Consider the following 65,340-nt stretch of genomic DNA (forward strand, 5'->3'; position numbering starts at 1 on the left):
TTATAAAAAAAAAACAAAAAAAAAACCAACAAAAAAACAAAAAAAACAAACAAACAAAAAAAAACCCCGGAGATTTCTCTTTCTTACGGAAGGGCATTCATATTGAAATGAAGAAAATAATGAAATGTATTTAACGATTTTCAAACCTACGTCGTACAGCGTACACTAAGAGCTTAATGAAATCTGATTCTGGGAATAATTGAATATCGGAGTAAATGCAGTAATTTTACGGTTGATCAGAAGTTGTGTTAGTAGGAAATACAATACGAATCCAGGGCCAAACTAGAAAAAAAAAACCCAAAATGTCTGCTCAAGTAGGTGGACACGGAACCTCCGATTAGTGAAATAAGAATATTCATGTTGACAATACGCCATACAAAATAGCATAAGGTTTTAAAACAGAATTCAACATTATTCAGTCAAATTCGTGTTTAAATTACATACAACTGTTGAAACTCCGTGACCCAATCATTGGGACAAGAGCCGCTATTTCAGAGTTCAGTGTCGTCAGAATTCTTGTTTTATTCGTTTATAGTTTTAGATCTTATTTAGATCATCCGCACGCCTAATTTTGCATTAAATAATGAAAATCTGGTCTGTATCTGTTTATTTCGATCATTTTCTTTACATTTTTGTGTAGTCTTATAAACGTTGTTTTTATTTCCTTTTTTATCTGACATCCCAGTTTTATAAGAGGATTGTCACAGTAACTGTCCTTATGTTCCTCCTGGTGAATGTTCTGACCTGCCGAAAATAAGATATCTTCAAAATGTTCAATAATGTTAACTTTTCCGGTTACCATTTATGAAGATATTTCTTGTAATGTTATCATATCCATATGATATATAGCAAATATAACTCTGCATTTGTCCAAAGTACAAATGTTATTTTAGGCCACAACCCGTCCATGGTACAAAACGAGAATATTATTCAGGAAGCGCAACAAGAAATAGACCCTTACTTTGATCTCTCTGCTTTACGGTTATAATACAATAAAGCCTCATTCATACTGTACACTAACAAAAACACGTGCTTCCTTGATCCAACCAGACCGAGTTTCCTCCACCTCTCAGCAGAAATTAACAATAGAGTGCCTCGTGACAGCCAAGAAAAAGTTGGACTAGAGCCTTTAGTTTTTTTTAACGAAAGTTAAAATTAAACAAATGTTTATTAAAGTTGAAATCGATACAAGATAAAAATGACAGAACCCCACAAAAAGATGCAAGTGTTTGTTGTCCAGTCGGGGTACGATTATTTGCGCCTAACTGTTACTGCGCAATATTGAGCGAACTCGTCTACCGCCTAGGAGACAAATCCCGCTCGGTTAATTTTGGTCCGACGTTCCAACCAAAATAGATAGGGACTGTCCCAATCACCTACTCTCTGGATTCGAATTTGTGATTATGTGATTGGTTTTATTCAACTAAAAAAATATCGTTACAGTTCCTTTTAGAATATCAATATTCTATATTTTGTTATGGTTAAGATGACTGATCCCCGATATCAAATTATGTTTTATACTTTGTAACTATATACTTGTACAATGTAATTGTGATATATGACACTTAAATAAACAAATTGATTGATTGATCGAGTAACCAATTTTCCTTTTCGTTTGCTTGACCATAAATTAAAAAAAAATCAATCATCGAAATGATTAATCTTTCGAATGATCTGTCATCAGTGAAGAAATCAACCGCTGTGCTGCTTTCTTGATAAAATGTTTGTGTATTTAGTTACGAATTATCCAAATATAAACTGTAAGTGTAATCCGAACTTTCGAGTAATTGTTGAATTGTCACATCGACAATTATGTAGGAATAAAATGTGTCGATGTAAATAGTTTAGCATGACCCCGACACAAGTGTTGGTAAAGTAGAATTTTAACAGAGCCCTTGGTAGAGTTTAGCGTTTTGTTTTGTTGCCCATTAAATAGGAACTTTTTGGTATTGTTTATCGCTTCGTACTTATCTTAGATGGTACGGAGAGTGTACTCTCTCGCGACCTCGGAATGTGGGCCAGTCAGCGCACTTGCAGTCTGATCATCTTGGCCTTAATTATTAATACAAATCGTTCCATCTTTTAAGTTTTTTTTAAATACGAAATTTAAAATTAAAACTACATGTGTACAATAATATTTAAAATTAAAACCCACGACAAGTTGAGTACACTTATTCGTAATTTTTAAGATTGAAATCATAAAATTAATAATGACTATGCTAACCATGCTTTGAACAAGCATGGCCTGGTTACCATCGACGCAGACGATCACATCACTGTGACCTAGAGATCCCGACAACAGATTTAGCCAATCAATCTAGTGCATCAACTGTTTCCAAACTTCTTTTTAGATAAATGACCCCGTGCACATTGAACTTTTACTAACAACTCCATGTGTGTTGATTTGATTCATTTTTATACGCCCGTCAACGACGAGTCGTATTATAGAATACCCTGCACTGTCCGTACGTCCGTCAGTTAACTTTTCCTTGTTAGCGATCTCTAGCCTTCATCTATCAATGTATTTTTATGAAACTAGCTACAAGTATTCTATGGCACAATAGCTCAAGCGAGTTAGTGTTACGGAATTTTGCGATTATTTTTAGCAGAGTTATGCCCCTTCTCCGACCAAATATGGGCATTGATTTTTTTTCTTTCTTTTATTAAATTTAAGATTTTGCACAAAACAAATAGAAGCAATTATGTTTTAACATATATTATGGGTTTTCGGCTAGTGTTTCAACTATTGGCATAACGACATTGTATATTTGCTCAGGTAAAGCTCATTCATAAACCATTATTTGATAGCGAACTTTTACCTTTATTCTTCACAACAATAGCTCGAACGAGTTTGTGTTACTGAAATTTCCGATTATTTTTACCAGAGTTATGCCCCTTTTATTGCCAAACATGGGCATTGTGTAGAAAATGTAAAAAAAAATTTTATTTCTTATTCAATTCCTTTAAGATTTTGTTCACTACAAGAAGCAATTATGTTTAACATACATCAGAGTTTTTATACACCCGTCAAGAACGCTACATTTTCCTGTGGTAGCTTTTCCAGTGGCAGGCATATCATGCTTCCGATTACTGAGCTCTTGTTAAATTTGAAATCATTCCACCTCCCTTTCTCGGTTTTTATTTTTAACATTTGTTTTGGCACATTCCAAATTTTTTGACTTTCCTCTTACATTTTTAACCATAGAATAATTAAATTCTTTAGTCAGAGTGTCCCCGATTTCTTACTAAGTTCTAGCTGGATAAAAAGTTTTGAAATCAAACAGAAGTCAAACCACATATTTTCAATAATCTTTTTTATTAAGTTTTCCGATACTGTACCTTTCAATGCACATGTACCTATACACATTCCCTGACAAAACATCATACACTCAACTAAGTCCCTTAATGAACAAACACCCAACAATCTAAATGTAATGAAGATTAAATGATCAGTGCTATGCATATGGTTCTTGCATGTCCTGGTGGAAATAACTGGTAAAATTGGGAGTAATTTTGTTTGAAGATAATGAAATATAACATATGCAGATATGCAAGTAATCAATTTTGCCAAAGAAAATTATTATTTAATAAATTTCTTCAGTCGTTGAATAAAAAAAATCAATTTCTAATAAATCTTAAGGAAACAATGGTGTACTTTTTCATTAAAAACTTCTCAATAAAACCATCAAATTAACTTAAAAGCATTGTTCTATAATTTTTCCAAATCTCCGCGTCACTTCTTAAAATCAATGAAAATAGATTTGGATAAGTCTCCAATGTAGTTTTCCAACTCTCACTGAGTGTTAAAATACAAAATATCCTATTAAATTAAAATAGTTTTACTTTTTAATAAACTTCAACACTGTCAATTATATCCTTCAGCTGTTAAAGCCAGTGTTACATAATATCACCATAATACAACAAATGAACATTTTACTTATATTATCATTAAAATATATCCTGTCATGATGCGAGTATCTAAAGAAAATTTATTATTGATAAGTTTTCATTCTAATGTAAGAACTGGCCATTAAATATTTGTGAAATATAAATGAATGCATACATACCTCAGTATTAACTTAAAAGCATTTTGACTTGAACATGGAAAGTTTGGGGAACTGAAAATTCTTGAATGGTCGCAAAAAAAATACAATACATCTCTATTGTTCCCGATTCAATTGTTTCAAGCAACAATTTTTAAGATTATGGCAGCAATGGTAAAGAAGTTTACATCCAATACTTACAAAAATCTCAACAAAATAGCACCAAAATTATTGACTTGATAAAACTGTGATTTGTTTACATGTTGGGACAACACACCATGCCTGGCAGCCTAATAAATGTTATCGGTATGAACTATGGGATTTGATAAGGATGAGAAATGAAATAGCAAAAATGTTGAACAATCTGATCTTTTCCAGGGACACTTTAGGTAGTGTATGTTGAAAAGTCTACAATATTCAGACTTATTTATTGGTCAACAATCATATATTAATAGTTTATATATTTGTATAATTTTGCAGATTTTTTTTTCTCTCTCTGAGCCATACAATGTTTGTTGCCAGAGTATTTTTGCCAGCAAAACAACAACTCAATATCAGGGTATTATATATAATAAAAAGGGGAAAATAAATTAAAAACGTGTATGCAAGAAAACTGTTAACAACATGGCATGCTCTCTGCCTGGTAAACTTTACATTAAATAAGTGAACATATTCTTCTCCTTGGGTTGAAATACCTGCAGAACAAAAACCAAGGTGATTCAAACACCGGACATCAGGTGTGAGTAACATTAATCAGGAGTCACAAATTTTGTTGACAAATGTAAACAAGTCATGAATTGCACCTGGCAGTAGCAAACACTTGCACATAAATGGACACACAAAACAGCATTACATAGTTGAATGAGAAATACAGCAAATATCAGTAGCAAGTTGACTACAAATCACCACTTCTACTACACCATTCCCCTTTACAAAACTTTACTGACAAATCCTATTATATTTTTTCTGAAATGAATACCAGGTGTACAAACTAGATTTTTTTCTGGTGTAAAAGATGTGTGCAAGTACATCTATGAAGTTTATACGGGAAAACTGGAGCACTGTGTTTTCTACTGAATGACAGACAATGAATAACTGACAAATAAAATACACATGACACGGAAATTTGCCAGCTTGCTAGCCTCAAGAGATTCAAATATGCATTATCAGATGTACTAGGATTGCACTGGTTCGGTATTGTTATGTTTTTCAGCATTTATGATCCAAAATGGCATCAATTAAATCAACTCTCTAGTTGTAAGAATGACATTGATATCACTAAAAACAGTGCATCATTTCTGACGTTCACACTGAAATTTTTCATATATTGATATACCATTCCCCCCTAGCCTAGTATATGGCGCATTCTTTAATAATGGTTGAGTGTCCAATTTTTTGTGCAAAGTTCTGTTGTAATGAGCGGTGTAAATTGCTGGGTTCTGTCCTTGCTGACTGTTGCTATCATTTTGACAATGTAATACTTTGGCACAACATGTGACACTCAGTGTCAATGTGTCTTGCTAGCCCTTGTACACAGAAAATTTACATTCATCAACGGATCCGTGTAAAGAGATTCAACACCGACTTTGACTCCTGCAAAAAATGAAAACAAGTTATATATATATATATACTGATAGAATGATTAAATCAGTGAAATGAAGCTAGCTGTTCAAGCTTTTTAATACAAAGTTTAAAATGGATACAACACAAAATTCATAACATTTCAGCAACATCAGAAATATTATTATCTGAGTTTCAGTCTGGCAGGAAGCATTTCAGTAACTTAAAATTATCATCATAAACATTTTAATTCTGGCAGCAAATTGTTTATGTTTTTATTTTAGGAACTTTGTAATGCCAGGTATAAATCATTGTTCTTACATGATACTATAACCAGCAATGTATGGTACCTGAACTGTTACACGATACTACAATCTGTAATGTGCTATGACAAAACAATACTGACTAATCAAGGTGTAAAATAACACTACTGATCAATGAATTATAATAAATTAGAATATATATTGGTCATTATTGGACAGTTTGGACTGAATGAACATGAAATTCCAGGGATAACATTTTATTTTCATTACCTTGGTCGACCTTGTTTTACTGAATACATTCCAGAAACGTAGAGTTTCATCTCCAGCACCGGTTACTATTGCCTCTCCATCTGGTGACATTGCCTGGGAAGAACAAAACATTTAAAATATCTTTATAAATTCTGTGACTTCTCGTAACTTCTAACAACATGTACACATGAAGCATATCTTCTGGGCTTCTTCATGTATAATGTACAAATTATATTCCCAAGTGTTGCTGTCAGATGGCATTTAAGCACTGAACTGTTACTGGATGTTAATCAATATGAAAACAATTTACGTGACAAATGAATATAAATAAAAAGTATGAGTGACATTAATATTTAACTGTCACCCAATTAATTGTATTTATATCGACTGTATACTGGCATCTGGTAAAAGTTCAATGCTTATATTACATATTCATATAGGTTTTTTGTGACTGTATTCCTACACTGACCAAATCACTGTAAAATGTAGTATACAGTCTAATACACTAAATTTGGTTTACTATGACATGAAGGTAAATCCAACACAGAATATGTATATTTGGTCTTGTTTGTTATGTTAAACATTGTGTGGTTGTAATAGTAAATATATACCAGTACAATGTACTTGATTTTGAATTTTCTAGTAAGACTACTTGCATAAACATATCAATAAAACTAAGAGTACAACATACAGTTTAATTGCAACAGACTAGACATTCCGACATAAACCATGTCAGTAGATACAAATCTCCAGTCTGTAAACACACAATTTTCCTATCTGACATCAATCTGGATAGCGTAGCAAGTCTAATTGGTTGTGATGGTGTTAAGAAACAAATGATGTTTCAACAGCATATTAATATGACCCATTAATCAAGGTGCAATTTGTCAGTGGTGTAAAGCTGCAGTCCTCAGAGCTAATGATGTTGCTGTGAGGGAGTAATGTGATCCCCCTGGCTGTGGCTGGGAACGACAGCTACCACAGACACAACATCTGATAAGTGTACAGCAGCAGTCAGCCGGCTCCCAGCTGATCTACAGCTTGAGGCAAACCTGTTCAACCATCCAGGGCACCACTAGTACTATCTACTCAAACTACAAGAGGGGCATCACCATCTCCACAAACTACATGGGGTACTAATAAAAAAAGTTATACCACAAACTATTTCAGGGGCATTACTCTCTCAACAAAGAATAGGGGGACACCAAAACCGCTACAAACTACGGGGCATCAGTATCTACACAAAGTACATGTACAGGTATCACAACTACAGGGGGCATCACAACCACCGCAAACTAGTGAACTACAGGGGTATCACAACAACCAGAAACTAGTGAACTACAGGGGGCATCACAACAACCAGAAACTAGTGAACTACAGGGGGCATCACAACCGCCCCAAACTAGTGAACTACAGGGGTATCACAACCGCCCCAAACTAGTGAACTACAGAGGGCATCACAACAACCAGAAACTAGTGAACTACAGGGGGCATCACAACCACAATAAACTTGTGAACACTAGGGGCCATTTGTCTGTGCTAATCAAAGGAGAAAACACCATCTCTATTATGAACTATATAGTGTCACTAGAGGCTAGTGTCACCAAGAACTACAGGGCCATCTCCATTTCCTCAAAGTATGGGGGCACAAAATCTCTATGAAGTTTAGGGGATCCCACTCTATAAAAGAGACATTGTCATCAACCTATAAGGTCACTACCATCTTCATTATACTATGAAGGGGCATTATTATCACTACAACTACAGAAGGCATACATATTTAAACTACATGGATGTCACTATCTCCAGAAACGACGAGGGCGCCAGGTATCTCAACCAATAATGAGGACACCATGATCTCAACACCACTATCTTCACTTACTACAGGGGTACCACTGTCTTCACAATCCACAGGGGCATCAGTCTCTCCACTCACTACAGGGATACCATATAATTATCTCCACTTACTACAGTAATACCACTCTCTCCACAAACTATAGAGGACACCACTATCCCAAATTATTACGGGAGGCACCACTATCTCGACCTATTACACGAGGCATCAACATCACCACAATATCTCTACCACTACAAGAGACACCACCATCACCACAAACTAGTGGGGCACCACTATCTCTACCACTACAAGAGACACCACCATCTCCACCAACTAGTGGGGCACCACTATCTCTACCACTACAAGAGGCACCACCATCTCCACCAACTAGTGGGGCACTAATATCTCTACCATTACAAGAGGCACCACGTGCACCATCTCCACCAACTAGTGGGGCACCAATATATCTACCACTACAAGAGGCACCACCATCTCCACCAACTAGTGGGGCATCATTACTCTACCACTACAAGAGACACCACCATCTCCACCAACTAGTGGGGTACCACTATCTCTACCACTACAAGAGACACCACCATCAACACCAACTAGTGGGGCACCACTATCTCTACCACTACAAGAGACACCACGTGCACCATCTCCACCAACTAGTGGGGCACCAATATATCTACCACTACAAGAGACACCACCATCACCACAAACTAGTGGAGCATCAATATATCTACCACTACAAGAGGCACCACCATCTCCACAAACTAGTGGGACACCACTATCTCTACCACTACAAGAGGCACCACGTACCATCACCACAAACTAGTGGGGCACCAATATATCTACCACTACAAGAGACACCACCATCTCCACCAACTAGTGGGGCACCACGATCTCTACCACTACAAGAGACACCACCATCTCCACCAACTAGTGGGGCATCAATATCTCTACCATTACAAGAGACACCACCATCACCACAAACTAGTGGGGCACCACTATCTCAACTAATTACAGGAGGCATCACCATCACCACAAACTAGTGGGGTACCAGCATGCATGACACTATCTCAATCAAATACACAGGACACCAGTCTCCACAAACTGCAGGGGCACAACTGAATCCAAAAAACTACAGGGGACACCACTATCACCACATACTCAGGGCATCCAGTTGACCCTTGACTTTTCGCAATTTCAGAAGTCAAATCACAATTTCTGAGCAATCTGAAGGGTCAAAACATATGTCAAATGGACATGTCCCTTCAAACTCAAGAGTCAGATCGTCAAAAACATACTCTCAGGGGTCTACTGGATGCCCTGATACTACAGAGTATTGTCAACACATTTACCACCAATTCCATGGTGAAATAATTAACAAGCTTGCTTCTAGTACACCCTGTGATACAAATTTACCCTTTTAGTCGAGTATACAAAAGTTGACCTTAATGCAGTCTCATAATACATACAGTATGATATGGAGATATACCCCCTACAGTGTTCCAATACACCTCAATATGTGCAACCCATAAAAGTGCACCAAACCAGACATGTGTCCTAGCTCTCTCAATAAATGTGATGGACTACATAGATAACCCTGCAGGAGAACTACTTATGGCAAGACAGTCCAGTGATATACACAAGTTTGTTTGAAATTATAAATCACATATGATACAGGCAATTGACAAATTACAGATTTTCATCTTAACTGGAGACGATGGTGTACTTTGCATGGAGAAAAAAACAAGTATCAGTGACAAGCTAATTCCAATTCCAAAAATCCCACAACACATTTTTGATTCTGTGGATGGTTTCATATCCATATTTTGTGGCATATTTGAAAGAAAAAGGTACTCAATTGCACAGAAGACATGTTTCAAACTCAAGAGAGGTAGCATGTCAATATTCATCATCCACCAGCAGAATCAATAAATGATATATATAGAGAATGGAAATTAGATACATACATATTGAATAAGCCAAATTAAATAAGGTAAACCTTTGTTAAGTTCAAACAAAATTAAATTGACGAACCTGTTCAAATTATTCGATATTATGCTTCAGAAAATAAGCATGAGTTCGAACTATCAGAGTCGATATCAGTGAAAATCTCAGCAGAGTAAAATTATATTAGACACATCCAATGTAAATCTGATACATAACACATCAGCCTGAACAAGACACATTTTTCAACAAGTAAAATGATAGTATTTTATCTCATTCAACGTTAATTGATTGTTAAACTTTTTTCATTTTGCAATAATTATGATGGTTACTGTATATTAATCGTGAAGCCGCTCTGGCACTGTGTAGCTATAGGCCCCAAAACAGTACACGCTTCATTTGTGACATTTAAGTTTAAGTTACACATATTGATATATAAAGGCTACATACGTAAGTGACGAGTCTTCGCATGGTTATATGTTTTATTTTAAAACTATCCCTATATTATTGTAATGAATGGTCCGTTTAATACATTGAAAGAATAGTCTACTTAACCTGTTGCATTTATGAAAGTGCAACTGTAAAAATAGGTGATATATGTTGATAAAATGATGTCACAACATCAACATGTTTGCTTTTAAATATATGCCCAGTTGCATTATATTATCAACCAAACTTATTTGATACCTGCAAAATTATCCAGCCCTAACTTGGACACATGTGGATTGTTTGACTGGATATATGAATGCTTATCACGTCACTCAGCATGACTGGCGACCAATCCTTTCAACTTCGCTGCAAGCAACACCTCGAGGTGCCTGCCTACCTAGCGTGAAGGCGCATGTTTTCAGGTAATACCTTGATTGGCAATAATTATGAGATGTCAAGTCACAATTAAATCATCAAAATGCTTAGTTTATGCTATATATATATATTTGATAATACACAGATGATTTCTTAGTTTGCCATACAGTGTGACGCGAATATACTATATCGCATGTTATTTATACATTGTCCGGGCCTAAAGTTGCCATCAGCCGTCTCATGTGTGGTGGTGTATTTTGCAATGTAAAAAAAAACTGAATTAACGCTAACATATGTGACATATATTAATATTGTTCTGTTTGTGTCACAGACGCACTCAATATTGATCGCACATACAATCCAATAACCTAAATGTGCCTGTTGATCAATCAAAAAGTCTTGGCATTTTTACTGAGTCAGTTGTCGCAAGCTTTCAATGGAGTTTGCAGGAAAAAAAATCTTACTTTACATTCTTCATTTGACTAGTTCGAACTATCCGAAATAGTGTCCGTTATAAACAACCAGAGTTCAAACAACTACTAGCTAAAAAAATATTGTTTTTCTAGAAAAAAAAGTGTGTTCGAACTATCTGTGTGTTCCAACTAACTGGAGATTTAATGTACATTTCAATACAGTAAATTTCCTCATTATCAACTAGCTTAGCAATATGTCCAAATTTACACACTTAGACAATTTTCTGTCATACTTTCAAATTTAAAATTAATGTAATATAACAAGTTGAATGAATCAAGAATAAATACATTTTTATCTTATGAAATTATCCAATTATTCCATTCCAGGAATATGAGAATCTCCCATAAATTAATGGCCAGGTCATAGTAAAACTACAATATGTCTGTAAGAAATGTATATGATGTATTCATATTTGAAAAAAAACAAAAAAAAAAAAAACCAAAAAAAAACCAGTACAATTTATTTCCAACAAAGTTTGACTTGGTTGGTAGCCCTTTACACTTATAAGCTCATACAGCATTTGACAAGTACAAACATTGGTTATGTGATAGCTTTCAGGTCCTCGATATCAGCAGTATATTAAAGAGATTTGGAGTATACCTATTGTCCCCCTCTTTTTTTGTCTACAACCAATACTCACCTTTTTTTCAATCGATCACGATCAACCAAACTTGATGTTTTCATGTCAGTCATTTACTTATTTACATTTCAATTCAGAATCAAATGAAAAGATAAACTGTTTAAGTGTCTCATAAAAGTCATTTCAACATTAGTATGGTACCTTGTATGCACTACACCTTTTTCCAGGTCGTACTGTGTTTTAGTATCCTTTACACTACCAGTTTTATCTAATCATGTATATGTTGAGAAAATACTTACCAGATAGAGTACCCTGTATGTGTGTCCCGTAAGTTTCGCAATCTGTACTAATGAAGGATACTTCCAGACAAGTATCTGATTCTGTGAATAACCATGAGTACTGACCTGAAAATGGAAAGCGAAATTAAAATCTTGCACAAGTAGCTAAATTCATACCAGTTATCTCCCTTATCAAGTGAATGATGGTTACCTTGTGCAATTAACTTATTAATTCCTTTTATTTCTTATATTAGTAACAGTGTAATGAATAGCATGTCAGATAAAACACTTTTATCAACTGACAAAGCAATGCTATACCACGATCATATCAATACATACCAATTCATTTGAATGTTTTGACCAAGCTAGATTGCACACTTGTGATCCTGTATCTACACACTGGAGTGGCTGACCAGTCAGCGTGTTCCAGAAGCGAATACATCGGTCAGCTGTACCCCCACCACTGGCTAACAGCCCATGTTGGTGGGGCGACCAGGCAATGGCTTTCACAGCTGCTAAATGTTCATTGTATGTCTGTACAGGACTTGTGCTGTTCATATTCCACACATACAGTTTATTGTCATTGCCTCCTGAAGCTAAATGTTGGTGATCTGGTGACCATTTCAGTCCACAAACTTCCTGTCTATGGCCACTCAATTTGCGTTCGGGTACTAAGCTAGGTGATCGTATGTCTCTTTGCAGAATCAGTCTGTCTCTACTTCCTGATGAGAGCACATCAGTGTTCCAAGCAAGAGCTCCTATTCAACCGAAAAATAAATGATTAATAACCAATTCTCATATATCTTATTTTATCACAGTCTACAAATAATCATGGTAGAATTTATTATCCTTATTCTAAAAAATACTTTTATAGTCAATGTACCTCAAACACTGTTACACACATCGAAACATGCATCCAGAACAATTCAATTTCTAAAAATTCATTAATTACACTCTAAACCACAGAACAAACACATGGTCATTGACAGTCTCACTGTGAAATTGTAAAGAATATTGCCAGATATTTTGGTTCAGATGACCAAATGTTGTCTTGTCTAACAAGATATGTAAATTTTCTCTAAATTTTCCCAAAGTATCTTTCAATAAGAGTCATACTTCTGTCTGTTTCCTTCTTTCAAAATCTCCTTGAAAAGGTAGGTCCAGTTTAAGATATCAAGAAAATATACAATGCAGTATAATAATGTGCAATGCAAGATAAATATCTATAGCTAACACAATGTATTTTGCTATCAATTCTTACCAACTCGAGCACTATGGCCCTCAAGCGTATTCAGTTTCTTAGTAGCAGCTACATCCCAAATTTGTACATAACCTTTGTGTGTCCCTACAGCTACCAAATGACCCTGCAGAAAAATGGATGTTAAAATGAAAATCACAACAGGGCATAAAATCTGTCACATATGTAGCTAATTCAAAAACATCTAATTATTTCTAAGCTTTCAAATCTTGTTAACCAGATATAGAACATACAGGAAGACTACTACTCATCAAGTGAAATACTTACTCTTTCAGACCATGATACTGATGTTACAGTGTCGCCATCATTACATAGATCACAGAGTCTGGTTACCTGTAATAAGTATTTCAACAAATTTGTCAGTATTAATCCATTATGTGGGAGACAAAAGCATGGGAGAAAACTGTACCAACAGTAGAATATTGATGATTTATTTCTGATAGGAACTGGTTCCATTTTCATAGTTGTTAATTGAATTATACATAACTGATTATAACTGATGATCAGTTTTTATAAAAACAGTAAATTATAAGATTCTTGAACATAGTTCTGGAAGCTTTCAATGTGTATAATTGTATTTACTTTTTATATTGAACTGTACCTAATACAAACACATAAATGGCAATAACAGCCTTCCTATTATTTGAACTGTAAGTTACCTCCAAATATATAAATACTATAACAATAGTTTGTAGCTTTTGAAGAAAAAATGTCTAAATTTGAATTTCTAAGCTCTACTGAATAATCAACTTTTCTATCTGGCATCTATGAATTGGTTTTGTTTTATTTTTCATAATTTTTAATCAATGATCCATCCTTACCCATTTAATTACAATATTCCTCAATGATTTACCTGACTAGTACATGCACTCCACAGATACACACATGTTCCCAACCCCACACTTAATACATTCTGTGATGACCAATCCACAAGGTTCAAATAGAAGTCATCCTGTAACTCCGGGGCATCCAGAACTTTGAATGGTATTTTAGATATCTTTCTGACAGCCTGTAAATAATCACAGAATAAATGTACAATACACACATTGCCTCCTGGCTGAAGTAAAAATACACTACAAGTCAAGCTTCAACACAAGGGTAATTTAACAATAACAACCTTAAAGCAAATCAAAAGTTTAAGACTGATATCAGTATAATCTGCCACAATCTAGTGAAAGCATTAATAAATATTACATTAGTATGAAACAGATTAACTATACTTTTTTTTATAGATAAAACAATAAAAGCAAAGCAATTCCCTGCTCACAGAGACTTGACATTTAACCAGTCGCATAACAATTTTTCAAGATTCATCATGTAATTATAGGTAAAATTCTCAAGATATCAACTGAAGATTTTCAAAATCTGATCACAGGTAAAATTTTGATGTTATACTTTCGTATCAATGAGATAAATCTGTTGAGGGGTTCATGAGATATCTTGATCACAAGCTGTGCTACAGATTGACTCGCATACCAAAGTGATAATGCATTATTTACCTTGCGCGGTGATCTCAGGAGTTTCTGACTTTTACTACCAACTGGTGATAATGAATATGGTGATGAATCGCTAAAGTCCAGACTTCTTCTGGGTACATGATACTGCCAATAAAAAGGTCACAAATGAAACTATGGTATACTTTAAAAGTGCTGTTATGCACTTCGCATATTTATGGTAAATGTATACAAAGGAATCCCATGTAGATGTAACAAAAAGCTGATTTTTATTCATGGACATACAGAAAGTTCTGGGCTGACACATGAAGGCTGCATGTGTTCTCTACATCACTAGGATAAATGTATATGCAGATGGTTTGCTAGTGTTGTTCATGTTGTCACAAATATTCAGACGAGGACAACATTTTTTGTTGAACTTGACATCATTTTGGGGACATCCTTTCAAAATCTACCTATGGGCTAGTATTAAATTGAACAACCTTGACTAAAGTTTATTGCTTTCTTCATATTGCAGATACTTACCCTAAATAAATTTTTACTTTCTTTTGGAACCAGAATTCTTCTTTCATCTGGTTGTTGATCCTGTAAACAAACATTGAATTTCGTAGACATTTCATTTCAAGTTTAACTGTTTAAAAACAAGCCTCATTCAAAAGACCTTATAGGCTAAAATATAACTGATATATTTGTTAACTGGGCATATGCATATGCAAAGAGATATCACAATTGACTTCTGGTATTAGTCTTAAAAAGATATACCTTCAGATCTTCAATTCCAGCAGACAGTAATTCATTTCTTAAAAGGCAAGAGTATGCAAGTCCATCTTTAACATTGTCACTGGTGGTCTGTTCCTTTGATTTGGTACTAGGTGTTGGTGAAGGTATAGGACTTTCCTGTTTGCCAAAATACATCATTACAAATATATAAAGAATAATTGAATATTAAATCACACAGATGGTACATTACCTGGGTAAATGGTGATAACCCACTGGAATTTTAGGATGCTTATATTAAGATAAAAAATAAAATATTCTTACAGAAATCACTTGTTACAAATACATAGAAGTATATGTGTTTATTTCTTTTTACCCTATCTAATAACTAAATTATTAGTGTAGCTAGACATATTTTAATTAACTTTTATGGCAATTATGCTCACCACATAACACTTTTATATTTTTTTTCACAAACATTTTGTAACAGGAATCACAATTTTCTGAGTATGTTCTGAACATAAAAAATTTCAAATATTAAATTTAACATTAAAAATTTTTATTTTTTTAAATTAAACAGAACACCTCTTTAAAAACAGAGCTAGCCTCGTAATATATATTATTTTCAAAGGACACATACTAAATTGTATTGATTTCACATTAAACTTACCTTTGACATGTTGAAATTGATGTGCCAACTTGCCCCAGCTCTACTGGGAATGAATCTATCTCCATATTTATCTTTACTAGGGGATGCAACTGGACTAGGACTCAATGAAAGGGGCTGAAATAAAACAATTCATACAAAATTGCAATAACCAGCAGTCACCAGTGTCATACAATGAGCTTTGGACAAACTGAACCTGTCTCGTGTCTACATATATACCTTTATTGGTTACCTATATTTACTTTCTAACATTAACTTGCTAAAATGAAACTTCAATATAGGTTATAAACATTCAATATAGGTTAAATACAAATACAATGTGTTAATACATTTTCATGTTGTTACTTTGAAAGGTTCAATTACATTTTTTTAAGCAAATGATAAAATCCACTTACTGAAGCATATGGGGACACCTGACCATTCTGTTGTCTGAGAAGCCTTTTTTCATATTCTGGATCCATTTTATATTTGCTTGTTCAAGAATCACTCATTTCTTTGTAACTATTAATAAAATGAGAAATGGTTATTTTAATATGGAAAACAATGGCTTAAAAGATCTTTGCTGTTACCCAACTGAACAGTTTAACTAATGTATAAACACTAGTTAGCATTGCCCATTACCATACGAAGAACAAATTCTGGTTGTTTTTCTACTCAGGAAAAAGAATGCTTCAGTACATCACTGATTATTCAATGGTACCAACAAACAAAATACCAGTCTCTATTGCATTCTTAGTAAAATAAGATATCATCCAGAAGACCCTTGAGAGTATGGATTCTTCTTCGGAATATTGAAGCGACATACTGATATGTCATCATCACTTTGACCATTCAGATTTCTGAGAAATAGTGATCTGAAATTGCTAAAAACAAAGGTCAACAGGATGCATTGCATCACATTTAGACTGCTATATGTTTGTAAACAAGCATGCATTTGACTTTGTCAATATTGGCCTCTGTCAGTCACTAAAATTCCATGGTTGTTTATTTTCAATGTTACATTTTATATATAGCTTTCAAGTCTTGTCTTAGCATAGCCATTAGGATTGCCTTGTGTCAAGAGAGATATGTGAACATGGCCAATACAAATATCCTTTCAAATGAATATTTTGATATAGGCGTGTGATTTCCATCCATACAATGAGAATTGAATAGTTGAAAACATTCAACAAAGTGCCAACTTGAGAACAGGGCTTTTTCTTTTTGGTAAAAAAATCAGAACTTTTCTGAAGATTTTATATTTGATCAGTTTAAATATAAAAATACCAACATAAAGCCCTGTATTCTTGTGGTGTTAAATAGTTGCAATGCTGTAGTCAGAAAATCTGTATCCATATTTGTACTTGATATTGGTGAGTGCACTTATATGCTATTAGGAACTATTAGCTGCAAGGGCAGCCTTAATTAAATGGTTCCGTTGGTCTGCTGTTTATATTATAATTACTACTTTTGGTAGACAAGCTGATATAAAACAGAGACCAGCAAAATTAGGTGTGTAATGGCATCACTCAACGCAGAAATCTTTTGACAAATTAATAGTCTTGTTAAGAACTAGTACTAATGCAGAAACGCCGATAAAAGTTCATAGTCGAGATAAACAAGAGCTTTCTTGCAAACAGACGTCTTTAATAATGCTAGGTTGGACTATCCAAGGTGTGAAAAACAATTCTGACATGTCTAAATCCATACAAATATGTACTAGTATACGGAGTACTGTAGGTACACAGAATGAAACAGATGGAGAATACATTGTATAATATAATTCAGAAAAAAAAGAATGACTTCGTCAATTGAAAAGGAAGGGCATATTATACAATTTCAATAATAGTTATGTAGCCTTATGGTCAGTTTTCCAAAACCAGCAACGTCAGCTCTCTGTTCTACAGTACCTTCTGTCAAAACAAAACAGAACATTTCTTATTTTGTTTTGAATTATCTGTGATTAAATGGAATATCTTAATAACAAAATCGATAGTGCATTTTTTCTTCAATGGATCATTACCATTATCATATATACTTACCCATAGACTGATAACAAACTAGTCAAAATATAAACAAACGATTCGACGTTTGATGAGAGCTGCTTTTTCCAGTTTCCATAAAGCAATATGGTGACTCTAATGCATCATGGGAAGGCGTCGGCTAAGATGAATATATAAAATATTTCTAAATATTTGTTTTGACTCCATTATACTTTTTAAAATGATGAATGTGAAAAAGAAAAATAACACATACATAATAATTTTATTTGATAAAACTGTATTAATTTTACACTTGTGTTACCTATAGCAACTATGTACACTTCGACGTCACTTCCGGTAGGCGAATGTTGACGTTTTAGAGAACATTATTTCTTTTTTGTCCCGTTTGTTTTATTATTCGAAACACAGAAATACACCATCATGTCCAAAGCTGTTAAAGGAGGAGAGAAGGAACCACCTAATTTCGTGCACCACAATGCCATTCTTTGTGAGACTATAATGAAAGAGCAAAGACATCAAATTCTATACACAAATTTCAGTGTAAATCCTTACAAGAAAAGTAAGTTTATGTTTCCTATTGACCTATATTCCATTTATGCAAACTGATAACTGCTTTATCATTTTGATGTGGGTCAAATATAAACGCGTTCTTCAAGATGGTTATTATACTTGGATACAGCTTGATTGTCTAGCTGACATCTGTATACATTTTTCTTCTTCATTACAGTCCATGCCTTATCCGGAAAACCTAATTCTAAACACGACACAGAAGAAGGTGAAGAAGACAGTAAGTATTGATCAGAACAATGGTCTACTTGTATCAATAAATGCATCCGTAATAAGCAGACATCCTAGACACATGTACTGCACAGTACTCCACCGAAGCATTTAGTTAAATAAAATAATAAATATAATTACCCATAAAGTGAAATACACTTATCATCTTATAAGCAGGTCATTTGGAAAATATACTTATAAATGAAGTTTAGATCAAGTTTACTATCTATGCTTTAGGATATACACATGCATTTTTTATATTTCCATTTTCTAAGTGATTTTTAGTGTAAAAGGAACGTGTCGATGTGGCTTGTACATAATGTTAAATGCAGTCTCTGTCACTCAGCTGACAGAGCATGCTTCTTTGGCTCGGGAGGTAGAGCCCTGGCTTATCACGCTGGGTTCGATTCCTGTCGAGGCACTCAGCAGTAATGTGTTTTTCCCTGTTCTTTCATATTATCAAGTAAAATCTTATCACAGTATATAATGTAAAAAGAGCAGGTCAGTGTGGCTACAGTGTTAAATACAGCCTCCGTCACTCAGCTTACATTGCTAATGCTTCTTTGGTTCAATCATAATTTAGAGCTTGGGATTATCATGCTGGAGACACAGTCTCACTCCGATTCCTTAATGGGCACTGTGCAGGAAGTGTTCTTCCCTGTTCTTTCACATTGGCACCCAATTAAAATCCCACAGTGGTATTGAAATTGATTCCAATATATTGTAAAAAGTGTGGCCATGTACTTTCATGTTAAATACTGTCTCTGTCTCTCAGATGATGGTTCTTTTGCTCAGGATTTAGAGCCAGGCATTGTCATGGCAGATACCTGAGTTAGGTCCCTGTCAACACTTGACAGGAATTTGTTTCCCTGTTCTTACATATCCACTAAAATACAGGACCAATAACTCCTTGTCTAAACATTGGCATCAATCATTGATTATCCTATTGATGCCCACAAATAAGCTTCCTTTATTTTTGTATTATCATAAATTCATAAAAGATAGTAAGCTAAAAGTGGTTCACAGATCAGCCCTTCCCAAATGGTAATACTTCAATTTTACTCTAGGGGAGTGGGCTCATTTGAGGATTAGTATGGTACCAAGCTAAAGTATTACATGTTTCAAAGTTAAAAATTTGCAGTTCACCATAGTACATTTTAGATTAACTTGTATTACCAATGTGACTTAAGAATGATATAAGCCCTGCTAGTGTTATGTCCTCCTTTATAAACAAAATGTTGTATATTTTCAGCACATTTCAAAAAGGTGATAGAACGAGCAAATCAAGAACCTGTGAAAAAATATGCCTTTCCTCAAACAGAAGCCCAAGAATATGGATGGATAACTCAACCTCTGGTAAGTAGTTTTGTGTTAGAAACTGATCGAATGAAATGTAAAATTATTTGGTGTTTGTAACTTGTTAAGAGATGGCTTTTAAAGCAGGAATTAAACCTAGGTTATATGTGATATTCCTGTCCACCTAACAACGATAATATCCCACAGATGTGCTGAACATTCTGTTTGACCCTCATGTCTATAACTAATGTGCCATCATAAATACATTGAGGGCAGTGCAACAATTGTGATATTCTATCAATCTAAAATATGCTAAGTTTTACAATATTTTCTTACTTTTTGATCAGAAATGTAAAAGAAAATTAATACAACCATTTGAAATAAGATACATTACATATTAAATACTGACAATGCAATTCTTCATTCAAACCAACAAAGTAACTTATATCTAACCTTACAACTGTACAGGGAATCTGTCCATCACTACATATGAGTTTAATGTTTCGTATAAAAGGTTATTCCCTCATGATTCTGCATCAAATTGACTGTTATATATTGTAAATAAATAAAATGGTGAGTTATGAAAATAACAAATTTTGATAATCATTATTCTGTGCCAAAATGTGCCTGTTCCCATTGTTATACTTGATACATTTCTTGCTCCCTTTCAGATTGATGTAGACAGATCTGATAAAAGGATTAATTTCTTCCGCCAGAATACTCCCATCACAAAATATATGGATGCTGCCTGGAGAGTAAAGGAACAAACTGAGAATATGAACTAGTGGTGCCTTTACTTTAATGTCCTTCCCGATTAATCTTATCTTGACCATCAGAGTGGCACAATGTTGTGATTTTTAAGACACGCTTTTTCAATTCCATTAAACGTTTTACTGATTTTTGGCAGTTTTCTATTCGCAATATTCATCAATGAGATGCCACAATCGTGCCATGACCTAGGCACCATCAAATATTATTTAAATCGAGTTACGGAGAAACATACAAGTTAAATGTTGGTTTAAAAACAGATAGATGTGAACTACCAAAATTTCTTCAAAAATTTATGATAATCATGTGCAAATATTTGTTTACACTTTTTCATTATTTCAAACATACTAGGTAAATGAAACAAAGGATTTTGCAGCAGATTACTTTAACATCTCCAAACAATCATTGAGCATTAAGTTAATGAATTATCAGATAATGTCGGCAGAATTCTGTCAGGCTTAACAAGAATAAACATACTTGTATTTATTTTTGATTAACCTTTTAAGATCATGGAATATAGATTAATTTTTAAGACCATGCATTCTTGTGATATGTACATATTATCTGTATATTTTCTTGTTACGTGAATGATAACTTTTACAATAGGATCATTTAATAAATATTTTATAAACTTGATTTTGTCTTCATTATTATTTTACATCCAACAATGTGTTTTTAAGAAACAGAGTTCGGCAGGAGGGAAGCAATATACGCCGACTGAATGATAAAGTAACATGGTGTAGAAGTGTGATAGATATGTTGAAATAAAATACTTCCGAAGAAAACATAGCTATATTTTATGTCATGGTAACAAATCCTATTAAGAATGAATTTCTCAGATCGGTTTAAAACAAAGTCAGACAAGATTAAAATAGTTGCTAAAAATAAATAAAAAGCTATATCTTGTGTCCATAAATCGATAGCATGATTATTTAGCCTACACAGATATATAAAAAAAAGATGTATCAAAACTATTGAAGATCTCGAGACAAGATTCAGATACTGAAATTAAACAGGACAATAAGTTTTGCAAAAATAATCAAATCAAAGTGCTGCTCAGGAAATCGTTACTTACTACATCTATTTATTGTAATTACAAAGCCTTCAAAGTTTCAAAGAGGATTGGTTGAAAATGTAAATATTCAGACAAAGGTCTATTAAAATTTGACTGAATATTATAATACAAGATTGATGAAAAAAAAATGTATGTGAAAGAATTTTCTAAGATAATGACTGTTTGATATGGTATTGATGTATTACAAGAAATCCACAAAAACAATGAAGGAAGCTCAACATTTTTACATTTATTTACACAAAGACACAAATCTTTCAGTTCAGTGCTTGCTTTTCATCTTCTGCCTCTTCGATTTTCCAGGTCTCTTAGCTGGTCCTTTCTGATATACAAGGAAAAAGATAATGTATATAAATTGTCAGAAAAATGAAGAACACACATTTCAAAATCTGTTTTAAAATCAATAGAATAAGCAAGAGCAGGCTAAGGGAGGTAACTTAAAGTTCAGTTCAGACAAGACATATGCCAGTTATGCACATGGCAATATGAGGTATTTTAAAATTCAGAACGGCTATGAGCATAGCTAAGGTGCATTTAAATTTAAAGAAGGTAAAATCTACATATTTTATGATCCTGGTAACATTTGGTTATATAGGTATTACTTGATATTTATTTTGAATACAACAAGAGCTGTTGAGGAACAACAAAGCTCGTCTCTCAAATGTTTGTCAATAAATAATTAAAATATATTAATTGGAATGTATTCGCAAATTGCATTAATAATATTTATATTGTTTACTTGATCAGATTATGTTTTGTGAATTCATGCAATTTTCAAAACAATACCAATTTATATATATATAAATTATTTATTGACAAACATTCGGGAGACAAGCTATGCTGTTGTAGATAAAATGAATATATTAAATACGATTGTAATTGCTATTGGACATATTTCTTCAATTTTTGACAAAATATTATCCTAATGAGAGTTGTCTCCCTTGAAAAATGTGGACCGGTATAAATTGTCTAATGTGAGCATTTTCACATTGTTTTATTTTCAGTTTCACCCCAAGAAGGGATAGTGTAACTCCATAGGGACTCTTTTACCAAATATCAACACCCTAGTACAATAATAAAGTGATGTGTTAATAGCTTTCAACATTTGCACAAAAATTTAAAAAATGTGTTTTTTCCCCCAAAATATCTTTCAGTTTAACTCCGGCAAGGTATAGTTTAACCCCCACAGGGAACCTAATACCATGTTTTACTATGCCTTTCAACACTCACAACATCAACTTAACACAAAGTCCAAAGATTTAAAAACAAAAACAAACAAGAGATCCCAGAGGGATCTTGGCGCCCACCATTGAATGATCTTTATAGGTTCCATGTCAGATTGATCTTTTCTCTACTTTTCCCTTCCTCTAAGTCTTACTAATCTGTGTAAATTCAGAAACAGCCCTCTAGTACTTTTCAAACAAGGGGAACCTATATATAAAATTTAAGATTTAGCGATAATGGCTGTCTGTTGTTTTCGGATTGGTCCCAAAATTCAACACCAGGGACCAAGGGGAACCTACATATGAAATTTGAGAAAGATCCCTTCAGTACCTTCTGTAAAATAGCGATAACAAACTTCAATTGTCAAAATACAAGATGGCTGCCTGCTGGGCAGGTTGTTTTCTGACTGGTCTCAAAATCCAATAAGCATAACTAGGCACAGAGGGCAACCTACAAATGAAATTTCAGAAAGATCCCTTCAGCAATTTCTGATAAATAGCGATAACAAACTTCAATTGTCAAAATCCAAGATGGCTGCCTGTCGGCCATGTTGTTTTCCGATTGGTCTCAAAATGCAATATGCATAACTAGGCACCAAGGGAAGCCTACATATGAAATTTGAGAAAGATCCCTTCAGTACTTTCTCAGAAATAGCGATAACAAACTTCAATTGTCAAAATCCAAGATGGCTGCCTGTCGGCCATGTTGTTTTCCGATTGGTCTCAAAATGCAATATGCATAACTAGGCACCAAGGGGAACCCACATATGAAATTTGGGAAAGATCCCTTCAGTACTCTCTGAGGATTAGCGATAACAAGAATTGTTTACGGACGGACGGACGGAGGGACGGAGGGACGGACGGACGGACGACGGACCACGGACGCAGGGCGATTTGAATAGCCCACCATCTGATGATGGTGGGCTAAAAACAAAGATTTAAAAAGAAAAAATCCAATTTTTTAAAAGTTTTACTCCAGGAAGGGATTGTCGTACTCCATAGGGACTCTATTGCCAAATATCAGCACCCTTGTACAATTATAAAGTAATGTATTAAAACCTCTTAACACTTGCACCAAAAACTTAATGCAGAAATATTCTAAGTCCCAAAATTTGAAAAATATGGGTTTCTTTTAAAAAAAATCTTGAAGTTTAACTCCGACAGGGGATAGTTTAACTCCAGAGGGACTCTATTGCCAAACATCAACACCCTAGTACAATTATAAAGTGATGTATTAATACCTTTTAACACTTGCACCAAAAACTTAAGGAAAACATTTTTCTACACTTGCACCAAAAACTTGAGGAAAACATTTTTCTAAGTCCAATTTTTTTTCAAAAATCTGCTTTTTTTCCAAAAAATCTTTTAGTTTAACTCCGGCAGGGGATAGTTTGACCCCCACAGGGACCATATTACCATAAATTACTATGCCTTTCAACACTTGCACCAAAAATTAAACATTTGAAAAACCAACGCCGAAGCCGACGCCGGAGTGACGACATAAGCTCTCACTCTTCTTCGAAGAGATGAGCTAAAAAGAAGTTCACATTAAACCCCGGTCTCATGTTTGTTTTTCCTTTAATATTTAGTGACACTGAGTTTGCAAACTTGTTAAACACCTAATCCATTCCTAACAACATGCACCATGTAAAATTTCTGAAAAATTCACCTTTCAAATAGATCAATAATGATTACAAAATGTTTTAAAAGAAGATGGCTTAAGAAAGTTTTCAACTGGCTTTACGAAGCTATTCCCAGTTGTGTACAAACTACATGTTACTGTTTCATCAACACTGACATCCACCATACCTTTTTTGTGTTTGTTTTCTTTCCTCCTGACTTGTTGCCATGTTTTTTCTGGTGTATATGGGGATTGAAGTCTGACATGTCAGCAGAACTCTTGGCTGTGTTCATCTTAGACCTTTTCTTCTGTCCCCCAAAGCCAAACTTCTTATTTTTGTATTCCCTTTTTTTGTTGGCACTGAAAGGGATACAAAATAAAAAAAGTTCACAGGGATATTAGTAAAGGGTGTTTGGCTTGCACAGTGTATAGAACAATAGTGAATTGTCTTTTACCCTCATTTAATAGATGTGAATAAAAGGTCTAAAGGGTCTGACACCTGTAAGAACACTTTTTTTCATAAGTACCATGTACTCCAATTTCCCCCACAGTATTACCCTCTGCACATGCTAACAACGAGGTTAACAAAAATGATTGATAACAGGTTTGGATAACATTCTTGAAAACTTGTAAAATAACTGAACATAATATAATATTAGCAACATGAACTTAATGACCATGGTATATAAGTGTTCAATTCCAAATAGTTCAGATCAATAACAGTACTGCTGACATCATGCAAAGGAATAACTGAAGCCTTTGCATTATCTTACATTCTGTAACTGAATTATAAATGATGTAAATTTTATTTTGTGCGACACAAAATTGGTAACTTACTGAAATTCTTGCTTTTGACCAGTTTTCTGTTTCTTATTTGGGGGTCCTTTGTCATCTAAGAAGTCAAGTTTATCTTTCTGTCCTGGAAATTAAAATGATTAAAATGATTAAAATGAAACAGTAATTCATTGAAATAGTTCTGAATAACATTATTGGTTTGTTATGTATACCTCTGACAATACCCCTGGGTACATGGCTTTTATTAAATTATCAAATTTTGCAGTTTTACTCACAATTTAAACCCAAAAGGAGGCATTTTTCTGAGTAATTATGAAATCATGACAGTTTGAGGAATACCAGTAATCAGACATTAGTCCCCAACCCATTAACCACAACTATATAATTATCATGATTATAACCAAGTTACAAAGAATGTGGTAGAAAACTAGAGGAGATCTAGATCTCCAGATCAGATTCAAACAGTTGTATCAAAATGCCGTTCAGAGAAACACAATTATATTTCATTATTTAATATAATGCCTACAAAGTTTGAAAAATTCAGATATCTTGACAAAAATAGAATACTGACATAAACAAAGGGGAATAACTTTTACAAAAATAATGCCTTTCAAGGAAACTGAATTTTAGGCCTTTCCTTTAATAATCAGAAGTTTTAACAAATTTGACCCCTGTGACCTGGAATATGGTCAAGGTTATTTCTTTTTAAAAAAAAATGTGTGGCTCCATCTCAGAATCTACCAGCCAAACATAGCGATTATAGGCCTATTGCTTTATGAGGCGTCATTTGAATGTTTAACAATATAAACCCTGTAACCCTGAATATGGGTCAAGATGATTTCTTTTGGCAGATTTTGTGTGGCTTCATCCTAGGAACCTACCAGCCAAACATCAGAAACATTTTGCTTTGTGAGAAGTTATATAAAGATTTTAACAACTTTTACCCATGTAACCTCAAACATAAGTCAAGGTCATTTCTTTTCGCATACTTAAATTATGGAGCTCCATCCAGGGAACAATCAGAATCTAAACTTTTTGGTTTTTGAGAAGAAGATGGTTAAAGGAAAATGTAGAAGCCAGAAGGACAACAAATGAATAAAATACAGATGCCACACCACGACATACACTCACTTGGCTCTTTAGGCCTGGTGTGCTAAAGATTAGGTAAACTGCAAAATCAAGAACAATAATTTCAGAATTTTTCGATAAACATACCAGCTGTATTTGATTAGATTTAACTTGAAACAAGCTCAAGATGCATGTACCCCTGCATCCCAAAGATGGCTTCTAATATAAACAGTGTTGTGTCATATTGCCTTTCAACGATGTAAATTCACAAATATTCTAAGTCTGTACAGAAAACAGTAGTCAAGATGTGCTGTAGAAACCTGTGTAATGATGGGTTTTTTTTTGTACTATCTATGGTCAAGATCAAAGGTCAAGAAGAGGCCATTTTAGAATGTGACACTGCCTTCTCATGATGTACCTATTTCCAACGATTTGATGTCCATAATAAAATATTCTCTGGAGATAGATGCACACAAAGGTGAATAGACCACAAACATGTACTATCCTTTGGATTATACATTGAATACAGTAAATGAATTAACGAAGTTGATATCAAGATTTAGTACCTTTTTTATATTTTTTAACAGCATCCATCATCTCCCTTTTTTCCTTTTGTCGTTTCTGTAAAACTTCATGTTGAACCTGAAATTTTAGAACATTAAACATCAAAATTTTGATTTTTTCACAAATATACAATTCAAACTTACTCGTAACAAGCATTTTCATTGCTTAAAAATTTCTGTATAAGCCTATAACGTAATTATGTTTTTCTCCGATATTAAAAAATAAGTCACAACTGGTAATTACTAAGTAGGTTTATAGGTCAAATTCAGCATGTATAATATAATGCATTCAGTATTAAAAGTAGACTATCAATTATGTCTATGTTACAATTGTTATTAGACTTATCACTATAATTCCTTAGTGTTCCCTGGCATTGCCAAAGATTTTTCTCTGACTAACTCAAATTATGACAATACTCTTGTATACATGTATTTCCTATTTATTCTATACTCAGTTGTGGGTCTTGTGATCAATGGAGTCTGATTTAAGTTAATATGACCTTTTAAGTTTGCTTGTTTATCAAGTTATTTTAGGATATCAAAATAAGTGCAAATCATGCTACATGTACACATGTTTTACTTACCTTTTTACCATATTTCCGCAATTCTCTCATTTTCTTTGCTTTTTCAGACCTTTCCATTGAAACCTGTTTTTCCAATAACTTTTCTCTCACCTTAGGAAGATAAATCATTTCAAATCCTTTAAAATTTCCATTTGTTCAACATTATCCATGTATAACCTTATCAAATGAAATAGAAAGTTATCACATCATAATTCTCACATAACTCCCACTGGTGTGGTGATATGAAGAACACATTCCTGATGTCTTCACCAAATGACATTGTTTTGTCTGAAGTCAATATATCAATTAAAAGTGTTTTTGACGTCACCACATTACAAAACCTGATTGATCAATGTAACTGGCAACAATTTAATATGAAGTTATAATGACAAAAGGTGAATATCCTCGCAGTTAAATAAATTCATAAACATTTTAAATTAGGTCCCATTGACAATGCAATTTGAATTTGGACTTTGATAGCACTCTTACAGATTGAATATGATAAGAACTTGAATTTGAAATGAAGAAATAAACTGCCTTATTTGGAAAAGTATTGTCCCATAGTTTTACACAAAAGTTATTTGAGTAGAATATCATAGCAACAAATACATATAATTGTTTGATTTTGTATGGAAAATATTTTCTCAGACATTTTGAATTCAACTTTGATTCCCTCTGACTTCAGATATGTCAGAAAAAAGCAACAGATTACATGATACATGTTGGATAACCTTACATTGTTTTGTTTGTATTGTTATTACATATTAAATGTTGTAAAATGTACTTTTACTGGTGATGTAGTGCTTATCTCCTAAATTCATAAAAGCTAAATCACATAAAGAATCTGTACTCAATCTCCATCAATCTAAAACTGACATACTATCACTACGCAGAGCTGTATGTGAAATTAATCATACCATTTTCATATGATCATCAGATTTAGCCATTTGTGCAAAATAGTCCTCAGGTCGTTTTGTTTTTACTCCTAGTTTCTGAAGCTGTTGAATACCTTGTTGAACAGTGGCTTGGGCTTGTCGGTAACTGAAGAAAATAATAAAAACATACTGTAGTTAATACCTTAACTTTTTAATATCATTTATCATTGGCTACTAAAAATATTTATCCTGATGTCTTAACAAGAATATATTTCCTCCCTTTAAAAAAAATAAAGAAAAAAAAAATACACAAGGCTCAATTCCATGGAGAATATTATCATGATGCTGGAACCAGAAGAAAAGGCCAAAATGTATCCAATACAGAGATTTTCTAATAATGCCCATTGAAATTAAAGGTAAAAGTCTTTCCAGACACGCAATGGAGTCATTATTTTTGCATTACAGTGCACTGAAGTGATTCAAGCAAACTCAATATTTTTTTTACAGATTTGTAGGACATAACTTATTACTTTTATACTTCGCTCTACTCACAATGTTAACTCTCTCTTGAAGTCATCATGTACATCTTCATCCCCAACCATATCTGTGCCAGGCTGTGCAGGAGCTGGCTTATTGGTCAGGTCAAGTCTCTCCAGCCAGCCAAGGTCATTCTTCAGTTCTACCAGCTTTCTTTTTAGTCCTTCCTACAATAGAATAAGATTTTTATAGAGGTATCAGTTAATCTGAACATCTAAACTGGGTCCATCTGGGCTTAATTTGTGTTTTTCTGTTCCTGATATTATGTACTACTTTAAATTATCAAAACCGTAATCTTAATTTATACAATACTTGATGCTTAAGCTTGTCAATTTGTGAAAATGTTAACAAAATACCATTGATTATTGACAGTGATCATAAAAGATCAAGGTACTCCCTCTAACATTTTTGGAATACCCATTTATCTGACTTTCACCTGATGCCAAGTAAAAAAAAAGTTATATATGTTTACTTGTACTGAAATTTTCAGTAGGTGTTATTATCTTAGGTAAGAAAGCATTTCATTTTTACCAAAACATTTTGCTTAAGTTATAGACAATAGTACCAGACTGTAAGTGCTTTTCTGATGACTGTCTAAATTACACAGATATTTTCAAGTAAAGCATCACTGACTGTAGACAACTGCAATTTGACGTTGTGAATTATTTAAACATCACTGTCACATTTGAATATTTATATTCAATATTTTAATGGTGTAAATAGAACTGTCCTTAAATGACCTTAGCTGTTAATAGGACGTTAAACAAATAAAACCAAAACCAAACCAAACTAAATGTTTAACTGAACAGATCGAGAACCAAGACATATATACATTGTACATGTTTTTGTCTTATAATTACCACATCATTCGTGAAGGTTTTTGGTGCTGCTTGCTGGATATTCAAACCACCAGATAATCTTCCTTCAGCAAAAGCTAACTGCAGCTGCAATGAAGATTGTACAGTTGTATTAACATAAGGGTTGTTCTGATAAATTAATTAATAGATTATTAATTGTTTTTTACAATCAATCAAGATTTGACTATGTCGAACTTTTAAGGAGTTAATGAGATTTGCAGCAGACTTGAAAAGTGATTAAATGAATAAAACTAATGATAAATTTACATCAAAATGCATTAAATCAATTTTTTAAAACATATTTAGATACTAACAAACACGTGCACATATCCATCACATTCCCCAAAATTTGTGAATGTTTTATAAAAATACTTTTCTGATCGATCAACTATCAATATCGATTGTTTGAGAAATTGTGATGATCAATCATGGCATTTGATGGCCATCATGTGATTCCCAACAGTATTTCTTTTTATGTTTTATGTAATAAAGCATTATGTTGTACAGGTAATTATAAGGGAGCACCGGAAAATCTGGCAATATAGGCAGATTCGGCTATTTATTCAAATCTGGCCACACAAAATATAAACAAATAAGACATACCTGGCCACAAAAAATGAGTTCACATCGAAAAACGAGTAATGAAATTTGTGAGTTGAATTTGTGGCGAGTTTGTTGAATTTTATCATCACAATTTATGGTACCTGCATCCTTGGTATCTTGATTGTTTGCATACCACAAAACACATTAATTGCATGTTATCATTTTTTGGCATGCAAATTGCATGCTCCAATAGCAAGGGCACATGTAGCCTGAATCATCATCAACTCTGGTTGATAATAACCAGATACAAGTCGGTCCACCTAATGAGTGACCTGTGGGGAATGAGTGTCCTGTGAGAGTTTTTTCACGCCCCGCAATTCGTTAAGTGATATTTTTAAATATTTTTTTCTGTATCATACAGATGAACGTCGAACCCATTACCATGCCAAATTTCACTTTGATTGGACGTGTGCATATTATGCATTTTTTACGACAAAGTTACGGTGCAGCGCACATGCGAGTGTCCTGTGAGGTTTTTTCACGCCCCGCAATTCGTTAAGTGACATTTTCGAATATTTTTTTCTGTATCATACAGATGAACATCTAACCGATTAATTTGCCAAATTTGACTTTGATTGAACGGGTGCATATTATGCTAATGTACCGGCAAAGTTACGATGCATTACACATGTGAGCGTCCTGTGAGGAATGAGTGTCCTGTGAGACTTTTTTCACGCCCCGCGATTCATTAATAGACATTTTAAAATTATTTTTTCTCTAGCATACAGATGAACATAGAACATATTAGCACGCAAAATTTGACTATGATTGGACAAGGGCATATAATGCAAATATATGCAAATCTATCGGCGAAGCTACGGTGCACTACACACGCGAGTGTCCTGTGAGGAATGAGTGTCCTGTGAGTGATTTTACACGCCCCGCAATTCGTTAAGTGATATTTTTAATTTTTTTTTTCTGTTTCATACAGATGAACATCTAACCCATAACCATGCCAAATTTGACTTCGATTGGACGTGTGCATATGATGCATTTTTTACGACAAAGTTACGGTGCTGATCGATTTGTTCGCACGCCCCATTTACCGATGGTTATACACATGTACCACCTGTGTCCTGTGGCGCCGTGCCAACCTCGGGTACCTTGACGTGTTAGTTATATATCCTTGCCGCAGGCATGGATCACTGTTAATTAAACTGCTGAAACCTTTTTTTCTTAAATGTGCGGGCCGGTTTGTGCTGCTCCTTTTACATGTAATTTACGCACATATGATAACTTAATGCATTGTTTAAGCTACTTGAGTTAGACGTATTAATATAGAATTGAACAATATAACTTATACATAATATATAACCAAATATAATGGTAAACTGTTATTAATACATAGAATTTGTTAATCTCAGTCTGAAAACTTGTAATGTACAATCACAAACAGGTCGACAGGTGATATATTGTCATGTTAATAAAATTTGAGCGTTTTTGTTCACGCCCCGCAATTCATTATTTGATGTTTTAAAATTATGTTTGCTGTATAATAAAGATGGACATCTAATCGATTGATCTGCCCCGCAATTCGTTAAGTGATATTTAAAAAAAAAAAAAATCTGTATCATACAGAAAAACATCTAACCGATTAATATGCCAAATTTAACTTAGATGGGACGTGTGCATATTATGCTAATGTATCGCCAAAGTTACGATGTGAGCGTCCTGAGAGGAATGAGTGTCCCGTGAGGAATGAGTGTCCTGTGAAAGTTTTTTCACGCCCCGCAATTCGTTAAGTGATATTTTAAAATATTTTTTTCTGTATCATAGAGATGAACATCTAACCGATTGATATGCCAAATTTAACTTAGATGGGACGTGTGAATATTATGCTAATGTACCGCCAAAGTTACGATGCATTACACATGTGAGCGTCCTGAGAGGAATGAGTGTCCCGTGAGGAATGAGTGTCCTGTGAAAGTTTTTTCACGCCCCGCAATTCGTTAAGTGATATTTTTTTTAAAAAAAATTCTGTATCATACAGAAAAACATCTAACCGATTAATATGCCAAATTTAACTTAGATGGGACGTGTGCATATTATGCTAATGTACCGCCAAAGTTACGATGCATTACACATGTGAGCGTCCTGAGAGGAATGAGTGTCCCGTGAGGAATGAGTGTCCTGTGAAAGTTTTTTCACGCCCCGCAATTCGTTAAGTGATATTTTTTTTAAAAAAAATTCTGTATCATACAGAAAAACATCTAACCGATTAATATGCCAAATTTAACTTAGATGGGACGTGTGCATATTATGCTAATGTACCGCCAAAGTTACGATGTGAGCGTCCTGAGAGGAATGAGTGTCCCGTGAGGAATGAGTGTCCTGTGAAAGTTTTTTCACGCCCCGCAATTCGTTAAGTGATATTTTAAAATATTTTTTTCTGTATCATAGAGATGAACATCTAACCGATTGATATGCCAAATTTAACTTAGATGGGACGTGTGAATATTATGCTAATGTACCGCCAAAGTTACGATGCATTACACATGTGAGCGTCCTGAGAAGAATGAGTGTCCTGTGAGGAATGAGTGTCCCGTGAGGAATGAGTGTCCTGTGAGTTTTTTCACGCCCCGCGATTCATTAAAAGATATTTTAAAATTATTTTGTCTGTACCATACAGATGAACATATAAACTATTAGCATGCAAAATTTGACTCTGATTGGACGAGTGCATAATATGCAAATATACTGGCGAAGTTACGGTGCAATACATATATGTGAGTGTCCTGTGAGGAATGAGTGTCCTATGAGAGTTTTTGTACCCCCACAATTCGATAAGTAGTAGTTTTTGTTAACTCCTTCTGTACCATACAGATGAACATCGAAAATTTATTCATTTTCGGTGCAGTGTCCAGTGCGGTTTTTGCACACCCCACAATTCGTACATATACGCGATGTCTATTACTATCAACAAGTACATTTTAGCAAATGCTACGAAAAACAAGTAATAGATTTTAAAATGCATGATATTTGTTTGTTCTGTACTTCCTGCCTTTTGACAAATCGGAGAGCAATGTTACAAAGATATTACAAAAATATTGAATTGGTGACCTTTAGTCTTTATTTTGTCAAATATTGTAATTTTGTATTTGTTTTGGGAAAGGGCGTTGATAAGTTGCAAAAACTTGTGCCAAATGCCCCTGTACTTTTTGTCAATAAAATATATTTGGATAAAATAAATGCTACGACGAATTTACAGTAAGTTTAAGGTGAGTGTCATGTCAGTTTTTTGCACGTTTTGTTGAATTGATAGGCGTGTAATAGATATGAATATTAACTAATAGTATAACTATTTTGAAGTCATCACTGAGTAAAGGGTAAATAGGTTAAGATTTTTGCGCTGCTCTACGAAATAAAGGCCTTAAATTTTAAACGTTAAAAACAACTGTTATTGGTAATGTACGAAAAGCAGTACTGCCGTTATATGTTTAAATGTATTTAAACTTTAAAGTGCGTTAACTATGTAGACAGTGTATTTGCACTTTTAATAAATACGTGTAATTAGAAATTACATTAAAAGTTAAGACTGTGCATTTTCTTGGTGTACATGTTGATAGTGAGCGTTAGTTAAATATTGAAGGATTTTACTTTTCATTATATTTTATTAACCATAATTATTTGTTTACATCGTTCCTTTTTCAAAAGGTAATTAACAGTACAGTGTATATGAATTGATTAGTGATGCCAACTAACTCACTTTATATAAATATATATGTATAATTATTATATACGGACTTGGGGATAAAATACGTATATTTCAGGCGTAATAAAGTTATTTCTTGTAGAATTCCTATAAACGGACTTTGGGAGAAAATACGTATATTTCGAGCATGATAAAGTAAATTTTTTGAATAATTATTATATACGGACTTGGGGATAAAATACGTATATTTCAGGCGTAATAAAGTTATTTATTGTATAATTCTTATAAACGGACTTTGGGAGAAAATAGGTGTATTTGTATTTCTTATATAACGGACATAGTTTTGAAGTTTGAGCAGTTCAATCACCAGTGACCATGCCTGCGGCAAGGTACCCGAGGTTGGCACGGCGCCACAGGACACTCACTAGTTAGCCTAGTACACACTGTATTCGAAAGGTAAACAAAATCACGGGGCGTGCGAACACCTCGCGACACCCTGCAATGTAACTTTGACGGTGCATTTATATAATATGCACTCGTGCAATCAAGGTCAACTTTTGCATGGTAATAGGCTCCATGTGCATTTGTATGATACAGAAAAAATAATTCTAAAATATCATTTAATGAGTTGCGGGGCGTGCAAAAACAATCACTGTACACTCATTCCTCACAGGACACTCGTATGTTTATGGCACCGTAACTTCGTGTTCGCCGGTACATTTGTATAGTATGCACTCGTTATATCACAGTCAAATTTTACATGTTAATAGGTTAGATATTCATCTGTATGATACAGAAAAAATAATTCTAAAATATCATTTAATGAATTGCGGGGCGTGCAAAAACACTCACAGGACACTCATTCCTCACAGGTCACATTCCTCGCAGGACACTCGCAGTTTTATGGCACCGTTACTTCGTCTTCGCCGTTACATTTGCATGTTATGCACCCGTCCAATCAAAGTCAAATTTTGCATGTTATTAGGTTTAATATTCATCTGTATGATACAGAAAAAATAATTTTAAAATATCGTTTAATGAATTGCGGGGCGTGCGAAAACCTCACAGGACACTCGCATGTGCACTGCACCGTAACTATGTCGTTAAAAATGCATAATATGCACACGTCCAATCCAAGTCAAATTTTGCATGTTAATGGGTTCGATGTTCATCTGTATGATACAGAAAAAAATATTTAAAAATATCACTTAACGAATTGCGGGGCGTGAAAAAACTCTCACAGGACACTCATTCCTCACAGGACACTCATTAGGCACACCCGATACAAGTGGCTATGTTTGACACAAATGCCTCCGAACTAACGGTACAGCGTGGAGGGCTTCTTCAAATTAAGTGAGATAATATACTGTTTATATATCAAAATAAAAGAAAGTATCGTACTACCTCCGTATCCGAGTCATTGCTTTCCTGATCTGAAGAAAAGTCACTCTCGGACATAATTATAAAGCTGTGATATTTTCCTTACTCGGGACTCTTTCACGTGTTCCTCAACCGGAAATAGCACTGACTATATAAAATAAAATCGAGAGCGGTTAGTTATAATTCAGGATTCGGATAAAGTATATTGATAATGTCCAATTGCAAGAGTAACTTTTTATACTGAGACACGCAAGTATTTGAGTGTAAATGTACATATGCAAAGCACCATTAGGTCCTCGACGACTTTTTGTCATTTTCTAAGTATATCAATAATAAAACGTCAAATATTGCACAAAAAGAGGATATTTTTTTAGCAGGTACAGTATTAACCTAAACCGTTTAACTTCCCCAAAAGCTAATCATACGGATTGGTTACTAACGAAAATGTGTGATGATAATTTCACACAAAGTAGAATCATACGCTACGATATCACGAATCATAACGAGATAAAATGTGTTTTAACTGAAACAGTTGCTTTTTCGTTTTCCGGGTTTATCGCCCCGTCGGCTCACAGCCAGTGTTAAGGCGAGATCTCCTTGTAGTAGTTGGTGAGTACTTCACTGTCATATATATAAGGGAGACCATTCGCGTGTCACCCAATACAGATCGATACATTGTACCACCAGAACGACAGCACAAACTGGTCCATTACATTTCGACATCATTACTCTTTTCATTAGACAATGCGTTTTTAAAATGCAAATTAAAATATCTTAAGACCGGAATATGGCCAAACCACTGTTTTGATATGATATTCATTGCGGTTTATTTGTCCAGAGAGAGGGGAAATCGCCACTTGAACCACAGGGGCATGTCTAGTTTTATATTACAAAAAATAGTCGGAAATACCTATATGTCAATATATATAGGTATTTCCGACTATTTTTTGTAATATAAAACTAGACATGCCCCTGTGCTTGAACCGTCGCCGTGGTAGGTGAAACAATGATATAGTGATGTTAACGGACCTGTAGAAAATGGGACACTTCCGCGTGTGGGGCAGCATCTTAATATTTAAATTTTGCTTTAAAAGAACAAGAAAGACACTATACAAGGACACAAAAAATGACGAACGTTTGAAGTTTCATGAAGTTTGCCAACCATTTTTGTCTCGTCTTCGACAAAGTTGGGAGTCTAGTATGGCAAGCCATGCAAGTTGTCATGGAGCAATGTTGATCTAGTATTAAACCTTTATATAATATCTTATTTATTATATAAGATATCTTATAAAGTATATAAGATATCTTATATCATATCTTGTAAAGAATCTGACGATGATTTAACTATTTTAGCGATTATAACATATATTTTTTTTTGTATATATATAACAAATTAAAGCTATTAGGTTATTTGTAGATAATTTTCGAGGCTATTCGCCCCCTATATATCATCAACATACACACTAGCTGTCACTTTATTCACAAACACATGTAAATGTAGCTGGACTATATGTCCGTTGTCGAGGACACGAAATGTATATATGTGTTAGAGAAATTAAACTGTTCAACAATAGTAACACCAAACACGCATGCGCTGTGTGGGGGAATCCCAAGTAAAATTTCCATTGGAAATACTTGAAATTCTCGCTACTGGTAGAAGAGGACATTTTGTATTTACTTGGAATTAGAAGAGCGATGTTAAATCCGAACGCAAGCTCGCATGGAGAATGGTATACTTCACAAACGCATACATGTATTGTCATGTTAAAGCATGAGTATTTCCATATCACACTACACACGTATTTTAATGTATTTGGCCTTTTAGTTTCGATATCAAGAGAATGTTTTGAATGCTGCGTTCTAAATTATTTCTGTGATGAATAGATTATATGCTGTCTTGGACGTTAATCGTTAAGAATCAGCTCCCAGTGCCTTCGCTCTACAACCTCGTTTAATAATTAAAAATAATTAATATACGGACTTATGTAGAGATTTGTTTTTCATCAGAATTTCTATTCACAAAAAACATTTGGCGTAATTTAGATTTGGATTGCAGACATCACATTGTTAAAATGTTAGTAAACTAAACACGATCAGATATTGTTTGTTTTGAATAATTTAAAGGAGTAAGTTATAAACATATTTCTTTTTACTGTAACATCTATTTACAGTTGTATGGATGAATTTGGAATTTTGAGATTCGATATAAAAATATTGTTAATTTTCATATGTTTTAAAACTTGAAATTATTATCATTATTTTGGCGTTGGTTTGCTCTAAATATTTCTTTCCACGGTCAGTTTGGACGAGGGGAGAAAAGTGCGCAAATTCCATGCTGTCTATGACATCATCGTTATTTAGCCCTTGGTCCAATGCCAACATTAGTCAAGTGCTGTGTCACGAGTTTTTTTGTTCATTCTCTTTGATATACACGTATCAGCTAATCTGTGTGCAGTTTATACCTGACAATGATTCCATACACATGTACGCGTTATTGTTTATATTTTATTGTTTTTTTTTTTTATAAACAGACAATCGCATCGTCATAATGTCATGACCCACTTGTACGAAGCTAATTTTAGATCAATCGTCACTTACGGAAATTCCCACATTCAGATACCATATTGAAGACTGATTTTGATTTATTTATATTCTTACATGCATTCAGATCCGATTTTTTTTTAATATTTTACAGATATTAAACGAAATTGAATTTATTTGCTAAGGAAGAAGATTTATACAAATATTATTTATTATACACCAAGAAAGAAGAGTGTTGTTTATCCATTATTATGAACTCTGCCTATATTGTATTTCTTAAGATAGCTATAAATAAATTTTAATAGATGGATAAGATATGTAAAAAAAAAAACATACATATATATATACATTAAAAAAAACTCCCAGATACAGGGACATAAACTAGAAATATTGATATGCTTCGATTTAAAGGATAGTGTTGTGTAAGATTTATTTCTTCATCTTCTTTGTCATTTTAGCTCATCTGTGTGGAGTACATAAACTAACAATGGTCAAACATCAAAGACACATGTTATTGTTTACATTTTATTGTGATTTTAACAAGGGTATCATATCTCTTCATCACATGACCCACTGACAGCTAATAATCGACATGTCACGCTCTCCTTAGGCTATAAATAGATATGAGCAATATGTAACGTTTAAATAGAACATGTGCAATGCCATTCTCCTCATATCAGTTAAAAATGTCTTTATGTACAGTGGCATACGGAAGCGGATTAAGTGTTGACATTAATTCCGGGAAAACACACAACAGTGTAAGTACAGCTGTAGTCTGTCTGCACAAAGATGTATTTAATATCAACATAATGTTATTATCATTTTAATGGAACATCAACACTTAACAGGTCATATGACCAATAAATGGTTAGCTAAAATAGTATCAAACGAATGTAATATGTATAAACATAATTTATAAAGTATGTTGGTACACACTGTAAAAAGATAAATGTTACTATATGGTTGATCAAATCTTGTAATAAAGACCGACGGCTTTCATAGTTAAAAACCAGCATGTAAACACGGACTCCAGAAATACTAGTAATTGTGTCTATGTTACAAGAGAAAAATGTCACAGGCATTTGATGATAAAAACGTACCAAGTTGAAGTTTATTATTGTCTTTGGGTATTTGATGCAAACATCGAAGTAAAAGTCTGATAAATTTTGTCCAAAGAATCGAATCGAACAAGCTTAAAATAGAAGGAAATGATCTGATGAAATCGTGATTTTACAATCCGCAATACCGCACGTTCTGGTAGCTCTCCCTATCTCCCATCACTCTCTGATTTAGTAAGTGTGGTTGTATATGCCATCTTGATTTTTTGGTATACCAATGCTATATTATAGGGAAAGGGTTCCAAATTTAAGTTGTACAACTTGTCCCCAATCCCCTTGCTAAAAAGGCTGTAAAATATGTTTGATGAGGAGTAGGTAGCATACAGGAAGTAATATTAATTAACCGGTAATAACTTTTAATGCTACATGTATATATATATTCATTATTATCGCGTTTTTCAATTATCAAATGATAAATTTCTTTTAAAACAAGCAACTTAGTTTTGACAGCCTTTTTTGCTGTCCTTACAGTCATAATTATTCCAGCACTTTCGTGATCGAGATTCTGGTAACATTCAATAAGGCACCTACGAAGATGGAATGGGGTGTGTAGTGGTTCAGTAATGATCTAGATAATATTCATAGGCAAGAAAACTACAGAATCCAACGAATTTACATGCCATTATTGTATAGAATGACTTTTGAATTACTTGGCTTGTTTAACATTATTGCTATTCGTTCTTCCGTAATATGGTTTATCCGAAAGTTTCATTCTGATCTTTAATCGTAGGTTACACAATTAAAACATTCCCGCACTCATTGCTATCGCACTATTGTGAGATACGTACACTACTCTCTACCTAGAGTTGTCGTTCCTTGCACACAGGTGACAATGCATTTGATAAATGGGTAACATTTCGACATACGTACATGTATAATATCTATATGAGTAGGGTTTTTGTATTCACATCGTATAGTGATATGAAAACAGGCCTGGCAAATTCCGCTAATCAGTAAATTAAATGTTGATTGTTTTGTGATGGTTTCCTGTATAATAACTTTTTACTTGTGTGTTTGTATCCTATGAAATAAGATACAAACAGACACGTAAAATCACAGAAGTGAATGGCGCCTTTGGATCCAGTAACAGATAAACTACAAGCCGAATAGTGGATATAATTGCATCATACAGCTGGTTCGTCTTTCTAGGATTGGTCAGTGATGTACTAGGGACCGAAATCAAAGAACGAAAGCTAGGAAATATGCCTAAATGTTAAAATATATGAAGGAAGGGATATGATTCTATCAGTTTGGTATTTGCATTGTTTAGCATCCTATCAACAGCTATGGTATTTCGAGAGCCCGTGTTCTACATCTGAGAAGCTGTGATATGTTCGTGTTTGACTCCCTATGATAAATTGGTTGATTTTGAAATGCATGAAAATTACATTTGGCATTACTTATCAGATTTAAGCGTGGTGTGGCAAAGCCCTGATTATTAAAATATATGTAAGACAGCGTTTACAGTATACCCTAGTTAGTCTATAACGTTAAATGTTCAGTTCCAAAACTTCCAATGGAAACTCACTTTCATTTTCGGTGCTATCAAAAATGCGATATCTGTCGTTCTGAATTCTATTTATAGCTTCTTTCTTGGAAATATCGTTCATGATCAAACAATACGGAACTTTGGCACAATAAAAAGACCAAAGGTCGGGATTTTGTTTTAGTCACTCGAAGCTAAAGTCAACCACAGGAATTTAGTCATGCCTGTTGCTATTGTAAGTACACTTAATTATTATCGGCGAGTGTTGTGTGATAATGGATACTCTTGTGAATAATTATGATCTATATGTAGTGAAATATAGTGTTATATAGTAGACTATACCGTAAATACCATGTATATCATAAAGAACGTACCACATTATACAAATATATCATGGGTGTCTGTGCAAACGTCCAGAATATTTGACTCGAGGTACTGGTAATCGACCGATGTTAGGACGTCATAGGTGTTCAATGGTTCGCACGTGACCAAATTCAATAGTTCATAATATGTACCTTATGCGTATATTTAAGGAAAATCAAATGCATTATCGATATATATATATATATATATATATATAATACAGTACGCCATAGACATGTAAGATAGGTAACTTAGAAACCAGCTTCTTTTGTAATGATTTGAAAAATAACTGTACTATGACAATATAAACATATATGATTAAACCGCTGGATGTCATTTTAATGATTGATAATGATACATTTCCATTTCATTATCAACATCAGATAACAGCTCTGCTGTCAAAGTTTTTTCCCCAAAGTGTAGCATTACCCTGGATGCCATATCTTAATTCATTGGAATAAAAACATCGGTTCAGAATATAAACATATATCATATCAAAGTGATCCAATATCCGAATATTATATTAAGTTGATTTAAACCTTGGAGTTTATCATCTCCCTTGCTATGTTGAAATATTTGTTTAGAGCATTTTGATTTCCCAATATCCTTTCTTGATTTTCATACTTTTCGACCCCAACCGTAACTGAACAAACTAAGTAGATCGATACAGCAGTTTGATTGTGGACTAATATAAGTCTGTGGTATGACGCAATACTTGTAAATTCACATTTCTGCATATTTTGTATCTATTATTAAATATGCACGTCCATGTAAAAGTATTTAGCGTTGTGTACCTGGGACTTTCGTTCAACTACTTAAATTTGATTTAATACAATAGTAAAATATTCCATGATAATTGTATAGCTATTCTTGAAAAATATGTTTACATTATTATCAAAGATGTAAAGCGAAAACGTAAATAGATAAATAATTACTTTTGATAAATATCTATTCGCTTCAACAGTTTTTTATACGCCATTATTATAATTATTCACTAACATCTTAATGCACCAGTACAATAATAGCATGGCTTGATAAATATGAGTAATATATATACAGTGTATAAGAAAATAAAACATATTAGCAGTCCAGATAGTAATGATAGACATTTAATTGTCCAGAAAAAGAGAAGTAATTCGGATGCTATAAAACTAAATTCCAGGAACACTGTGACCTGGTGTGTACAGGTATATATAGTAATGAAACTCCCAACGTCATAACCCCATCACGATTAACACGTAGATGCGTTCTGATGAAGGCTTTGATCGTTTTACCAGGTATGATGATAAGGTATGTAGCTAGCGTATCCGGAAAATGATCGTGTTACTGCTAAATTATGATGACATGCTACTCCATTCAGACGACTCATAAAAGAGTTCATATAAATTGGTATGCAGGTACATTCCTACTTGTCTATCCTTAATCTTGATAAAGTGGAAGACTATCATTCATATAACCAAGGTGTGTACACCTTATACAGTAGTATGCAATAGTTCATTGCCAATGACTCCTTTTTGAAATGTGCCCATCCCTATATCGTCACTATGTAAGCATGTGTAGTAAGTATACAGAATACAATCGTGTTCATGTAATACGGTATTGCATTTAATAAGTATGTTTATTAATTTCAATATTACATGGATATTCGTATTCAGTCCTCAAAATTTTATAGTAAGTTATTAAATAAAAAAAATATCAATATTTTGTTTAGCTCAACAACAACATAGAAAAACAACAAAAATACTATATACAGCACAAAACGCATATATCTGAATTGGAGCTAGAACTAAAACACTTTAGTTATTCTTTATGTTGAATAAAATTTATTCTTAATGATATAGCATAACGATATAATAATAATTATGAATATGTAACTACCAACCATTAAAAAAAACCCAACCTTCTAGCTGATTGCATCATAAGTGAGGTTTATTACGTTATCCACGCCACTGCTGGCTTCCTATTGCCGGTCCTTGATAGGCGTTACGAATTCTTGGAAATGCCCCCCGGAAACTAAAGCTTAAAATACCAAAGTTTCCATGCATTGTCAGGTCTGGTACAGGAAGTAAAAACTATTGGTCTTTTGTACAATACTCGACTCAATTACTTATTACGTTATATTTTAACAGTAATGATCAATTAATGGTGTAAAGCTCGACATCGTCAATACTCTTACGTTCATGTTACCTACAAAAACAATCTGCACCAATCACAGCAATAGGCAACTTCGCTAGCAAAGGCGTTCAATACAATAATAGCCTCATTTTCCTTCTGAAAAGTAGAGTATCGTGTTGAACACTCTTGGCTAGCGAAGTTGACAATAGGCGGTAATGTGATCACTAAGCACCCTAAACCCATCCTTGATACTTCAGGAATTACGATCACTATTTTCATTCCTTTTCATTGAATTTAACAATTATTTAGATATTAGAAAACTTTTTATCAAACCATATTACCCTAAAAAAGACGATAAATACGATTTAAGACAACTTACAGAAACCTACTCTACACTAGCGCAGCGATTGTGTATGTGTGTGTATGTGTGTTACCTTTGTTTGTATTGTATGTGATCTTTCCTGACAAATTGAACTTTCGCTTTCTACACTCTAGTGATAACGTTCACTTTCGCTCTCTATGCCAACCTGAACCCATCCTCGTTTCCAGTGATAACGTTCACTTTCGCTCTCTATGACAACCCGAACCCATCCTCGTTTCCAGTGATTACGTTCACTTTCACTCTCTATGACAACACAAACCTATCCTCGGTACTCAAGAATGTATTCGTGGAAATGTTAAGGTTCGGCGTGGATAAGAAGCACAAACAACGTGACATCATAACAGAGATCAGCTTACAACAAACACTACATAACTCGTCTATAATATAATATGTAATATTTCAATTTAATTGTAAACGGTCACCCCTTGTCGTCTACTTCAGTTGAAGTCGATCGAAACAAGGAAGAGGGCAACTTTTCGCGTGACTTCATCATTACGTCATAATCTTGCCCGTATGTAGTGATTTTATGCTACAATATTTCAGTTTCTGGTGTGCATTATTTACTCTACTTAACAGCTACAAATATTAAATATGTATTTATGAAGTCATACTATTTTGAATTAAGGATTGTGACATCACTAATACCCTCCCTATTCTTAGTTTTATACATCTGGACAATATACATATGGTATTATAGACGAGTTATTTATTGTTTGTTTTAAGCTGATCTCTGCTATGATGCCACGTTGTTTATGTTTCTAACCACGCCACGCCGTAACATTTCCACGAAGTCACATTCTTGGAAAAGCCTGAACCTCAGATTACTAATAAACCTACATGTACTTTAATAGCGAATGGCATCAGATTGGTTGTATTCTCGCCATTCTTCTGATATGTAACATTTATGACTATTTATAAAATAAGATGCTTAGATAGTGTCAGTTTGTGGTAATACTGAAGAAAAAAAAAAAAGAAAAAAATCAACGAGCTGCTAGTTTTGCTTTTGCTTGGTGCATACGGCACCTTTTTCGTTTTTTAATCTTATAAAAGTGAAGTAAAATATAATCCGACGGTTTCTGTTGTTTTATGGCCATTTAAGAAATCGGATATGAGACGACTAACGATCGACAAACACCAAAAACATTCGGGTTAAGTAAAACAGTGAATTTTCGATCTGACTGGAAACATTGTATATCCGTCGTGAAACGATTCCGACTGTCCAGCCTGATGATGGACGTTTTCAGTATGTATTTAGATATGAATTTGACAGAAGACACGATGGTTATGGTACAGTAAACCTTTTTTTATTATCATTTGACAAGAGAGGACACGATGACTGTGGTACAGAAATCTCGTACCTTTTCGTTTATTATCATTTTACAGGAGAGGACACGATGACTGTGGTACAGAAATCTCGTACCTTTTCGTTTATTATCATTTTACAGGAGAGGACACGATGACTGTGGTACAGAAATCTCGTACCTTTTCGTTTATTTTCCCGTCTGGTTTTTGTGGAAGGCTTTCATAATCTAATCCCGTTTGTTTTGATCTCTTTCCAGTATCTTTTCGTTTTCGCACTAATGTCCGATTCCATTGTTATGATGCATTTCAGTTATTGTGCGTATGTATATAAAAATTTACAGAAAAAAAAATATAGAACTTCTAGAGTGTTTTACAAGGCCATCTGTCTTCACATACTTCTTCAGGCGGACTGCTATTTGAAAAAGCCTATGGTGACAGAAAAAAACATGCGGGAGTCTGATTGTTTTTTCATATTTTCCTTCGCACAGAATTCCTGTTTTACATTATCTATATACATTTACATATTTATCTATATCAGACCATTGATTGAACACAAGGCAATGTTATTATCCAGGGATTTTAAATGTCTTGATGTTTGCATGGAAATGCAGCATGTTTTAGATGCAATAGATATATAATTCAAATGTACAATCTCAATTCCATTAAGGTTCGTTTTCATTCCAACACTTCAGTAAATTGGTGGAAACTGATTTGTTAAAATATTGAGCTTGGGTAATGAATTAATTCCTAAATATAGAACATGTTCATGTTCAAAACGTATGGTGTTTGTGATGTAATAAAACCGGATTATTTTGATAACAATCTCATTTATAAACCAATAATCTTCTCCAATAATGCTTTTTAGTTTATGTTGTAGAGTGGACGTGGATGTGGTGAATATCAATGCCAGTCGTTAATAGAACAGACTCATAGCATTCGGGACCTTCCGGATCCGGAAACCAGAGGTATCTTCGTCATAAAGGAGAACAATTGTATCATATACATTGGTAAATCCGGGGACTGTATGAGGGAGAGATTGTTGAGTCACCTAGCAGGATACGACGCACAGGAAATCGGCAAATACATGAAAACACTTTCTAAGGAATACAAGATGGATGCCATCACGGTTGGCTGGGTAAAAGTGGATGCGCCATCTTGTGACGAACACCATTACATAGATTGTCTAGCAAGGCGTCAAAGTCAATGGCCGAAGTGTAACCTAAAACGAGGACGGCCAGTGAAAAAAGAATGACATGGTCTGATGTATATTTACCAAACGATTAAATATGTAAATATGTATTTCCATTTGTAGCTTTGTGTATATGTTCACTGTTAAACTGATCGTAAAGGATAATTTAGAAAATATCAAAACATAATGGAAAAATAGATATTTTTGGAACGAAAATGAATTTCGCTATACAGTCAAGCACTTCAAAGAATGGAATAAAACTGACTTTATTATATACTGATTATCACTCGGTCACTTTATTTCAATAGGAGAGAATATGACAGACTTTTCAAAATCGTTGTCTGTGAAAATGGTAGATTATTTAATGCCTTAATAGTCGTACCAGCTTACGTCAGTATTTCAATGACTAGTTGTATTGATAGCGAAATCTGTCTCTACCCTGAGTATCTCGATATCTCTCTTATTCGGCATATTCGACTGTTACATCAATATTATAAACTAATGCCTGTGTACTATGACGTACCTTTCTATTCCAACCGGTTTGTCAGATCTCATAGGGTACCAGATTAGACCAATTTTTACACTGTACTGAATAATGGGAATATTTTCAATATTCCAGAGATCTGATCGAAATTTGACAGTTGTCTGAAAAAGGCATGATGATACGAACGCGTAAACAGAACAGTAATAAAGTTACTAAAATATCGATAGATTCATATATTGCTGATTTCCCAAAATGTCTAAAACAATATTAAGATATTTAGTACACAGTTTATTTACATTTACAATTAATTCGCAGCTAGGCTTTCAACCTTCTATGCTTTAATCAGACGAAGTGAAGAAGCACAATATGATAGAATGACAGAAGACAGTTAGTCTTGTTAATTTGTTTTTTTCTCGCAGAAATCTATTATCAATTTATCTGTTATTTACAATATATGTATACAGCATTTACAAATACAATTGTGATAAACCTGCACCATCTCTAGCACTCTGTTATTATAGCACAGTATTCTCTGATTTTTACCAATAAAAGCTTTGTTGAAGATTGACTGATAACATTAATGTTTTATACAACCCGAGACAATGCGATTACAAATATACGTAGATATAATGTGTAACACTGAATAAAGGCATTTGTCTTAACCAAATAGTGTCTGTTATTATTAGCTATTATTAGCCAGACAATGTTTATGCGAACCCTAACTTAGAATTTGAAAAAAAAAACAAAAACAAAAAAATAAAATAAATAAATAAATAAAAAAAACAAACAACAACAACAAACAAAAACAAAAACAGATGCATTAACATATTCAGTCTAGACAGCATGAGCGACCCCCTGCATTTAATAATGAAGATCGCACAATACTAATTCCGATATGAAATTAATGCAATACCAATTTTAAACGGATGGAACAATGGTACGATGGAATTTAAATCTTCACCCAGGAAAGTGTGTGCATAAGCACATATGGAGTAACTCTGGGAAAAATATCTTATCGTTAAAACGACCGTCAGATAATCAGACGAAGAAAAAGACGGAGGGATTATAATTGATAAGAATCCCGAAATAGAAAATCTTTGAAAACATAAAAAGGGCATGATGTCTATTATTAGAAAAGCGTTCCAAAACTTCGATATAAAAGCTTCTTTTTGTTTACAACTCATTGGTTACCATCTGTCTGCAGCCTTTTTTTTATTCACTGCCCTGTAGGTAGGACGTAAGAATTGTACCTGCTGCCCCCATTGAATGATCGTAAGAGACGACTAAATTTGGGATCTTATCTTTTCTTTCTGAACAACTTTCTTCTTCCTAATGTTTCCATTGCGATTTCTACCCAGAGTAGTCTCTCCTTACACTCACTTGCACGATGAAGATATTTTGTGAAGCGGGGCAACTCTGATTGATTTTCTGCTTATTTGTTGTTTGGTATTTAACATTTCGAATAGTAGGCATTTGGTTTGATAATTATATACCCTTGGCAATTATCTTTCAGTAGGTATTATTTTCCTAAATGGTGTCGCAAAATATTGAAAATATGATCCTGATTTTTTGACGCACACTTCTGCATACAGACAGTAATTACAGTTTATATATTAACTCATTTGACCATAATGCTTTTCATGAAATAGGATAATATAAGTAAATCATTTGTAACACATTGTATGTTTTTTCTTGAATATGTAAGTTATCAAATTTTCATACAAACTTTTTGTCCAATGGTTGCTGACGTTGTTTTAAACGCCGAGGCACTGTTTTTGTTGTTGTTGTTTTTTTGTTTATTTTTTTTCCATCTGATGGTGGTCTATTCAAACCACTCTGCTTTCGTTGTCAGTGGACTGTGATTCCGTAAACTAATCTTGTTATAGTTACTTCTGTTCAGTACTGAAGGGATATTCTCTCCATATGCAAGTTCCATTTTGTCCGTAGTTGGGCCAATTCAAATTTGTGTCTAATCAGGAGGAACAAAATGGCTGCCAAACATCACATGCAGGTTCCCCTTGATCCTTAGTTGTGCCCATTCATTTAGATCTTGACCGATTTTGAGGATTAGGGGAAACAAGGGAAAAGTTCAGTCTTCTATAGAGCAAACACGTGTACTTTTGAAAACTTTAGTATCATCTGCGAAAATGTATCCATCTGAATGTACTATATCGGGGAGATCGTTTACAAGTAATGTCGGTCACTCATCCTTTGGGTACCCCAGATATTAGGTTTGTCCATTTTGAGTTTTCTCCGTTCAGCGATACTCGTTCCTGTCTGTCGGAAATAAAACTGGCCGTCAAATTAGTGTGTTCACCACTTAGTCCATACGATGGCATTTTACTAAAAGCCTTTTATGTGGAACAGTTTCGAATGCTTTTTGGAAGTCCAAATAACAACTCCGTTATCTAGCAGTTTGGTCTATTCATTTAATACCTTGAGAAGTTGTAAACCAGCAGATCTACCAGATACAATCTGTTTTTAGACAATAAAAAATGACCGGAATGTATTCAGTAATTTGAACTCTTAGAATTTTTTGTCTGATACTTTACACACGACAGACGTTAAACTGACCGGTCTATAATTTCCAGACTCACACTTGTGTCTTTTCTTTAATATAGCCCTGCCTTTTCCAGTCAACTGGTACAACACCTTTTTCAATGACATATTATATAATTGTGATAACGGTGTTGAAATTGATTATTTCATTTCCTTTAGAAGTCGCGGTCGTCATCTATCTGTCCCCCGGGATCTGCTGACTTTCAGTTTAAGTTGTTCTTATAACACAGTTTCACGGTTCATATCTATCGGTTGGAATAGCAACTTCCTAGTAGGAAATGTTTGCTATTTCCATTTCGTCGCTTAGTTCAGTTTCAAATACGCTTTTAACATAAGATGCTAAATATTTGCCTTTTCTTTGTCGGTTTGTTCTTTACGCAACTGGTTATTTCCTGGTTCGGAGTAGAGATCTCCTATTTCGGTTTTGGTTTTTGACTGCGAACTAATGTCTTTCCATATTGCTTTTGGGTAACTTTGCGCCTCTGATAATAATTTCGAATTTCCTTCTATATCCTCTAGTTAATTGTCTTGCTTTATTTCTTATTCGACCGTTCTCTTTTCTAGTTTTTTTTATCACCAGTAATAACCTTTCTTCCGAGAGAGTATTTCATTTAATGATAATGTCCCTGGTTTCTTTATCGATAGGATATTATAAAGATTTTTATTCTGTACTTTTGGTGTTATTTCTGGTACGTGCTCCCATATACATAATACATTCCAACAGCAGTTTACATCATGGTTCCAAAAGTTTTGTATCCAGTCAAATTTTCACGTTCTCTATGAATTTCAATAAAATTTGCTTTATTGTACAAGTTTGTTGCTCCAGATACTTTTTTGCTGTTGTATTAGCATTTCAGTTCAAACACGAGGACACAATGGTTACTCTTTCCCAACGGGCTTTGGTGTTCTAATCTCATAGTCATGTGTTCTCCAGTGGTATGTCCCTTAAGTCCTTAATGCACTCCCTAGATCTATGTTCCTGTGTTACTGCGCTCTCTCCTGTTGCATGTTTCCAAGTTAATGTTAAGACAGGTGAATTGCCCTCATTACCAGGACATGGGAGAATACTTCTGATATAAACTATTATAGTTTTTCATTATTTTCTTTTGACCCGCTCTCAGATATGTACACAAATCAAAGGTTCATCTGTGCCATTTAGTGATGCGCTGACACAAAGGTAATCCTTCGTATCAAGATTAACATAACTTCGGGGTTTTCCGTATAAAGATTCTTACTAAATGTTGTATATTTATCTCCTTAGGTGTATTCCTATCCACAAACTGTAATTTTAGGATTCCTTCCCTTGACCTCTGTAATACCAATGACATGTGGATGTTCGATTTCGGTTCTAATTGAAAGATCGCATGATTTAGTTCGTAGATTGTCTGCATTTGTGTGAAGGCATTTTATAATCTCTTGTTGTGCAGTTGCTTATTCTTTCCTCCTTTTTGTACTTGCTCGTTATTTTGTAATGTAAAAACAAGAAACCATGTTTCCAAATGTCAAAAGAGGTATGTCGCATATGGGAATGTTTCAACCTATAGGTGACCGATTTTGAAAAAAAAAGGGGGGGGGGGGGGGGGGGGGGGGGGGGGGGGGGTTAAAAACAAACCTTAAATCTAAAACATATACGCATTTTCAATTTTTAAAAATATGTATACATATAATCATAATTACTATGGTTACTATGACCGTAAATTTGCAACATTGGCTTTATGCAACTCCATCGAGTTTTTTTTTTGTTTTTTTTTTGTTTTTTTTCCCGAATTCATATTATTTTTGGTCATAAAATGCATCTGTGGACTAACTTTTACAATGTCTTATTTCATTAAATGTACTCAAAGACAAAATCCTATTCCTAAAAAGTGGCCCACTGATGTGCTGGTATCGAAAAATTGAAGAAAAAAAGTAGTTGATGAAATGTTTTAATTTTAGCATTAACTAGACTGACTATAACTTATATGTTCAAATATTCAAATCATCCTTCGTATGTGGTCCCTTCGCCCGTAAACAATATTTGTTATCGCTATTTCTTCGAAAGTACTGGAAGGATATTTCTCAAACTTTATCTGCAGGTTTCCCTTGGTTTCTAGACTGATTAGTAAAATGAATTTGCCGACAGGTGGCCATGTTAGATTTTGACAGTTAAAATTTATTATCGGTATTTCTTGAGACGTACTGGAAAGATATTTCACAAACTTTATCTGTGGATTCCATTTGGTCCCTTGTGCTCATTTGATTTTGAGTCTGATCAGGAAAAAATTACCTACAGGTGACCGTCTTAGATTTTGACTAATAAAGTTCCCTTTTTTTCATCGCCATTTCTTAAGACGTTGTAAAAGTGTATTTCTCAAAATAGATAGTTGTTTACCTTAAGTCACTCGTGCATTTTTGAAAGGGTCTGAAAAATTCAAAATGACAGACAGGCGCCATCTTGGATTTTAACACTTGGAATTGATTTGTTGTTGCTTCTTCTTGAGAAATGCTGGAATCATATCCCGCAAGCTTGATATGCCAGTTCCCCTGGTTAGTGCTGACGTTTTTTATAATCATATTTCGTAGATTTCACAAATAGATTTCACTTGGTCTCTAGTTAACAACGACCAGCATGCGATCATCTTGGATTCAATTCTCAGACAGTTCTTCTTGGCTTATCGTAGATTCCATATGTAGGTTCCCCTTGCTATCAAATGATTTTTTCTCAGTTACAAATTAAATGTTAGATAGTTTGAGTTCCGTGTACATCAGGAAGTTTATCAGTTTCTTTTTTTGTATGTAAGATTTGTATTTTTTCCCAGAAAGCCACCAAGGAGTCTATAGAATGTGTTTACTTCTTTAAAAGGGAAAAGTAGAGAAAAGATTACATATGACCAACAAAAATCATACAATGGGGGACATCAATATCTTGGGATCTTTTATATTCGTCCTGCCTATGTAGCTACGAAGTTTTAACAATTTAATGCTTTTAATGGAAACCAATTACTAGAAGGATGTTTGTCAGTTCCAATAACAGCTGACATAGTAAGCTATTAGTAGTAGTTAACAAAGCCTTTAATAATATGGGGAGGTCTGTCCTGACCTTTGACCTTGTTTTAACTATTCTACCATTGCTTGGTAGGACAATGAGTCGCCAAAGTCGCGTTTCTTATGAAATTAATTCACTCGTTGAACGAAGTCCAATATTAACGAACGTGAGTGTAATATGCTTTTTTATAAACACGAGAGAAATAACACACGTTTAAAATTGTAGGTAAAGGTTTATGATGAAACAAATTGCAGACCAAGTGTTTACTCAATTACAAAGTAAATTTAATGTTTGGTAGCTTGAGTTTCGTTCGTTTCAGAAAGGTAATCATTATCTTGTTTACGTATAAGATTTGCAATTTTTCTTTTCATAAAGCATACAGGTGTCTATGGAACGTGTTTGCTTCGTTGTTCAGCAAAAGATTGCGCACTTTTATTTATCAACACTGAGCGTGACTCTACACGTCTGAAAGCTATCAGATTTAACTCGGAACTGCAATAGCTTATGCATTTATATAAATAATGGGGCATTTAAATATACATTTTCTATACATCTAGTTTTATGTGTTTATATTGACATGTCGGTCGTGCTCTGTAAAAACAGTTCATGTGTTAATATACCCGATAGATCTCGTTACCTGTAAAACGGTCGGCTCATTATAAGATATCCAGGGTCCATAAATCATAAAATAGCAGTCTGAAATATGTTATGCCGTCTGTGGCACGCAAACTTTTAAATAGACATGTTTTAAGATTCATCGAAATCTGATATACGGAGAAATGACTGAGATTATTCTCTTAATAAGAAGATCCTATTTAATTTTGTAATACAAATATTTATTTGGTCGGATGAAAAAGGTTAGAATGTTTTATGTACCGAGGGACATATATTCCTGTTCATTCAGTAAATAAAACTTCGGATCAATCATCCAAATTACTGTACATTTAAATTGAGAAGAAGGTAAGGTCCCCCTTTGAAATTCTGATCGACTTGCGGTGTACACCCCAGAAGTCGACAGAAAAACCGACAAGTCGACCTTGGCCGTTGTCGGACGGGCGGATGGATGGATGAATGGATGGACGTTCGCTGTGCCTTGGACCAGGTGAACTGGAAACCCGGAGTTTTCAATTAATGGTTGTATCATTTGTATTTCTGTAATTCCCAAAGTGAATTCAACTGGTAAAAGTACAGCTACTCGCCGGGATATCCGCGAAAATAATCGATAAGAGCTTACAGACCGTGGTGAGAGATCATTGATCAGTTTGGGCATCACTGAACACAAGGCCCACTAAGATTGACCCATTGACACTCGTCTACTGCAATTTTCTTCATGATAGACAGTGTAAAACGTGTTTTGTAATCCTTCTCGTCCAGGTAAATAGTCAAACGATGAGACGTATCAATGAGGGTCTTTTTGATGCAGATAGGTGGAAACTATTATGTTACACGCAAAACGAAAAAAACAAATGATTCATGGACCGAAAACCGAGGTTTATTACGCTAATACTGGATTGGCCAAAAATGCATAGTGTTGAATATTTTACCCTGATGTGCGGTAAAATGAGTATTTGAATACCATCTTAAATGAAGCTACCATCTTTCCCAAGGGTATCTCTTTATCAATAAGCTAGATCTAACCATATGTATCTATGTTGGTAGGACGTTAAACCGTCCTAATGACCATAGCTGTTTGTAGGACGTTAAACCGTCTTAATGACCATAGCAGTTGGTAGGACGTTTAACCGTCCTAATCATCATAGCTGTTGGTAGGATGTTAAATCGTCCTAATGGCCATAGCTGTTGGTAGGATGTTAAACCGTCCTAATGACCATAGCTGTTTGTAGGACGTTAAACCGTCTTAATGACCATAGCTGTTGATGAGACGTTAAACCGTCCTAATGACCATAGCTGTTGGTAGGACGTTAAACCGTCCTAATGACCATAGCTGTTGGTAGGACGTTAAACCGTCCTAATGACCATAGCTGTTTGTAGGACGTTAAACCGTCTTAATCACCATAGCTGTTGGTAGGACGTTAAACAAACCAAACCAAACCAAACCAAACCCAATCGGACATATATTTAAAAACGGTGAAACTTGCCAGTTGATTTTCTCCGGATGCTTTTGGTTTCTCTTGCTGTAATTGATTTGTCCGTCAACAGAGAATGTAGAGAAAAAATGAGTGCCGGCGATCACACGTGCCGTTACATTATTTAAAAGGTTAACATTAAATTGTAATAAATCGTGGCAAAACTCCTTAAAAACAGAGGAATGTTAATTATGTATGTATCCCGAATTACGAGGGGGACTGTATGTAGGTTTTATTGTATATTAACCAACAATGTGTTACTAGTCACGTCATTATAAACACTATACTGACGCAATCGGCTAACATCGGCTGGTTCCGGTACTTTAACGTCGATCAGTCACGGAGTCAGCCGAGTTTTGACGAGTGTTTCATATCGCTGACAATTTTGTGTTATGTTGGACGTTACCAGTGGTATTATGACCGATCATTATCGATTAGTATATGTTCTTCGTGATGTCCATCCACAAAAACAGACATAACTTCCTCTTAGGTTTCATGCGTATCAATTATGCATTATATTTATTTAATGTTAGCACTCAAATCCTTGCCAGTGTCCAGACGTTGTGATACAAGGTCTCGCAATAATCCAAAAACTCCCACTTTATACTTTTCCAGAGAATTCAAAAGAGTTTGCTGAGATTTTAATATACACACAAAGATATATCGACAGTCTGCGAAGCAGACGAAACTTTACGTTTTCCGAGAAGTGAAGCGTTTTGTAGAATCTGCGTGCCGTCCGATACATGACCCCTACGTCGATACCCTTACCAAATTTATTTGAAGTTCCGTTGCCGTATGAGCAGCGATACAAGTACGTTTGAGGCACAATCTGCAAATCCTTTTGAGATAAAGGCTTTGGATGATGATTAGATTTACTCTGTATCATGAAATAAGCTCGTGTGGTAGGTTATATATATGTAGTTAAAACGGATAAATAGTCATGTAATGGTATGTTTAACGCTAATATATAAACGATTTTCATTAGATGTAAGCATGAACATGCATTTAACCACAAAAGTACGGACGTTATGACAGAAGATTAATGAAGGTTAAAAGGAAAGAGCCAGATTATACAAATCCCATTAGTGATAACCTCATAAAAATCGCTTTATGAGCTCAAATTGGGAATTACGAACCTCCAATAAGTTAACTCGTATTACATCGCAATAACGACCAACAGAAATATTATACAACCCTTGGAATTACAAAACACATAAAATCTATTTTGAGATTGTAATGAACCACACTGTGATTTATAACATACGATGAACTATTAGATGTGTAGCAGCTAATGCTAACGATAGGGGACGATACTATAACCTGGTATTCTATGACAAAGGCTTTATACCCAAATAATATTAATATATTTGAAGGATCAGTTCCCTCATACGGTATAGCACAACGAAGAGTTTATAACGCATTTAAATATGAATTTATTGATAGATAAAGTATATGCCGAAAATTTAACATATAACTGCATCATACATAGAGAATACATGGTCAGTGTCTTAAAATATAAGCTGTATTTTGGCGAGGGTAAAGAAAGACAAAAGTGGCGAGCCTTGGCGAGCCACTTTTGTCTTTCTGTCCCGAGCCAAAAATACAGCTTATATTTTAAGACACTGACCATGTATTCTATTTATCCTGCAACAGTCATAAAAATAATCATCAAAAATAATCATTTTGAAGTGAAACGGTGTCAAAAATGACAGAAATATGTTCGCCGATCCTAAGTGACGTCAGCGGTCGCGAACAGCCATTCCCGATTTGGGAGGTGGTGCCAGCGGACGTGTTTTCTGAATCACCTAACCGGCGAGGTAAGGACCAAAGTTTCTGAAAAGCCCGTTATCTAGGCAAGTAAATCATTATGGTACATGTACTTGTTTTGCATGTTACGCAACCAGAAGGGTTGCAGACCGAAAAGGATGTTAGTTTTTTGCATGTTACCCAACCAAGAGGGTTGCAGACCGAGAAGGGTCTTAGGTTTTTGCATGTTACACAACCATGAGGGTTGTAGACCGAGAAGGGTCTTAGTTTTTTGCATGGTACACAACCATGAGGGTTGTAGACCGAGAAGGGTCTTAGTTTTTGCATGTTACACAACCATGAGGGTTGCAGACCGAGAAGGGTCTTAGTTTTTTGCATGTTACACAACCATGAGGGTTGCAGACCGAGAAGGGTCTTAGTTTTTGCATGTTACACAACCATGAAGGTTGTAGACCAAGAAGGGTCTTAGTTGTTTGCAAGTTACGCAACCAGAAGGGTCTTAGTTTTTTGCATGGTACACAACCAGAAGGGTTGCAGACCGAGAAGGGTCTTAGTTTTTAACGCAGCCAAGAGGTTTGTAGACCGAGAGGGGTACTAGTTTTTTGCATGTTACACAATCAGGAGGGTTGTAGACCGAGAAGGGTTTTAATTTTGAGTGTGACACCAGAAAGGTGGAGAATATTAGGTGGTTTGATATTACGAGTAAAAAGACAATACATCAGAGTGAAACGGTTGGATAGGTTTTATGGCCGAAATCATAAACACAATGCGACCTTTGTAATTACTTAAATTAGCTGGTCTATAGTCGGGGTGTAGTGATATTATTTTACGCTACGGGATCGTAATTTATTTTTTGATGCAAGATAAATGTATATTGTATGATAGACATTGGAGGCGGGGCTTACAGAGTGTGGGCAAACGGTCGATTTACTCCAGTTCTACTTGCTGCTTGGAAGAGAAACCAATAAATGTCGCCTTTATGGACGGTGAGTATTGGGAGTTACACTATCGGGTGTGCTAATGGTTGCAACATTCTGTCGATGTGTTAACATAGATTGAAAGGCATTTGCATTGAGTAATTTTGCCCAATACTTAACAACACTGAAATCGAGAGCGACAATGATGTTACTCAGGATATGTAATGATCCTAAGTGACGTCAGCGGTCGCGAACAGCCATTCCCGATTTGGGAGGAAGGGAGAAGATGGAAGTATTTTTGGATCAAAGGATTATGAACACGTAGTGATTTTATTTATATCGTATGAAAAAAAAAAATAAATAAATAAATAAAGAAAAAAAAAAAAAAAAAACATGTGTTGCTCTCATTTCACATTGAGTAATTTTGCCCAATACTTAACAACACTGAAATCGAGAGCGACAATGATGTTACTCAGGATATGTAATTTTCAAACGTAGTTTCACTTTGAAGTAGGTCAGTCGAACTGACGCACGTGCTAAGATTCCAAAATACAGCTGTTTTCCGTCACTGCCGTATACAGCAAAAATATATACGGTGGGTGTATTCCGACAATGCGGTGGTAGTTGCAGGATAAAGCTGTTTAGTCATTCTAGGACTCGTCAGTGATGTAGGGACATCATACAGCTGTTTAGTCATTCTAGGACTCGTCAGTGATGTAGGGACATCATACAGCTGTTGTGTTATTCTAGGACTCGTCAGTGATGTTAGGGACATCATACAGCTGTTTAGTCATTCTAGGACTCGTCAGTGATGTAGGGACATTATACAGCTGTTGTGTTATTCTAGGACTCGTCAGTAATGTTAGTGGAATCCCGAAAGGAAAAAACTACAAATGTTTCGGAGCGGAAATGAGTGGAAATGAGCAACTTCGGCTATTTCCGGTAAGGTTCTAATAATAACCGAGCTTTTCCGGGTGTGTGAAGTGCCTTTGTCTTATCTGAAAAGGTTATCCCGTGTTTTTAGCTATACAATACAGCCAATTACCAGCAGCATTATATATATAGGGAAACAATATAACACAACATGCGGCCGGTAAACATTACGATAGAGACAAATCTATCACCGACTCTGTCTCTCTGAAGTACGCATTGTTTATTTGATGCTGGATATTGCCAGAGACATCTCCTTCCCATTACGTGTCCGTATTACACCGTTAATGGTGGACACGTTACCACCTAAAATCAATAAACCATCTTTGTATACCATTAAATAGCTTTCATGTTCTTCATTACTTTTTAAATGTCGTGTTAATTTTTTTTAAGTTGAACGCAACAGTTTGTATGGAATCATTTCGATTTTCTAACTTAGTAACAGAGAGGAACTTTATCTACATTTTATCAAAGACTAGAACATTTGTACTTAACTGAGTACTATGTAGCATTGTCATGAAAGCATGTCATTTCGTATTCTAAATCAATGCTATGAATGACTACTTAAGTGTGAAGATCTACCACATATACTGTATCAACGACAAAATTAATGTGTTATATATATACAAAAACAAAAAAAACCAAAAAAAAAACCGGTGTCCATGACTACCTAAACGTGATGAACCATATAAACGGTGAATATAACTACCTAAACGTGATGTACCATATAAACGGTATATATAACTACCTAAACGTGATGTACCATATAAACGGTAAATATAACTACCTAAACGTGATGTACCATATAAACGGTATATATAACTACCTAAACGTGATGTACCATATAAACGGTATATATAACTACCTAAACGTGATGTACCATATAAACGGTATATATAACTACCTAAACGTGATGTATCATATGAACGTTATATATAACTACATAAACGTGATGTACCATATAAACGGTATATATAACTACCTAAACGTGATGTACCATATAAACGGTATATATAACTACCTAAACGTGATGTACCATATAAACGGTATATATAACTACCTAAACGTGATGTACCATATAAACGGTATATATAACTACCTAAACGTGATGTACCATATAAACGGTATATATAACTACCTAAACGTGATGTACCATATAAACGGTATATATAACTACCTAAACGTGATGTACCATATAAACGGTATATATAACTACCTAAACGTGATGTACCATATAAACGGTATATATAACTACCTAAACGTGATGTACCATATAAACGGTATATATAACTACCTAAACGTGATGTACCATATAAACGGTATATATAACTACCTAAACGTGATGTACCATATAAACGGTATATATAACTACCTAAACGTGATGTACCATATAAACGGTATATATAACTACCTAAACGTGATGTACCATATAACGGTATATATAACTACCTAAACGTGATGTACCATATAAACGGTATATATAACTACCTAAACGTGATGTACCATATAAACGGTATATATAACTACCTAAACGTGATGTACCATATAAACGGTATATATAACTACCTAAACGTGATGTACCATATAAACGGTATATATAACTACCTAAACGTGATGTATCATATGAACGTTATATATAACTACATAAACGTGATGTACCATATAAACGGTATATATAACTACCTAAACGTGATGTACCATATAAACGGTATATATAACTACCTAAACGTGATGTACCATATAAACGGTATATATAACTACCTAAACGTGATGTACCATATAAACTGTATAAATAACTACCTAAACGTGATGTACCATATAAACGGTATATATAACTACCTAAACGTGATGTACCATATAAACGGTATATATAACTACAAATGTACATAAACGTGATGTACCATATAAACGGTATATATAACTACCTAAACGTGATGTACCATATAAACGGTATATATAACTACCTAAACGTGATGTACCATATAAACGGTATATATAACTACCTAAACGTGATGTACCATATAAACGGTATATATAACTACAAATGTACATAAACGTGATGTACCATATAAACGGTATATATAACTACCTAAACGTGATGTACCATATATACGGTATATATAACTACCTACACGTGATGTACCATATAAACGGTATATATAACTACCTAAACGTGATGTACCATATAAACGGTATATATAACTACGTAAACGTGATGTACCATATAAACGGTATATATAACTACCTAAACGTGATGTATCATATAAACGGTATATATAACTACCTAAACGTGATGTACCATATAAACGGTATATATAACTACCTAAACGTGATGTACCATATAAACGGTATATATAACTACCTAAACGTGATGTACCATATAAACGCTATATATAACTACCTAAACGTGATGTACCATATAAACGCTATATATAACTACCTAAACGTGATGTACCATATAAACGCTATATATAACTACCTAAACGTGATGTACCATATACACGGTATATATAACTACCTAAACGTGATGTACCATATAAACGGTATACATGACTACCTAAACGTGATGTACCATATAAACGGTATATATAACTTCCTAAACGTGTGGTACCACATAAACGGTATCCATGACAACGTCAACGTGACCTACCACATAAATAGTACGATTAATGGATGATATCGCTGATTAAATGTAGTAACATTTATATCTAACATCATTGCATTGATTCGTGATATCACCGAATCGTGAAAGAGAAATGAAATATGGCACCAAACGTTGACTATTAGTGTAAGGCATTCCAAAGTTACAGTGTGTTTTGTTAATATCGACATACCTACATCAAACCTGGTTATATATATTACCAAAGGATTTTCTATCAGATAGCGGTACTATATTCACGACCGGACAATACCTCGCCAGGTATAACGACACAATCATTGCAGTTTTATGTTCCCTATTTAGGTCAATTACTTTCGACAACATCTTAACACACTAGAACGCATGGAATTAAATTGGTTTCTTTTTCAAATGTGTTCCAAACTAGGTAAGATAAATTTATAATCTTTAATCCAATTTAATTTTTTATAAATCCAATTAAGGCAGGAAATCGTCAAGAAACTTTTTTTTAAATATCCGTATTTTGCAATCGTCGAGATGATTTGGTGGATCCAATCTCACTGACAATACTTGATTGACAACACGCAGACTATCGATTTCTACCGCTATCTACGTTTTCATGAATATGTAAGTAAGTACAAAAGTACATATTGTAGAATTCTGTCTACATTGGGCTTTGTTTACAAATGTCTGTTGTGGACAGACGGATGTACAAACAAAGTCGATGACTATGTGTCATTTCTCAAATTTAAAAGTCCAGCGGTTAAACTAACACAGGCTTAAGGCTTTTTCATAAATCTGACTTCATGATTTGACCTATTATATTAGTTCTGGTAGAACCAACTAATATTACAGCATGGTGAAATAACAAAAACCCCGGTAACCAAAACCCTGCTTAATTCGACACGCTGTATTAATGTTGTCACTCTGCCTGGTCGACAGTCCGCCATTGTGAAACTCTCGCCGTTTTCGCCCAATAAGATGACGGTTTAATGATGCACGTTTTGACAACTTGTACTGTACACTACTCCTAAGTTAATGCTGTGCTGTAAAGTAGAGTGTCAGATTAAACAGGTTAATCTGACCAATATCTGGTATTAAACGGAGTGTCAGATTAAACAGGTTTATATATATGTTAATCTGACCAACAGCTGGTATTCCACGGAGTGTCAGATTAAACAGGTTAATCTGACCAACAGCTGGTATTCCACGGAGTGTCAGATTAAACAGGTATATATATATATATAATGTAAGCAATCTGACAGTCGAAAGTCTCAGACTCTTTCCGTATGATACATTCGTAAAAGAGAACAGAACATGACAACAATTTTAAAACATTTTCATTCACGATGATTTGTATAGGAACAAATAAAAATGGCAATAAATTGTTGAAGATATCAATAATGTATACATCAAAATAATATTATCTCTATAAAACACTCAATTAAACACATACTAAATTCACAGTGACCACTTCATGTTCTCTACTTTCAAGGATCCGACATTTTTTACCTTGTAACGGATAACGAATTATCTTAAGGTAAATAATAAAACATGTTATTGTATACAAATGAAGAAAAAAAAATATAATTCCTACATCGAATGATATTCCCTCTCATGTTTATATATGTGTCCATTTATGTATGTACATCTAAAACACCAACCCAATTTGAGCTGGTATATGAAAAGCATTCAAAATTTCTCGTAACTTTCTCTCACACTCTGAAAAGGGCGCATCTTGAAATTGCTCAACAGAGTCTGAAAGTATTTGTAATTTAGTACCTTGATGAAATAACTAAAGGCGCCGGTAATTAGCTTGTTCCCTGGGTACAGGCGGCGGTAATTAACTTGTTACCTGGGTACATGCGCCGGTAATCAAGTTGATACCTGGGTACAGTCGCCGGTAATTAACCAGATACCTGGGTACAGGCGCCGATGATTTATTTGGTACCTGGATTCAGGCGCCGGTATTTAACCTGATACCTGGGCACAGGCGCCGGTAATTAACCTGATACCTGGGCACAGGCGCCGATAATTAATTTGATATCTGGGTACAGGCGCAGGTAATTAAATTGGTATCTGGCTTCTGGAACCCAAGGGGAGCTTGTTTCTGCAGATATGCGTCTGTGAGTTTTCGAATAACGGGAATTTCGTTAGACGAGTTTTTACTGTGACTCAAGAAGCTGAACAGGCGGCGACAAACCTTTAGCTTCTAAGTCCTATCCGTTCATTCTTAGGCTGTTCTCCGTATTGATGAAGGACTTACACAATATTAGTAAGGAGCTTTTCCACGCGTTCATTGGTACCAACGCCGAGAGGATCAGATGAATAATGACACACTAATTCCCTGCATATATATCCCATAATATCACAGACAAATATAAATGATCTCCAGAAGTTTTGAAGTGATTCTGGTCCAAGCGTAAAACAATGTATTTTTATCAAGGTGGTAAGTACACATGTACCAATGAAGGGATCACACGCGCATTGCACATCAGCATTTGTTTATATAATCCCATGCTGACGAAGTTACTCATGATCATACAGTACGTACAGAGTCACAAAATCAATGAGTCATTCACATCATCATGTATATTGCGTAGTACGGTTCCATAGACACATTTGATGTTAAAAACAAATAACAAGTGCTTAGTCCGTTGGTTGTAGTATTGCAATACTGTGGCGCCTAAGAATTTGCGATTGTTTTTTGTCCTGTGTCCGTATTTCAGACACTTTTGACAGTTTGTTGGAGATCTGTGATGGAGTCATAGATCCCCACGAGGGTTTAACATTCCCACCATTGTTGGCAGCCACATGATGTAGGCTCGCTGTTCTTCGGAAGTGATGCTGTTTCGCTGAAAAGTCTTGAGAAAATCTCCGAAACTGTTTTATATCTGTACATTTATCCCTTTCTTCATCGCTGAAGTCGTCCTCCTCCTCGTCGATCAGATTAGCGTTTTGTCTTCTCTGTCGCTTTTTTTCCTTTTCCTTTTGCATGTCAGTGTAAAGTTGCACCATTGCTTTCTGGAAGACGTCAGACCCTTTGGGAACCGCCCTGAAGGGGGATGACGTTTCCTGTCGGATGTCTTCGAAGGAGCTGACGGAGGATCTCCGGAAATCGTCTAGCTCCATCAGTCAGTCGGTGTCCAGAACGGTCCGATTACTAGGGGCGTCCGAACTCAGCCACCTGTTGATATAGATGTTAGAAGGCGTAAAGGCGTCGACAGCTTGTTGTGTGTATGCTTACTGACATCCCCGCTGTCCCTCTACGTGCCGGGGTATATAGACCACAGGTAATAACCAGAGATGTACACACTCACTTAAAACCCCTTTCACAGCAACCCGCCAATCAACCGGCCGGTCGAAGTCCGGCTCTGTCACTGAGACGAGAGGTTATTATCTCACAGCCCAGAGAAGTACTTGATCGCCATAACTTTGTAAATGCGTGATAGACTTGGAGATACAGGTGTTTGTGTTGGTATTACAAACCTATTCGGCCGTAGCGCTAAATTGAATAATCTTACTTTCGTGAAGTAAACTATCATTAAGATCCCGTTAGTCTGTGTGACGCTCAGAGCTGACCCTTTAAGTGATTTTACGTGAAATCACAGCCCGCTCTTTTACTGAAAACTGTGAAAAACAGCCATCAACAGGACTTGCTGAGAGCAACAGCCTCTTGGCACCACACACACTTGTATCCTATATATATACGGGAGTTGTACGTGTTGTGTCAGGTTTATCCCCAACTTCCTAATATCACAGCCCACGACACCGTGTCGGGTTTGGTAATCGTGGATGACAAGTATACAGATCGATATCACCATGTTTACTTTTTTCATTGGAATAAATAAAAGGAATTGTATAGAACCGAAATGCTAAATAGATATTTATTGCGATGTTAAAAAAGCACCGTGCTGAAAGGGCGGATGGTAATCATATCGCTTCCGCTAATTGGTTGTTTTCTGAGTATGATATGTCCACCGATTTGCATTATGTAAATTTCATTGTTTGTGAACAGGTGTGTGAAGTGTTTTTAGTTTTTAATAAAATCTATTGGTGTTATAATGAATAGACTTATGCCTCATTAAACATTTAATTTAAAATCTGAAGAATTATCGGTATCACATTAAATGCATTTTCAATGTCCCACCATTCGTTTAATATGTTCGGTGAGGCGCATATGTACATTTCAAAAGCAGGTTGGTGTTTTATTAGTAAGTGGAGAGATTTCAATGTTTGGGGCTGTCGTTATTGGTAATTTATTTTTGACTTTCTTTTTGAATGTTGACCATAATTAACAACGATGAATGGTGTTATTTACTTCATAGCGTGAACTTTGATTTTAACTGCATGGTAAAATGGCATGATATTGTTCAACCTCCATATATTTTATAAATCAAATTAGACGTTAAGAGAAACACAATATTTTCTCATGATTAAAAATTATATTCTCAGCACTTGTGTATCTAGAGTCAATAGATTGGTGACGCTTTATAAGAATGTATTGTATTACTACCTTATGTATACTATACCATATAACTACCGTATACAAATATCCCAGTAAACAAATACCAACACAAGTAAATACGACAATAAATAGCTGGATAATTCCATTGAAAGGCGTATGTATAGTAATTCATGATTCCTTAACACATTTTGTAAGGCCCGAATTATTGAGGAATATAA

The 65,340-nt window shown here is 34.6% G+C and overlaps 4 protein-coding genes across 4 annotated transcripts; 2 read left to right on the plus strand and 2 right to left on the minus strand.

The window, feature by feature from the left end:
- Positions 1–3,297: 3,297 nt before the first annotated feature.
- Positions 3,298–18,273, minus strand: LOC117325509 (fizzy-related protein homolog). Its single transcript, XM_033881778.1, has 13 exons — positions 18,162–18,273; positions 16,536–16,641; positions 16,144–16,257; positions 15,519–15,653; positions 15,282–15,341; positions 14,802–14,903; positions 14,156–14,311; positions 13,570–13,635; positions 13,306–13,408; positions 12,384–12,802; positions 12,066–12,170; positions 6,137–6,229; positions 3,298–5,636 (listed from the first exon to the last, which is right to left on the minus strand). The coding sequence occupies exons 2-13, from the start codon at positions 16,599–16,601 to the stop codon at positions 5,595–5,597; spliced, it is 1,461 nt and encodes a 486-aa protein (XP_033737669.1). The 5' UTR covers positions 16,602–16,641; positions 18,162–18,273; the 3' UTR covers positions 3,298–5,594.
- A 160-nt stretch (positions 18,274–18,433) lies between these two features.
- On the plus strand, positions 18,434–21,147 carry LOC117325511 (protein FAM183B-like). Its single transcript, XM_033881780.1, has 4 exons — positions 18,434–18,681; positions 18,850–18,909; positions 20,152–20,255; positions 20,867–21,147. Exons 1-4 carry the CDS (start codon positions 18,543–18,545, stop codon positions 20,978–20,980), a joined length of 417 nt encoding a protein of 138 aa, XP_033737671.1. The 5' UTR covers positions 18,434–18,542; the 3' UTR covers positions 20,981–21,147.
- Positions 21,148–22,246: 1,099 nt separating this feature from the next.
- Positions 22,247–35,941, minus strand: LOC117325510 (probable rRNA-processing protein EBP2). The gene is made up of 9 exons (XM_033881779.1): positions 35,797–35,941; positions 30,141–30,224; positions 29,296–29,447; positions 28,786–28,909; positions 27,890–27,979; positions 27,309–27,384; positions 25,717–25,798; positions 25,068–25,239; positions 22,247–22,357 (listed from the first exon to the last, which is right to left on the minus strand). Exons 1-9 carry the CDS (start codon positions 35,848–35,850, stop codon positions 22,298–22,300), a joined length of 894 nt encoding a protein of 297 aa, XP_033737670.1. The 5' UTR covers positions 35,851–35,941; the 3' UTR covers positions 22,247–22,297.
- Positions 35,942–38,939: 2,998 nt separating this feature from the next.
- On the plus strand, positions 38,940–47,414 carry LOC117325512. The gene is made up of 2 exons (XM_033881781.1): positions 38,940–39,071; positions 45,957–47,414. The coding sequence occupies exons 1-2, from the start codon at positions 38,973–38,975 to the stop codon at positions 46,329–46,331; spliced, it is 474 nt and encodes a 157-aa protein (XP_033737672.1). The 5' UTR covers positions 38,940–38,972; the 3' UTR covers positions 46,332–47,414.
- Positions 47,415–65,340: the final 17,926 nt, after the last annotated feature.

This window comes from Pecten maximus, chromosome 4 (assembly GCF_902652985.1).
Source record: "Pecten maximus chromosome 4, xPecMax1.1, whole genome shotgun sequence".
Taxonomy (NCBI): Eukaryota; Metazoa; Mollusca; class Bivalvia; order Pectinida; family Pectinidae; genus Pecten; species Pecten maximus.

Coding starts and splice junctions, on each gene's coding strand:
- LOC117325509 (XM_033881778.1), bottom strand. CDS start 16,601: ATGGATCCAGAATATGAAAAAAGGCTTCTCAGACAACAGAATGGTCAG. Junction 6,230..12,065: donor CATACAGGGTACTCTATCTG/GTAAGTATTTTC, acceptor TGTTCTTCCCAG/GCAATGTCACCAGATGGAGA. Junction 5,637..6,136: donor GTAAAACAAGGTCGACCAAG/GTAATGAAAATA, acceptor CATTTTTTGCAG/GAGTCAAAGTCGGTGTTGAA.
- LOC117325511 (XM_033881780.1), top strand. CDS start 18,543: ATGTCCAAAGCTGTTAAAGGAGGAGAGAAGGAACCACCTAATTTCGTG. Junction 18,682..18,849: donor TGTAAATCCTTACAAGAAAA/GTAAGTTTATGT, acceptor TCTTCATTACAG/TCCATGCCTTATCCGGAAAA. Junction 18,910..20,151: donor AGAAGAAGGTGAAGAAGACA/GTAAGTATTGAT, acceptor GTATATTTTCAG/CACATTTCAAAAAGGTGATA.
- LOC117325510 (XM_033881779.1), bottom strand. CDS start 35,850: ATGTCCGAGAGTGACTTTTCTTCAGATCAGGAAAGCAATGACTCGGAT. Junction 29,448..30,140: donor AAACCTTCACGAATGATGTG/GTAATTATAAGA, acceptor ATTCTATTGTAG/GAAGGACTAAAAAGAAAGCT. Junction 28,910..29,295: donor TTCAAGAGAGAGTTAACATT/GTGAGTAGAGCG, acceptor TATTTTCTTCAG/TTACCGACAAGCCCAAGCCA.
- LOC117325512 (XM_033881781.1), top strand. CDS start 38,973: ATGCCATTCTCCTCATATCAGTTAAAAATGTCTTTATGTACAGTGGCA. Junction 39,072..45,956: donor CCGGGAAAACACACAACAGT/GTAAGTACAGCT, acceptor TTTATGTTGTAG/AGTGGACGTGGATGTGGTGA.